This window comes from Gossypium hirsutum, chromosome D06, assembly GCF_007990345.1.
Source record: "Gossypium hirsutum isolate 1008001.06 chromosome D06, Gossypium_hirsutum_v2.1, whole genome shotgun sequence".
Taxonomy (NCBI): domain Eukaryota; kingdom Viridiplantae; phylum Streptophyta; class Magnoliopsida; order Malvales; family Malvaceae; genus Gossypium; species Gossypium hirsutum.
Window position 1 is genome coordinate 13,122,216 of NC_053442.1, and position 72,089 is coordinate 13,194,304.

Consider the following 72,089-nt stretch of genomic DNA (forward strand, 5'->3'; position numbering starts at 1 on the left):
TGTTACACGGACTCGGACGGATACACGGATCCAACCATCCCACCAGTTTGGCACCTAGTGCCTCATCGGATAAATCCGAAGTAAATAGTTGCGCTCAACGCTTATCAAATAGTTTGACACCTAGTGTCTCATCGGTATAACCGAAGCAATTTGACACCCAGTGCCTCATCGACTCGTAGTCGAAGTAACCCTGAACTCTTCTCATCCTATAGCATGCCAACTATATCTGATTTTCCCTGAACAGTTAATAAGGTATTCATTACTCAATTTATTATCAATCAACATCTCAATTCATATATATTTTCATCATTAAATCATCCATCCATACTCATGACAACATCAATCATCTCTATATGCATTAAATTACACATTTTATATACATACACATTTTTAACATATATTCAATTCGATCATTCTTAATATTAATCTATCTACATTGAATCAATTCAGCTCATTACATCAAATCTTCACTTTATCATATAAAAAATCCTATTTTAGTCCAATTTAATTTCAATTCTTTAATTATTTCAATTTGTAATTCATCATATTCAATTTAATCCTCTATCTCACCTTTTTATATCAAATCATAAACAATCAAAATTTCAATTAAACAAACTTAGAATTATAATTCTAAGTGCATAAAAATTTAACTCAAACATACCGTACGAGCTTACCTGGTCAAGACAACAATTAAACAACTCTCTAAGGACTAATCAACAAATTTTGTCATTTTGCCGATTATCTTCAATTTGGTCCAATTTCAATCTATTCAATAATTCAATTCAATTAATCAATTCCAACCCTATTATTTCATCCAAGTATAAGCATTTATTAACTCAATTTCATTATTCATTTCCCTCTTAGAGTTTTTCATTTTATTCAATTTAGTCCCTAATACTGAACTTATTATATCTTCCAAATTTGAACTCCAAATTTTAAACCCACTTCAATTATGTTCATATACAACCTCCTATTATCACAATTTACAAAAAATACATACCAATTTTAATATATTCACAATTTAGTCTCTAACTTAAAACTAATAAAATTTCCTTAACAAATTAATCATATTTCATTTCTAAGCTTCAAAATCTACCTTAAAGATTCAAAAGGTTCAATTAACATCAATGGAAACTTTAGAAATCTTTAACAGTTTTGAAAACGAAAATTCAAATTAGCTGGACCTAATTATGACGATCTCAAAAACATAAAAATTACGAAAAACAGGATTAGAAAACATTACCATGCAAGAGAAACAAATTGGACGAACCATGAAACTTCTCCCATGGTGTTTTTGAGTTCTTGTTTGGTGAGAAAGCCAAATGAAAGTGATAACTTTCATTTTTATTATGTTTTAACCATTATAATATTAACTTAACATTAAAATTTAATAAAAATTTAATTATAAAATCAAATAAGACACTTAACAACCGGCCACCAACAGATAAAAGGGCAATTTGCAACTTAAAACCCTTAACATTATTTAATTTAGCCTTTTAACTAATAAAAACCAATACCAATTAACTTTTACTATTTTTACAATTTAGTTCTTTTTCCTTAATTAACCATTCAATCATTAAATTTTTTTAACCAAACTTCAATTCACCTATATAATAGCTCTGTAAACATTTAATAAAAATATTTACAGGCTCAGTTTACAGAAACAAGGTCCTGAAACCTTATTTTTCAAAACCACTTAACTTTTGGTACGCACCACTTGTACCTTAACTAACTAACCAATTAATAAAATTTATTAAATAACGATTCAATATTACACTATATTTAACTCATAAATATTAATTAAATATATCTATGGATTCTCTTGTTGGAATTGTGGTCCCGGAACCATTGTTTCTAACACCACTGGAAAACGAGTTGCTACAGAAGACTTGGTAAAATATCACAAATAAGACACAACAATTTTCTCACGTGACCGTTCAACTCCTTCCTATGAATCAAGCATGAGCTAGCTAAATTTAGCAAAGTCATCCACCTTTCTTCCTTCACACAAGGGGCCGATCATGCATAAGAGAAAAAAAAAGGGGGGGGATTATCATGCTAAAAATAGCAAACTCAGAGGGCCCTCACTAGTATAAATAAAGAGGCATTCGCTCTCCATTTCATTCATCCCTCACTCACCATCTCTTCTCATTTTTCTCTCTTCTTTCACTTCTCATTTTCTATTCTTTAAAGAGTGTTTGCAAGGCTTTGAGAGCTTCGACAATATTAAGAGCTTTTAAGCTTGGTAGTCATGACAAGAAGGAAAGAACGAAGGAGGAGCAAACTGAGTTGTGCTTCGGAGAACCACCAAAAATGACTTAGTAATTCTTTTTCTCTTCAATCTTTTATTTTGTTCAATTCAAGAAACATGATTGCAACTAAGTTTTTTTACTTTTAATATAATCATGATTGCTTAATTTTGTTGGTGTTAGAATGAGTTATATTTTGTAACTTAAATTATTTAACTTTGTTCGAGATATTATGTGCATTTGATTTGTTTAATCATACAAGTACAATTATGAGTAAGTTTCTTATGCGTTATAAATGAAGGGAAACAACTGAATTACTTAATTAATCCGATCAAGATTTTAATTAATTGACAAAGTACTTGTATGGTGTATGTTTAACCATTTAGGGATTAAATTAGTAATAATATCAAAAATATTATTACCTTACATAACCTTTGTTTGATGTTTGATCATGTAATTATAAGTTTATTAAACATAGAAATATGTTAGATAGAATCAGTAATTAAATAACTTGTTAGGATCGTCTCGATTAAGCAACAAACAAATAAAAATAGCAGAAGAAATTGAGAAGATGAACACACAAATTTAACGTGGAAAAACCCCTCCAAAGAGGATAAAAAACCACGGGCAAAGATAATTTTACTATAATGGCAAAAGAATGAAGAGTACAACAGATGGAGATAAAACTAAACCCCGAAAACCCGAAAAACAAAGAACCCTCAAAACATAAACACAAAATTCTCTTAATGTTTTATGAGTTCTAATCTAATGAGTATTATTTCTAAGATTGTAAAAGAGCCTATTTATAGGCTAAATTAGTAAGTCAAATAAACTATACTAATAAATGTTAAATATATTATACTAATAAATACTAAATCTTCTAGAAAGAAAATATATTTTTGTTTAACTTGACTTGCAAGCAATCTCTTAGAATTTGGGTCACACAACTCTAACAATCTCCACCTTGACACGAATTCTTTCAATGCCATCTTTGCCAAAACCCACCACAGGCCTATCTTGAACTATGCAGAGAATTAACTGAGTCGAATCTATGCTTAGAAGCTGGAAGACTTCTAGCCTTCGACTTGTACACTGCCAAATCAAAACTAACCCGGCTTTGATTTTCACGAACACAGTGCCCTAACTTTTTAAAACCTGCATCCAAAAGAGAACCTCTCTTCAACGAAATGGTCATACCTTTTTCTCTCCTATGACCAAGTTGCCTCCGCTCCAAACGAGTTGACTTTGACTCCGTAATAAACGAGAGACGTCCGATTTCACCGGTCACTGTAGAACCTTCCAGAATAAAAAGACTGTCAATTCTTTTACCTTTTAACAAAACGAGAGCTCCATGAGATACTTTAATTTCGCTCGACTCGATGTTGATTCTGCATCCTTTCAAGTCTAAAATACTCAAGGAGATGAGATTCTTTCGTAAATCAGGTACATACCTTACATCTGAGAGTGTCATAATTGTCCCATCGTGTATCCTAATTTTAACAGTACCAATACCGATTATCTTACTAGATGAATCGTTTCCCATGTGCACAACTCCACCTTCAACTGAACTGTATGTGGAGAACCATTCTCTATTGGGACACATGTGGAAAGAACATCCTAAATCTAGGATCCACTCAGACTTAAGCTTGGAGTTGTCGCTCGTTGACACTAATAAGAAATCATCACCACCTTCATCAACCAAATTAGCACCAACTACATCTTCCTCGTTACTCTCAGCAGCTCTTTTATTTCGCAGTTTAAAACAATCTGCTTTGACGTGACCTAACTTTTTACAATAGCGACACCTTTTGTCTCGTTTCTTTGATGCTACCAAAACGAAAGCTTGCCTATCTGCTTTGCTATTCAAACCAAAATCATTGTCGAGTTTGTCTATAATCAACAAATGATGCTTCACATCTTCGAGCGAGAGTTTGTCTCTGCCATAAATCAAGGTCTCCCTGAAAGACTTGTATGAAGAGGGTAAAGAGCACAATAATAGCATAGCTTGATCTTTATCGTCAATATAAACCTCAACCTTCTTTAAATCATTTAAAAGAGTAATGAGTTGACTGATGTGATCTCTAAGAAGCTCACCTTCGTTCATGCGAAACGTAAATAGACGTTGTTTCAACACTAAACGGTTAGCCAGAGACTTAGTCGCATAAAGAGTTCCTAACCTTTTCCACAAGGCGAATGAGGTCTTCTCCATCAATACCTCCTGCAATACTATATTCACGAGGCACAACTGGATTGCAGTCAAGGCCTTTTCATCAAGTTCTTCCCATTTTGTTTGATTTAGATTTTTAGGCCTTTTCCTTGTATCAACCTTTTTCAAGCCGTTTTGAACTAGAATTGCCATCATCCGAACTTGCCACAGATTGAAATTTGTCTCACTATCAAACTTCTCAATTTCAAATCTTGTTGCTGCCATCTCTGAATGGGCTAATCTATGAAAATTGAACTAGCTCTGATACCACTTGTTAGGATCGTCCCGATTAAGCAACAAACAAGTAAAAATAGCAGAAGAAATTGAAAAGATGAACACACAAATTTAATGTGGAAAAACCCCTCCGAAGAGGATAAAAAACCACGAGCAAAGATAATTTTACTATAATGGCAAAAGAATGAAGAGTACAAAAGATGGAGATAAAACTAAACCCCGAAAACCTGAAAAAAAAGAACCCTCAAAACGTAAACACAAAATTCTCTGAATGTGTTATGAGTTCTAATCTAATGGGTATTATTTCTAAGATTGTAAAAGAGTCTATTTATAGGCTAAATTAGTAAGTCAAATAAACTATACTAATAAATGTTAAATATATTATACTAATAAATACTAAATCTTCTAGAAAGAAAATATATTTTTGTTTAACTTAACTTGCAAGCAATCTCTTAGAATTTGGGTCACACAACTCTAACATAACTTTAACATTTTGGCTTAATTAAATAAGGTTAGTAAATTATCAACTTGCCACGAAATTTCCGTACTATCTTTTAACATTGTTTAAATAATTCTAAGTTAGGAAGGAAAATTATTCTAACACATGCATGCTACTGTGATTAACTCTTAAAACTTGCATATTTAATTCTTCTATGTTTAATTTAATTTTGAGCATACTTAGGTTAGTTTTAGTGTAACTAGGAAATCATCACTTTAATTTATCTCATCACCAACCAATTCGCTAAGTGTTAATTTTGTAATGATTGATTTGCATAAACAATCCCTATAGAAACGAAAACTCTTAATTATTACTTTATTACACATCAATCGAATATTTTTGAGACACATACTTTGATCCAGAAACATGTCTTATATTTTAATCAACGGATATTCCTGAAGCATAATAGATCTCACATATTCATCACTCATGTCTTTGATGATTCTTTGCATGAAGTTTATGGCTACATCCTTGAAGGCATTGAAGTTTTCCTTATTATTGTTATAAAGAGTCTTTAGAGTTATCAGAGAAGATGAAAGGCATAATTCATAGTTCACCCTATTGTTAGTAATGTTTTTGTTATTTGGTGTTCTACCATGTTCATTATTTTGTTTCAAAATGTATTAGCTGAAAATGGGGATGTTAGGTTTTTTATTCTCATTATATAAAAGCTTAATCCAAGGTTATTAATGATTTAGAAGTTGGATAGTATTTTATTGAAATGTAGGGATTAATGGTTCACTTGTCGTTTGAATTGATATAGAAGCATATTCCAAAGTTATTAATGATGTCAAAGTTGGATAATATTTTTATTGAATGACAACTTTTAATGACTGAATTAAATGAGGGTACATCAGCAATGGTCAATACATGAAGGAAGAACCAGCAATCTTTCATTTAGTATTGTAAGAAACAAAGAACTTAAATCTAGTTGACGAAGATTAGAATTTGAATTTAAAGTGTTTAGGGTTGTTGTGCCCCTTTAATCAAAATAATTTAATTAATTAGCAACCATTTGTATGTTGTATGAACTTCTATGTTGTATAGCACATCATGTAAATTTTACAGAAACCTATAATATCACAAACTTAATTTTGTTTCTTATAATATTATATGCATGCAAGTTACAAGTTAATTTATAATGTGTATTACACCATACAGTATAGGTTATATAACTATCATTAGTTTTATATCTAATTGTCACTTATAATCTAATTATTTCATATAATTATCATTAAAATATCATATGCATACATGGTAATAATACATATGCATAGTGATCATATGAACTGGAGATCATATGCAAACCAAATGTTTGAAGTTTAAGAAGTGATAATTATGAATAATGATCATATGTGCATGTTCACACACATATATATAATAGTAACTTTTTTAAAAATAAATTTATAAAGATTTGTAATATTTATAAAAATAAAATTATTATTCGAATTATACTTGTATTTTCAAATTAGGTGAATTTTGTTGTTTTTTTGTTTTCTACCGCTCGATCTTCTCTATTAATATCGATCTCGATTTGCTAAAGTATGGACTCTATTTGCAAATCAATAAAAATTATGTGAACTTTCAAAGATTAGAAACCAAAAGGCGAACTCTATCAAAATATATAATTTATTTTGAAAAAATAACTTGACTATATTTTGACAGAACATCTATGCAAGAGATGTGTATATAGACCTAGACATCAGTCTCTATTTATAAAGAAAATAAAAAAAGTCTCAGTCGAATAAGGTGTAATCAAATAATAATATTTTAATAAAAAAAAACAAATTCCTACTAGGAGTGTATACAAGGGGCGAGGACAACACCCTCTCTAGGACTAGGGTTTGTCGCCCCTAGCTCTTAAGCAGGCCTAGTTGGGTCTTATCATGTATCAAATCGATTATATGTGTTATTCAATCTTTAAACCAATTCATATAATTTATCCAACCAAATAAATATATTTCTCATGCTCAAAATATTATTTATTCTTTTAATTAAATAAATAAATTAAACTTAATTAAATTATTTTCTCAACCTATTTCTAATCCCGTTAAAGTCATGACATATTACTGTACAAAAATCTATGAGCAAATTAATTTAATTGACTTGTTCTCGTAAAATTACGATAACTTAATTAATTTAATTTCCACTTCAAACTTTAATTATTTGATTAAAAATTAATTAAATATTAATTAAAATAAACTAATTTAGTTACCAAATCATCTCTTGTTTATAGCGAGAAAACATATTTATTGCGCGTAGTGATACACGCAATCTATTTTTCTAAGTTATGGTTGACATTCACATATCATCTATTATTTTGTCATCCATTATGCTATCATCATCAAAGAATTCAAACAAATCATTCAAGGTATGTCTTACATAACGGTTTTCATTTTTTTTTTTGGATTTTTCATCTTTTTGTGTTTTTTTCTTTTACGATTTGATAGTTATGGAGGGAAAAATTAATTTGATAGAGAATAAGGAAGAGTTTAAATTGTGAGAACGAGATTACTCATATTCTTACAAAGGTAATCATGTGTTCTAAAAAGTGAAAATTAATTATGGACAACTATTTTACATTAGAAACTATATTAGTGTTAATTACCCTATGGAAAATATTACGTTGGAAAACATGTTACATAAATTGCATAACTAGATGGAGATTACAAAGGAAAAAAATAAGGGTAAACTACATCATTAGTCACTAAACTATTATGGGTAAGTTTTTTGTTTTGGTCACTTTATTAAAAAAGTTACAATTTGCTCAATGAACTATTCAAAACTTTTCATTTATGTTTTTGGGCTGTTAAAATTGATGCTATATGGCTTTCTCTGTTCACATTACATGAACTAGTTGAAAGCTCTCTTTCCCCTTTTTTTCTATAGTTCAACTTTTTTTCGTGAAACAACTTTGGACATTATGAATTTGTGAACCAAAATTTAAATAACTTTTTTCTCTAATCTTCGATACTAACCATCAAATCGACTTGTATCTAAGGTATGTACCTCGTCAATGGGTATTGATCCACCATACCGATTGTCAAATCATCACTTAGCGCTCGTTGGCAGAACTTTTTTTTTTAAAAGTTCAACAACCGAGTGACTTAAATGAAAACTTTCGAATAGTTTGGTGACCAAATTGTAACTTTATTTAGTTAAGTTACCAAAAAAAACTTACCCATAGTTTAGTGACTAATGGTGTAGTTTACCCAAAAAATTAAATATGATAAAGCAACAATTCCCTCCATAAGGTAACAGTGTAATTGTGCACTTCCTGTATAATTTCTAAATGTTTGTATAAAAAATTACCTATCGACTACATTATATAGCCTCTAATGTTTAAATAGAGGCATTCATATGTTGTTTTTGAAATAACTAAAACTTTGCTGAGAATCAAATCTCATGTGAAGGGGTGCTTAAGGTAATGGGCACTCCTTCAATCACCAAACCAAAATAGTAAAGAAATAGAACACAAGAAGGTTGTTTGCACAGTTCAGTTTCCCTACGTCTACGGATCCTAGCTTAGTGAGAAATATCTACTCTCTTCAACAATTACACAAAGTGAACCTACTCAATCACGCCTCGTGATAATTTCCCTCACCCTTGAACTTTGTAGGCTCGATACTCTTACTGCTAAATTCAGCCCTTATGAATTCAGCAAGTAAAACCACAGCACAAAGGTTTTACTATCAATATGCACTCATAAAATAAGGTTCCTCACTTAAAATAGATTAAGTTCTCAACTCTCTCTGTACATAAACCTATACAAGTCTTTCAATTATGTAGAGTTTATTGAGACTTGCTTACACAAGAAGATCTGTTAGAATCCCTATAAAAAAACCACTATATAAGTTGAATACAATATAATAATGAACAAGATAAACAAGGATTCTTAGCAGCTAAGTCTTTAATGATTCAATCCAATACAACTTTCTTGATTCAAGGGATTAGATAAGGTTAACATTATTCAATCTGATCACTAATATATGATTCCCCAAATGATATGTGTTGGATCTGGTGCCCTGAGTGTAGTATATTTTTATGTAAACTTGTAATTTTTGTTGAATATATTGGTTAATAAAACAAATTATGTAACACCCCTAACTCGTATCCTTCACCAGATTAGTGTTACGGAGTATTATCGATCAACCGAAAATCATACAACATCATAACATTTAAATAAACTAAACATATTATAAACCATTCATTCATATTCATTTTGTCCCTAAATCGAGCCTTCGAGACCTTAAAAATAACTTAGAAGCAATTTCGGGACTAATTTGAATCAAAACAAGAAGTTTAAGAAAAAGTTGCAAAAATTAGAAAACAGGTTTTACACGGCCGTGTGGCTAGGCTGTGCGACAACATCGCAGATCGTGTAGCTTTCGAACAAGGGACACATAGCCGTGTCCCAGCCCGTGTCCTCACCCGTGTAACTTACTGAGTTGGGTCACACGACCAAGTCACACGCCCATGTGCCAGGCCGTGTAACTCTCTAAGTTGCCAGGCACGCACATGTAACAGGCCGTGTGCTAGGCTGTGTAACACACTGACTTGAAACACTAAGAAACTCTCAAATGACACACGACCATGTCGCCAGGCCATGTGTGTCACACGGCCGTGTGACAACCCATATCTCAGGCCGTGTGAACCCAAAATTTACCTAAAAATCAAACCAATTCATAACCAACTCATACATAATCATTCAAACCATTTAAGCACACATTCAATGGGTTTAAACACCATTCAAACATACATAAACATGTCATTTCAATCATCGTAAATTTCCTAGCCAATGTGCCATTCAAAGACACCACAATGGCATCAAACATCATTTACCAAATCAAGTTAACATTGCCTCATTTCATGCATAAAAACCTAGTTCAAATAAGTGCCAAAACATGTCACAAAAGACCATTTCCAAGCCACAATCAACATACCAAAAACCATGCATTTCAATTACCTAAAGTTGGTCAAATTTACCTAACTTAACAAGCACTACAGTTCCATCAACCAAACATAATCTTCAAAACATGAACATACCAAAAACACCGTTACAAAACATCCTATACATGCCATTATTAACCTTGGCCAAAATACACAAAATCTACCAAATTAGTTGATGGATAATGAGATAGGTTTCCGACAAGTTTCCAACCGATCGAGTTTCCGATAATCTATAAAACAAAGGAAAGAAGCTACGTAAGCAACGAGTGCTTAGTAAGCTCGTATTAACTAAAACATAACTTACCATGTCATTTATACAATTCAAATATTTTACATAATTCATTACCAATGCCATAAGTTTATTAAATGCCTATACAACATCACTAAGTCACAAGTCAGTATATTTGTCCATAATACAAATGAAATCATCCATAAGATATGTAAATTTCCATATGTAATAATATCATTAAGTTCATAAATCCTTTCATAAGGTCATGATTCAATCCATTTGCATACTTACCATTTCATTTCCCTTTTCTTACTCGTTGAACCATCTAGAATTACAACGGATACTTGGGAAAGCTCACACATAGTGTGCCTTTTACATATAACCGTAACATTTTCTTTACATTATTGTTCACACGAGTTGTGAACTGGGCCAGCTCACACGAGCTATGGGTCAGAATGAAAGCTACACGATGTTGCTCACACGAGCTATGGAGAATCTGCAACAAATGCAGGACCTTAGCCATTGGTAGGAAATTAAAGACCAGCACCTGAAACATGAAATTCCTAATGACATGTCATTTGTATCCTAAGAATTCTTAAGGTTCAACCGAGGCTTGATAACCGTCAATTCATCGTAGAATTGATACATTTATATAATAATTCATTTATCCTAAACAACATAGTAAACATTCAGTTTATCTATCATTAAAATGATTATAGTTCATACGAACTTACCTCGATAATTAGGGACGTAGTAGTTTAGTCGAGTTAATCCGAAGCTTTTGCTTTTCCTCGATCTAAGTCCGTACTCGGTTTATCTTGATCTAAATAAATATTTTCATTCAATTAAGTACTTATATAATTCAATTTAATCCATAATTCATATTTATGTAAAATTACAAATTTGCCCCTAACATTTTAACTTTTTTACAATTTAGCCCTTAAGCTCATAACTTATAATCTAACCATTTCAACTTAATTCAAACTTAACCCATGTTGTAAAGGACCTTATAACAACTCATATTCATTAACAATTCACACTAAAACCCATATATTTTCACTTTTAACCATTTAATCCCTAATTCTAAGTTTCACCAATAATCCCTTAACAAAACATGTTTATTTTTCAACAAAGATTCATAATCTATCAACTAACATAAAAAAATATTCAAAAAATTCTTGTCAAGTCCCTCAACCTTTAAGAGTTTTACAAATTAACCCCCGAGCTAGCTAAATTAAGCTAAAACGAACTCAAAAACATAAAAATTATTATAAATGGGACACAAAATCATACCATGCAAGGTAGAAGAATAAATTGAATGATCCCCCCTTCAAAAATGGTGATTCAACAAATGAAAAATGGGGAAGATGATATCATCTTTCTTAATTTATTTTAGGTTTATTTACCAATTTACCATTTTGCCGTTTAAAAATATCAAAATCTCAATAAAACCTAATCCATAATTATCCAATAACTCATTAAATGGTATATTTACCATTCAAGTCCTTTAGTTTAAAATTTCAAAGCTATTGGATCCTATTATCTCATAAAACTCAACTTTTACCCTTTTTACGATTTAGTCATTTTTACCTAATTAACCATTTAAACTTCAAAATTCCTCAATGCAACTTTAATATGACCTTAATATAATCACTTAAAAATTAAATAAATAATAAAATAGTAATTTACTCGTCAAAATTGTGGTCCTAGAACTACTATTTCTGACATCACTAAAAACGGGCTGTTACAAATTCATTGATTACATTAATATACTTTGTATGATTATCCTCATATGGTTTTTCCGTGAAAAGAAAAATGGAAGAAAATATTTCTTATGGGTTGTCTAATGTTTAAACTAATACTAAGTTGTATTACTTGGTTAGATCGTAATATGGAAAGATAACTTATATTAGTATACGAACCTAAACATGTCATTAGTCTACTCAGAAATGAGCAAACCGATTGAAAGACTAATACGTCATCTATCAGGTCCAACTAGGGAGATATTTTGTCTTGGGCATCGGAGTGGATGCTCCCAGAAGATAGAGACATAGATGTGGCCGACTAGATTGACAATACTTCGGACTGGACCCAAAAAGACCATCTCCTAAATCCGTTTATGGCTTTATTCACTTGTGATGTTCATAGTGTGGCATACCTAAATCTTGAGTGAATGTTAGACTTTGTATGTATGACTCGTACACTTTGATTTAAGTAAAAGTCTAAGTTTGAATAGATAAGAAACCGAAAGACTGTATGTTAGGTGTGCAACTTCTGCAGTACGTAGCATCATTCACAATAGTGAAATCCATAGCCCGATACATGGGTAAATGATATCCTCTCATTTGAATTACATGGTAGATGAAAAGTAAACGTGAAAATGGGTCGTTCGTCTATATGATGGATGGTTTGATCACTATTTGTTAGTGATGGACTTTTCATGAAGGAAGATGTAATGGGTACCATGAGATAAAATAGGATCATTGATCTGTTGTAATTCAGTGTAGCAGATCAAACTAGTTTTCGCACTTGAGGAGCTTGAATACGAGCATTTTTATTATGTTTTAATTAAGCTTTCATAGTTTAGTATAAATACAATAAAAAGTGTATTATGAGTCTTTTATTGACATTAGGGGACGAATGAGGCCTAAAGGTGATCTCATATACTTAGTGAGTGTATAGGAGACCATCAGAGGACATATAAACTCAATATTGGTCATTGTGTTGCAACACAGGAAGTTTGATGTCGCAACATAGGGAGCAGAATACAAGAATATTGAGATTGCCTTCAGTGTCGTGACACAACCATGGGATGCCGCAACAAACCCTTGAAAAAATCCTGGACCTGAGTATACTGCATAAGATGTCGTGATACAGGCACTAAGGTGTCGTGACATCAGTCATGTACGAAAGATATTTACAAGCCAGGGACATTTTGGTCTGCACAATCAAATACTTAACATGAAAGTGTCAACTAACCTAGGGTTTAGGACGACAATAACCTTAACTCTACAAATAGGCTCATTTAGCACTTGTTATGGATAGTTTTTCAGACTTTAAGTTTTTCTTTATAATTTTAGTTCTTAGTTTTAGGCTTCGATTTTTTTTTAGTTCTTTTCTCTTTGTGTTCTTTGGAAAACGTGGTTTGTAATCCCAAAGAGATTAAGGATATCCTATAAGGGTAACACACTTATAACAAGGTCATTAGACGAGCAATAATCGAGTTGCTTTTGTAATGGTATGTCGTTGGGGAGAGCTCAGTCACGATACTATAATGGAATAACTTCATGACTAAATGAGTTTATAATTAATAGGCAAAAAGCTAGAACTTAATTATAAATCATTTTAGCCTAAATTGCATATGTCCAATCGATCCCTTCGCTAGCTCATTGAAACCAAAAATAAATGAAATGTTGAATCAAATGATTAAAGTTTTCTCCAAAATGACAATGGAAATATCCTGAAAAATGAATTTATGTTTTTCGAATAAATGGAGTTCGAAAATGGAAATAAATCATTTGGTCATAGTGAACCATTGAATACAAAAATATTAAATATATTTTCTCATAGATTCTTTTCCAGTAAAGTTGTCATGATTTTAACAGAATTAGAATTGGATTGAGAAAATTATTTAATTAGAAATATATTAAAGTTTATTTTTGGAAAATAGCAAAAAAAGATATTAGGTTGGATCAAATTACAAAGTATTGGGTTAAAAGCTCGAGAAGTACTTGTAATTGGACCCGATATGGAAGAGGTCCAAAAGCCCCTTATGTAATAAGGGGGGACGGTGAACCCTAGTATAATTAACTAGGGTTGTTGCCCCCTATATCCTAGTAGAACTAGGATTTTGTTTTTCCAGTTGAAATAAACTTCTCTAATTCAATAAGGGTTCTACCTTCTCTTCCTGTAAATAGATGATATTTAAACCAACAAATTTAAGATATCATTATTCTTCACAAAAATAGAGAGACTTTTATTCTCTAAGAATTCAATATATCTTCTGGAATAATGATTTTGCTGGTTTCTATTTGAGCTGAGAATTTTTGCTTTCACCCCAAAAGAAAAAAATCTATTTCTAATTTCTGTCTTTGATTCGTTTTGTTTGAGCCCATACTCAAAGAAATTCGTGGTACGAGAATAGCGACGAAGATCATTTAGATGAAAGCCATGAACAACAAGGATCTATCTATCCGAAAACATAGGTACAATTTCGGTCTAGGGTTTATTACTATAAATATCACAAACAAAGTCAATTTTCAAAATTTTTCTTTTCCACTGTGCAAGAAAATTATTTTCGAATCGGATTATTTCCAACAATATGATCTTTCATAATGGGCTAGATATCATCCATATAATGAACATAGCCAAAACCATAAGTTTAATAAATTGCCAACATCTTAAATATAAGAATGGACTCCATACAGATTTTGTGGGCAAGAGAGTGGGCACTCCATCTGGCACCAAATTGCCAGTTTCATATTTTTCCACAATCTCCCCTTTCGAAGATTTGTTGTACAGAGTATACACAAAGTAGGAAGTTATAACATCAAGTAACATTAGCTCCCCCTTAACATATTCTCATTAACTCAATAGACTTAACTTAGAAAATAATTTAGTAAATTAATCATAAAATACTTAGTAAACTTTGCGTTAATAATCAACCATAATTATAACTAATTAAGCTAACCAAGTAACAAGATAATGCATCAAAGTAAATGAAATCTACAAATAGAATCAATTCTCTAGAAGTTTAGAATCAGTTCACCAGCAGCAACATCATCAAAAGGAAGTAGCAGCACTAGAAACAAATAAACTGAAAACCAAAAACTAAAAACTTCCTATTTCAATGCAGCAATAGAATTTTGATATGCCATAATTTGATATGGGAAATTAGGCTTTCTTGATATACTTAAGGATCTTATTCTCAACAAGATAGTGTATTTTCCATAGTTTTTCATAATTTTTAGATTTTTAGTTAATAAGTGTAAACACCTCACTTTTACATATTTTGAGACCCAAATTGGCCAAAAATGCCATTGGGGGCCCAAACACATGGTTAAGTGATGTAAGGACGTGCTGGAGGTTAAAAATGAATTAGAACAACACCAAATGAGAGGGTATTGCGATATCCAAACCTTGGAATCGTGATACCCCCAACAGACTCAAGATTGGAGACCACCCTTTAGTGGTGTCGTGATATCCACTTTGGGTATCGCGATATCCACCCTTTAAGAAAACCCCAACTTCGAAACTATCCAAGGTATCGCGATATCCTCTTCTTTGGTATCGTGATACTGATATCGTGAGGAGACGAAATTGGACAAAAAGAATAGTCTTTGTCCACCTAAAGCACCAAACATTGAAAACCTATTCAAGGGTATTTTGGGCACACAAATTGTGTCAAAATAGCTGCTATATTAGCCAAAATTTGGCTCAGAGAGAGGAGTCCACATTAGAGTAATTTTAGCTTAGGGTTTCCTTTTGTTTTCTATTAGCTTTTCTTTCTTTTTTCCAAGGGTTTTTATTTTCATATCCTTAGTTGTAGATTTTACATTTCCCAGCAACTTTTCTTCTTATTATAGTTGTTCTTAATGTTAGTTAAGTTAGTTATTACTGTAGCTTAGGTTTATTTGCATTTTTAGTCCCTGTACCTTGGTTGTAAGACATTTTCAAATTTAGTTTAATGTATTTTAGTTTCTTTCACTTTGTACCTGTTAAAGTTTGTTCCTTTCATGTTTATTGTTTTATATTTTCTTGTTGAATGCTTCTCTTTACATGATCTTTTAGATTTTATTGCATAAAAATCTCAACTTTTATATTTTTCTCAAGTTTTGCTTTAATGACTTCTTTTCTTTTTATTTCTATGGTTGTTAGTTTTGTTTTCAGCATGAATAGCTAAAGTTTTAAGGGGGTTGGTTGATGGATATGTGGTGAGCTGATTTTTGGATGAAAGATTAACTCGTAATAAATTGAACTAATTTGAATGAACTTAAAAACTTAAGATTGATGACCCTAAGGGAACATTTAGGCAAGTGAGCACGATGTTGGGCACCAATTCATTAGCCTTGGGTTAATTTCTAACACCCCTAACCCCTTTCACGTTATACAATTAATCAATCATAATTACACATATATATACTAACCATTAACAATATAATATACAGGGGCAGGTCACAAACAATCAGATCATATCATACTAGATTATTATACAATCGAATAATGATTCATGCTATGCAATGCTAAACTTGGTCTTCCACTGTCTACACTCTTATCACTATTTGTACATTACTAAACTTAGTCTTCCACTGTCTACACTCTTATCACTATTTATCCCTTCTTGAATGTCAGAATTCGGATGCAAACAAGACTATTCCAATTATTAGTATCATAGTATTGGTCTATATTCCGTCTACGATTATCTTTTTAATTTATCTTCAATAATGTTAGTGGAAAGCACTTAATTTAGATTTGCTAATCCACCCCAATACAGAGTAAAAATTACTCTTAAAGCCCCTCTTTTGAGCCTACGGGACCTTAAAAGTAGTTTAAAAACAGGAAGGGACTAATTTGAAATAATTTTGGAAGTTTAGGAAATAATTACAAAAATTTTGATTACAGGGGTCACACACCCGTGTGGTCAGGCCATGTGCCTCACACGACTAAGACACAAGCCCGTGTGGTTAGGTCATGTAACTCTTTGACTTGGGTCACACGCCCATGTGTGTTGCCCGTGTGACACACGTCCGTATGGCTAGACTATGTGCACCCAAAAGTACATTAAAACTCAAGTTTACTATTTCCTACTTACTTGGGCACTAAGCAACTCAATTACCAATCATTTAATCTATTCAAAACATGATTAAACATGCCCAAAATTCACCAAATTCATCACCTAATATGCCTAACCAATTTACCCTCATTGGTACCACATTTTATGTGTTCAAATACATCCACAACACATTCAAGACTTTCATTCATATCATTTACCATATTTGAACTAACTTTCAACTTCTAAAGTTACCAAATATGAAGCTAAGCACATACCAAGCATTATGCTAAGCTACCAAACTTTAAACTATCACATACCAAAATATAAACTAGGCTAACATACCAACATAACCTCAAACCACAACCATCATTTCACTAGCAACTAAGTTAACCACACTTTATAAACAATATCAACCAAAGACTTCCTAGGTAGCCATTACAAAATGAAATATCACCACACTTGAGCTCAGGATTTGTAATTTGACGTTGAGCGGAAATAATTTGAACAGTACCAAGCCTGCACACAAAAAACAAACCCACACACTGAGTAAAACTCAGTGGTATTTCTATAATCCGAATAACATAAACTTGATATAAGTATTTAAAATGAAAAATGCAACAAGTAAGCTATCTTAATGTGTTTCAATTCAATAGTATAATTTTTGCTCATTCCTTATTCACATCTACTAATATTTTCACATGTTCACTATATATAAGTATATATCATTGGCATTTCATTTAACATTTGAATACATCATCTCATTCAATGGCATGATTCATATCTTTGATCAATACTTAAATTCATTCAAGTTTCAAATATCAATTCATCATTTCATGTCTCATGTCTCATTTCTCACCTCATAATCATTTCTCATATTTGTCATTTCAATATTTTCTCATCTCATATTCATTTCTCATCTTTTCCATTTCAATACCAATCATATAAATTATTATTTTACTTTCCCCTATTAACACAACACGGACTCGAACAGATACATGGATCCAATCAACACACCAATTTTGCACCCAGTGCCTCATCGAATAAATCCGAAGTAATATCTGCGCCCAGCGCTATATAAATTAACACTCAGTGTCTCATCGGTTAAACCAAAGCAAATTGGCACCCGGTGCCTCATCGACTCAAGGTCGAAGTAATCCCTAAACTCTTCCTATCCTATGGCATGCTATTTATATTCGACTCAGTCAGATACAGTTAATAGGGATTCATTTCACTTTTCAATACAACCAATGTCTCAATTTAATGAATATATATCATCACATATAAGCATATATTCAATTTGATAATAATCACATTTTTCCCGATACACATATATTCATAATCAATATATTTCATAATATACAAAATCAATTTATTTCATTTCAGTTATGAATTTAATTCAATCCCAAAGCACCAAAGTACTCACCTCAAATGCTTACCATATGGAAACAATTTATATGCAATAATCTACTATTTAATTCGAATTATAAAAACACAAACCATGAATTCCGAGCTATTCGAAGTCGATTTTATCCTTCCCCTTTTTACTCGAGGATACCAGTACGACGTTAGCTACGAAAATAAACAATTAAATCACATTAATATTACACATTTCAGTTTCACATTAAATTTTAATTTTCACACTATACTTTACTTATTCTTCAATTTAGTCCCTAAACCTAGACTAATTTTAATATTCATATTTAATCTCAAATTTTTATATGACTTTCACTGTAAGCTAAATTTAGCTCCCCATTTTCACTTCTACACCTTAATTTTGAAATTTTCACAATTTAGTCTCTATTGCTCAAAATCAATAATTAATTCCACAATTTAGTCCTTTTCCACTACTAACTTAAAAATCTATCTATTTAATCTCTAATACTTAAACTATTCAACAATGACAATATCTAAAATCATGAACAATACTAAAAGTCGAGTAGCTCTAAGTACCGAGATTCTAAAAACATAAAATTTACAAGAAAATGACTAAATTGCACTAACCAATTTTGAGTTTGAATATTTTAAACCAAGGTCAAATGCTCCTCTCCTTTTCTTTAATTGTTTTCAGCTTGCATGTAAAAGAGAATAAAATTCTCTTTCATTCCACTATCAATAATGTTTCTTTTTATTATGCTTTAATTTTTATTATTATAACATATATTATTATAACTTATATATATTAAGTTAACATAATATATATTATATATATACACATATCATAAATGTTCATGACCGTCCACTTTAATTGAAACAAATGTATAATTTCTTCTTTAGTCCATTTAATTTATTTCAATCTATAATTCAATTTTTAACCCTTACGCTATTTAGTCCCTGTACCTTAATAACTCCTAGTTTCACAAAATTTACTATTCCAAAAATTAATTAGCTAGTAAGCTAACCTCATAAATATTTTTATTAAATATTTACGGGTCCGGTTTATGAAAATAGAGCCATTTTGGGATTTTAAGCGATTTGGATCCCTAATTCAATGATTAGTGAACCACATCAATGTCAACCAACAATCGTTTGTTATTTAATTGTTAATTTTGTAAATTTGCATATTTTACTATTTAGTCATTGTTAGCAAGATAGTAAAGTAGATCCATTTCTTTCAATTTTATGATTAGTCGTAATAAAGTTTTTTGCGATTAGTTGGTTAGACTCTTTATTTTACACGCACGTTATTTAGAAATTGGTCAATCCACGATTCTCATGGGTTCGATCCTTGGAATACTCTAGTGTTCCATTGTAACACTACAAATATTACAACTGACCTGTCACACTTGTAATAAAGCCACGATAATTTTATCTTATTTTATTTCCCAAGTGTTGATTTCATATCTCTATCTCTCATCAATTGAGGGAGAGGTGGTCGAATTTTCCCAACAAAATCTCCCTCTTTGATACTCTCTCTCTCAAGAAAGCTTCCAACATTATCAAACATCCATTCTTTTCTACCTTTTTTTTATCAACTAATCTTCATCAGGACAAGCTAGAAGATCAACAAGTAGGGTTTTCCTTCTCTATCAATCTTCTTAACTGATTTGGCTTCAACCCTCAATTTGTCACAATGTCTTTGATAAAATTCAACTAAGGCACAAAGATCAACAACAGTTCTAGCCTTTATGCCCTTAAGAACAGAATTGGTGCCTACGACAGTGGACACTTCCTGGATTTAAGATACTTCCTCCTGATCAGCATCATCATAACAAAGTTACTCCTCCTCAATAATAAACAAACAAACAACTCATCTCCCCCTCAATGGTAGTTTTCTAGCATCTTTTCCCCCCCTAAACAACAAAAAAGAAGTCTTTATTCTTCATTTTCAACATTATGCCTAGGCAACGCTTGAGGCAATGGACACTCATCTAGTGATCACAATGTCAAAAACTAAGGCATTAGATTTGGCATCCTTCTCAGCCTGGGAAATAGGATTTTTTTTCAAAATTCTTTGGCTTAAACTAAAAAGTCTAACATGTCAAATGAACCATGTCACTGTAGATTTGTCTAGGCCTGCCCGTTGTCTTGATTTTATCATGAACATCACCAATTATATCAGTAGGTAGGTGATTCTTCTTAACTCTTACTAAAGGTTGAAGTGGCTCATCATCTTTAGACTGATTATTGATCTCATTGATAACTTGAATATCTTAACTTTCTACTCCTGGCAGTTCTTTAGGCTTAACAATGCCAAGGGGAATGGGAACTCCTTCATGCACTGAATATAGAGTCTTTTCATCATGATTATCATCAGCATCATCATCATTACGAATCTCATGGACTCCAGCATCATCAACCACTGCATCAATTTACTCCATGACATTATCATCGATCTTTCTTTGCTTTACCATGGATTCTTGAATGTTAGTGGTAGAAAATCCTATATCAATAGGGCTACTAAACAATGATGGTTCAGTAAAGGCAACAACAACATTCACTAATATGCTATCAATAATTGAGACCTGTACACTCTAACTTAAAAATTTATTGAATAAGAGCTTTGATTCTTTGTTCAGGATTATTAGTATGCTCAAATATCGATAGAATTTTCAATAAGGTATCAATTTCCTTCAGTGCTTACTGGATAGCTTGAGATGACCCAACAATTTATGTCTTCATGGTAGATATGATGCCTTTTTCACCCCTTGGTGTGACTTTTGGTTTGAAGTGATTAGGGAGTGGGCACTCTCTTGGCTACCTCATCAGTTTTCTCAACAGGGGGATTGAATATGCCCTCACTATTAGTTTGTTGTGATTGTTGTTACTTCTTATACTCTTCAGCAGATATGATCTTTACATGGGTCCTAATCATAGGAAAAGGATTTATTTGGTCATTTGTAGCAAAAATAGTTGTCACTTCACAAATAAATCAAGTTTCCTCTAAGATATGAAAAGAGAAATATCTCTAAAAATTGATTCCCAGCAAAAATAAAATGGTACCATAAATTATTTCACAAATCCCAAAAAATCTAAGTAAATCAATTAGCAGCATAATTACCCCAAATACATCAAAATGACATCAAGCATTATTGTGTAGATGCCTTCTATAATTAGTCAACACACCTCATGCTTAGCAAAATTTCAACTAAACTTTTCAAGCCCTTAAACCTGCAGGAATCCAAGGTTTTTTGTGAACAAATCATCTAGAAGGATTTGACTAGACACATACTTCTTTCCATCTGTGCTTTTATAATCATCCATATTGTAACCTATTAAGCACATTGAGTTGTCTTTAGTAAATGACTGCCCACCCCGCGCACGCATGCACTGGGGATAAAAATCAACACTAATACAACAATCAAATCTGAACAGCTACGTGCGGTGTCTACAAGTGTGACAAGCCAATTGTAATATAATTTGTGCAACGACGTATAAGAGTACTCCAAGGATCAAACCCATAAGAGTCAGCGATCAAGTGAATCTTAGCTAAAAAATACAAATAAAGAGTCTAACTAACTACTCGCTAAATATCATAGTACGAGAAACTATAAATTTGAGTTTTATTAGACTAATTAGCCAACTAATCAACAAAATGACTAAATCATATAGCATGCAAAGTTATAAAACGATCCAATCAATAACGAACAAAGGTTGGTTGACTTCGATGTGGTCCATTAATCATCAAATTAGAGATCTAAATTGCTTAAACTCCTAAAGTGACTCCATTTTATCTCTCCGTCTTAATTTTACCAAATTAGGAAAATTAGTTCGGTTTATCTCTTGATCTCACCTGACTAACCCGGGACTAATGAATTGGTGCCCAATAAGATCACCTCTCAATCTCACTTATCATAATTTTCCCTTAGGGGTGTCAATCCTAAGTTTTGAGGTTCAATCAATTTAGTCTAATTTATTGCAATTTAGTCTTTGACCCTAAAATCAGTTTACCTACAACTCCATCAACCAACCCCCATAGGGTTTAGTTACCCATTACCATTTTTAAGTTAACAAACTTCAAGGAAGCAACCATGAAATACATTGACATAAAATTCAATAAAAAATGAAAGTTTTGATTTTTACTTAGAAAATGTAAAAACAGAAAACTAGAAACAAAATAAATAACCAAGAACACTAAAGTTAAGATTTTTGGCAAATGAAAAGAAGGCAAACTGAAATATCATTAAACTAGAGATTAAAATGTGATTACAACAAAGTTTAAGGTATTAAACATGTAAATAAACTTAAGCTACAGTGTTAACTAACTTAACTAACACTAATAATGCAAAGAAAGAACAAGGAAATTGCAGAAAATTAAAATCCTAAGCCAATTTTGTCTAATGCCTCCTCTCTCTCTTCAGCCAATTTTGACTCTTTTTTAGCAGCTATTCTGACCCCTTTTTCTTGACCAAAATGCCCCTCAACATTTTTTTATTGGTGCTTTGGTTGGAAAAAGATTACCCCTGATGTCAAATTTTTCCCTCATAACATTAATATCGCGATACCCAAGTCTGGATATCGCGATATCTTTTGCAGATTCAAGATGAGGGTTCCCTTAAAGGTTGGGTATTGCGATACCCAATATGGATATCACGATACCACTGTAGGTGGTCTTCATTCTCCTTTTCATTTTAGAACTGTTGAGGGTATCATGATACTCAGGCTTTGATATCATGATACCTTCTCCTTGGTGATGTTTTCTCTCCAAAACAAGCCATCATTAAGTTCCTACAACACTCAATCAATCGTTAGGGTCCAAATGGCACATTTGGCCAATTTAGGTCTCAAAATGAGTACAAAAACACATTAAACACTTATTGAATTGAAAATATAAAAATTACACTAAACTATGAAAAATACATTAATTTGCTCTAAAAAAAACTCCTTAAGTATAACGGGGAAGCCTAATTTGACATATCAAGTTAAGACAGATCAATAAACCAAATGGAAAAATTAGGATTACCATGAATGTACCTAATTATTTGATTGACTATCTTAACATGAGATTATTTAGGATTAACCTGGTATCTGGCGCAAACACCAACACTAAAGCCCAAATTGGGACAACTATCTGTGAGATAATATAGACTGATGATCCTACTTCTATGGGTGGTTTGGGGAGTGGGCACTCCCTCAATGTTTGTATACAGTTTCTCATTAACAGGCATAGGTGTTCTGGTCGGCTACGAGTTCTCAAGCCAAAATTTCTTATACCATAGCTCCAATTTTAAAGTTGTAGCACTATTGCATTTTCTAAACAACATCACCTTGTAACAATTATCAAAAGTATGTCCTCCTTCCATGATCACTTCATCATAATCATTATTAATAATACACTTGTTTTTAGTGAAATTCATAAGAATACCTTGGTTATATAGTTTATTCATGCTTACCAAGTTGGCTTTAAGATCATCCACTGACAGAACATTCTTTAAATAAGGCATACTAGGAACATTCAAAGTGCTTTTACCAAGTATCCAGAATTTCTTCCTATCTCTAAAGGTCACCTTTTTAGTAAGGGAATCTTCAAATCAGTCAAATAGGATTAGTTACCTGTCATGTGGTGAGAACAACCACTATCTAAATGCCAAATCCCATCACCAATGGACATTAACGAACAATGAACAACTAATAGACATTTGGTTTCTTTCTTTACCCAAACTTTCTTTTACACTATACTAGCAATGGTGCCACAGACAATGGGCACTCCTTTAGGCACCAAATTTCTCCATATCAAATTGTGGAGCATTTTGAATCAATGTGATCATTTATGGCATGAGGCACCACAATAGTGACATATTACCTTGTGAGTGTGAACATCCTTCTTGAATGACTTAACTATCATTGGCTTAGAGCAATCATTGTCTTCACTTAATCTTAAAGCTTTTACAAACACAATGGGGCTTTCTTCAATATTTTTACCTTTATTTACAAAGCCTAAGTCTCCCCTACCTTGATCTCTTCTCCTAACAATCAATATTTCATCGAGCTTGTAATTGTTGGTTGTGAACTTTTTGAGCATCAACTTAGTATCAACAAGCCATTCTTTAATCTTCACCATTTGTTCAATTCTTCTGCCAGTAGAGCTTTTTTAACAACCACTTGTTTAATCAAAAAAATTCTTGTCCTTCAATTGTTTGTTCTCATAAGACAGTTGAGTGTTAATTTCACGAACCTATATCCATTTTCCTAATATCTTTTTATATGTTTTCAATAATTCTTCATCAAAGCTAAAATTTGAGTCACTATCAGAATCACCATCATCAACAATACTGGCAGTGAAAGCAACAAAATTGTGTTGATCCTCTTCTAAGTTATATCCAGTAGATCAGTCCACATCACTCTAAGATATATAAAGTGACTTCTTCTTTTTTTTCTTCTTCTTCTTTTGAGTGTTAGCACACTCAAATTGGATATGACCATATCCTTGACACTCATAGCATTAGACTCCTTTCTCCTAATCTTTCTCGGATTCCTCTTTGATTACCTCCCCTATGGATCCACTTCTGGGAACATTTGTGTTGGTTTTGTACTTATTTATTCTGCTTGACTGCTTTTTGAATGCTTTGTTTAAGTTTTGTGTAAGTGAAGCAACCTATTCCTAGAGTTTCTCAATTGCAGTGTTTTGGAAAGTTGGCACTCCCTCACCCACTTGGAAAGCAATGTTTCTATCACCTTTTGTCTTGTTGCGTTTGACATCCTTAAGGTTTATCTCGAAAGTTTGCAAAGAGCCAATAAGTTCATCGATTACCAAACTTTCAATATATTTAGCCTCCTCAATAATAGTGACCTTAATAGAAAATCTCTTAAGGAGAAACCTCAACACCTTACTAACTAACTTGGCATTTGAATATTCCTCTCCCAATGCAAATGTCTGATTTGAAAGATTATATAACTTTGCATAGTACTCTCCAATAGTTTCTGATTGCTAAATTCTCAGGCTCTCAAATTTGGATGTTGGCAATTGTATTTTCTTTTTTTTTAATAGTAAAGGTACCTTCACGAGCAATCTCCAATATATCTCAGGCAACCTTTGCAACTATGCATTTAGCAATTCTCTTAAACCCTTGCATATCCACTTCACAAAATATTGCATGTAAGGTCTTAGAGTTTATGTTTGCAAGCCTTTCTTCAACAGTAGTCCACTATATTTCTGGCTTTATAATTCTACCATCTTAGTATCCATTTTGGGTTATCCTCATCCAGTCAATGCAACTCTCCATGCCTTCTCATCAATAGATTTAATGTATGCTTTCATATGTGCTTTCTAGTAAGCATAATTGTCAACTTCTAGCATAGGGAGTTTTAAAGTAGAATAACATTCCATAGCTTGGATTTAGCAACACCACGGGTCTCCACTGCCTACCTTAAGTGGGAGGCTCTGATACCAATTTAAATAATTAAAACTTTGCTGAGAATCAAACTGCTCAAGTGAAGTGGTGCCTAAGGTATTGGACACTCCTTCAACCACTAAACGAAAACAATAAATAAACAAAATACAAGAAAGATGTTTACACAGTTCAGTTTTCCTACGTTTGTAGAGCCTAGCTCAATGAGAAATATTCACTCTCTTTATTAATGGCACAAAGTAAACCTACTCAATTATACCCCCATGATAATTTCCTTCACCCTTATACTTTGAAGACTCGATACTTTCACCACTAAATTCACCTAGCAATTAAAATCACAACACAAAGGTTTTACTATCAATATGCCCTTATAAAATAAGGTTTCTTACTTAGAATAAATTAAGTGCTCAACTCTTTATATACATAAATGTATATAAGTCTCTCAATTCTATAGAGTTCGAGACTTGCTTACATAAGAAGATCTATCACAATCACTATAAAACAACCACTATATAAGCTAAATACAAGATAATATTAATACAAAAAGATAAATAAGGATTCTAGACGGCTATGTCTTTAGTGAATCAATCCAATACAATTTTCTCGATTTAAGAGATTAGATAAGGGAAATCTTGTTCAACCTAATCACCAATATATGATTCTCCAAGTGATATGATCTCCCATAATAAGCTAGATATCATCTATATAATCAATATAGTTAAAATAATCAGTTCAATAAATTACCCAACACCTTAAATATGAGAATAGGCCCCATACATAGTTGGTGGGCACTAACACCAAATTGTCAATTTCATATTTTTCAACAGTTCTTAATTTGGAATTCAAGGAAGAGACTTCCGTAAGATGATTAAAGTTTAATCAATGGGAGCCAGATTAGATGAAATCGTGATTCATGAGAATCGACGACTTAAAAAACAGAGGAAATCACACTTTTCTCTTTACCAAAAAAATCGAATGACCTTTTAGTAACTCGGCCTCAATTTTCCCTTACCATTTTGACTTCTTAAAACGTTTCCCTGTTTAAAACCAAATCAAATATCACATGGTAACCTTACAGATTTGTTGGGAATGTAAGTAATCAAGATTAAGATGTTTACTGGTTTCTGACATATGAGCCATTAAAAGAGCTTTCCAACTTCAAACACGGTCTCAAAATTCTCTCCTAAACTCTTCTCTTCCTTGAACCTATCATGGGAGTAGCCAATAACATAACAGCAGTTCTCAACTTCGTAGCCTTCCTCTGCTCCATCCCCATCATGGCAGCTGGCATCTGGCTCGCCCAACAGCCTGACAACGGCTGCATCCACCTTTTGTGATGGCCAGTCGTTCTCCTTGGTTTCCTCATCCTCCTTGTCTCTCTTGCTGGCTTTGTCGGTGCCTACTGCAACAAGGAAACACCGTTGGCCTTCTATCTTTGCTGCATGGCCATCCTCATTGGTCTCCTCCTCATCTTGCTGGTATTTGCCTTCATCGTTACCAGACCTGATGGGAGCTACGGTGTGCCTGGAAGGGGTTACCAGGAGTATAGGCTTGATGGCTACTCTAGCTGGCTTACAAACCATGTAGTTGACTCCAAGAGCTGGAATAAGATCAGGGATAGTTTGGCTGACACCGATGTCTGTCCTAAGTTGACTCAACAGTTCATCACCGCTGATCAGTTTTTTGCTACTCATCTCTCTCCTCTTCAGGTAAATCGTTTCAATTATGGCCATATTTCTTATTCTTTGATGAAAATACGAGTACCCTTTTAAATTTTCCATTTGTTATTGTATAGTAAAGCCATCAAACAGATTAAGTTCATTGCTATTTACCTGAAATATCAGAGGAATTACTTCTTCTAACCAAACTGGTCTTTAGATCTTAACTTTCCTCACTGTAACTTTAAAGCTTTTTTTTTTTTTTTAATCTTCAACGACCTCCTATGACATTGTTTTTCTTTTCCGCATTTTTTAACTGGTTTTCCCAGTGAAGATAGATCCTTTTGTTGATGGTTATTGGATGATTGAATTTACGTTGATCACACACTCCCAAGTTGGTGGAACAGGACATGATTTGATGTCCTAAAGCGGGGCCCACTCACCTCACTAAGACCATAAAGTAGGACCCACTATTATGGGCTTAATCTTTAATTTAGGGAAAACAATGACACCAGAGTTCATCGGCCCCCCTCATGGATGGATCGGTTTAATCCACAAGATCATTAGTTCAAGCACATGTCGTGTGCTGTGGGGCAACCAAGCAACGCCGAATGAAGTTTATAAACAATTACCAGCTTTGGCAACACATGGTGACTATGTGGGCATTGTTTAGAGAGGAGGTGTTACTTTATCCTTTTTCCTTTTTGTTGTTGTTTTGTTTTTGGTTTAAATCTTTCATTTTTGTTATGTTTGATAGTCAGGGTGTTGTAAGCCTCCAACAATATGTGGCTACATTTTTGTGAACCCAACGTTGTGGACAAACCCGGTGAACCCAGCAGGGGACCCTGACTGCAACCTATGGAGCAATGACCAGACCCAACTCTGCTATAACTGCAACTCATGCAAAGCTGGTCTGCTGGGGAACCTGAGGAGAGAATGGAGGAAAGCCAACATAATTCTCATTGTGGCAGTGGTGGTACTAATATGGGTCTATATCATTGCTTGCAGTGCCTTCAAGAATGCCCAAACGGAGGACCTCTTCAACCGCTACAAACAGGGTTGGACTTAAAAAATAAAATAAAATAACCTTTGGTTCAATGTGTCTGCTGTATGTATTCCAATGTTATGGTTCTTATATCTAGAAAATGCGTGGACAGTGAGGAAGGGTACTTATTACACTGTAATTAATGAAAACGAGAATACAATTTCAAATTATCAACTTCTTCACGACTATAAGGTTCTTGGATTTGTGCAAAAAAGAAAACTCATTGATAGGAAGAAAATCCTCATAATCTTCAGACTGATAGTGATAGCTTCTTAAGCAGTAGAAAGCTTCCTAGAGTAAACAATGTACATAGGATCTGAGCGTCCTGGATTAGGAGATATATCAACAGCCTGTAGACAAAAATGGATTTCTTTTAGGCTCAGATTAGTGTCTACCATAAACTTGGGTGCTTTTAAATTGGATATATACATAAAGCACGTATTCACATCAATGCAGACTGGCAACACCTAGTTTCCATTTGGAAACTTTGGGGCTTATCTTAAAATATTTGCAACAGCGTATATAGACTTAAGAGATTGCCGGCTAATGGTTGTCCAAGAAAAACTTGAGGGGTGAAGAGCCTATTATGAGACAAAATATTAAATATTGTTTACCTGAGGAGGTTCAAATCCGCCAGCATAATGGAAATATGACCCAACAATCAAAGCATGATCGGTGTCACCAGTGGATGTCCATATAGAGATTGCTTTTGTCCAAAAGCAGCGATTTGAAAAACTGCTTCGGAAATGAGTCACGTTTAAGTTCAAAGAAGTGTATAAAATAAAAATGGTTGAACAAAGAAATGGAAGATGTAATAGGAATGAGAAACATAAGCCGAGGAAAAAAAAATCATGCAGGCTATAGAGTCAACAAGGAATAGAAAGAAAAATGGGACAAAGTTTGATCTTAAGCTTCGATGCAACGATTAGTTAGAAGTAGATGAAAAGTTCACCTCATTATAGCCAATCCACCAGGCTTAAGAATCCGGCACATCTCTTTGAAAACATCAAGAGGCTTTGTTAGATAATCAACACTGACCTACAAGATTACATCCTTAAAACGCCATCCTTAACTCGGAGGTAGGTCATTAAAGCATAGCTTTCAGAGAGGAAGTGCAAAAATATTCTCAAGTATCTTTCATTTCATCTAAAATGGAAAAACAAGGAGAAGAGGGAAAGGAATAACTAATGCAAAAGGAAAGGAGTTATGGACGAGAGGAGAAAAAACACCCACCACATTGGTAATGACATCAAAGGAATTATCTTCAAAGGGAAGCTTAGGTTTCAAATTTAAGTCTTGCACAACATATTCTGTTAGAACCTACAAAGACAATTATTTAAGGTAATAATGTCATGAACAGCTGCAGTGTCATACTTCAGTTGTACTCATGAACTCACACAGATAATGATTTCTAGAACTTAATACTATTATTTTAGTAGAACTCATTAATAGATTGAAGTAACTATATCATTCAAGTTGTTGCTAAAATCACCCTTGTATAGCAGCATTTTGATGACCAGCTTATAATCCAACCAGTAAAAAAGTGAGAAGAAATGTTGAACTCACAGGGTTCCGCTTAAGCTCTTCCTCATTCATACCCATTCCAACTACCCGTTCTTGCTTGTATCCTTTTGGAAAATGACTGACCTAAACATAAAACCGAGAACAGCATCATGAGAATGTGATAGAGAAAGAGGGTGATCTCAACACTAAGAATGTCTTACCCAACTACTGCACATATCCAAGATGCTCACTCCAGGAGTATTGCTGGGAGGGAAAACCTCTGAGTAGTATTTAGTAAGTGCAGCAATGGCTGCATCATCAATATGCGTAACAAAGCGTGGCGCTTCATAGAACATCGAATCTGATGTTCTGAAAGGTGAATTAAAGCTATGAAAATATGAAACTCATCAATATGCTTAACGTTGAGAATAAAACTTGGAAATTGTTGAAGCAAAGTGTAAACTTTCAGCTAAATGATATCTGCTAGATTGAACCACTCGCTGAAGCATTAAATCCTTTAATCAGTATAATATAGGATGAGTTATGGAGTGCTGAGAGCTTTCCTGTTTGTTTAGCGGTACTAATCAACTTCTTTTTTCCTATTTTATATGGCAAAATCTAGAGGGAAATTATATGAGATACAGGTAACAAGTTTGGACTGCTTGATTGAAACAAAAAGCCCCCAGTCTTTGAGAAATAATAGATTCCACAGACTTGTGTTTTAATCTTGTTACTTTGTTTAAGTTAGAACAAAGAGTTTTGCCTAACATCTCGCACTTTCGCAACTCTCATTCTTCTATAACTGATGAAAGATGCTTGAAAATTTACTTCTCCAAATTCCGACCAGCAATCCCAAATGTGAATAAATCATCAAGAAGATGGTCAGTACAAAGCAGCAACAAGGATATTAATGCAAGGAATAACCAAAGCAGGAACAAAATGAGATGAATAACCTCAAGGAAAGACGAAATTTAACATAAGAGTTCAATTTAAACAGCAAGATGTAGTTTGGATTATTTACTCATCGAAGCGTTGGAAATCCTCGTCCTTGAAGGGGAACTGCTTTGGCCATTCCGCATTCTGCAATGCCTATGAAGCCAAGCAAGGAGATTTGGTGAACTATAGAATTAGGACAATGGTGGAATGATGAGAACTCCAGAAAGTAACTAAAAGCATACATGAACTGAAAAGCAAGAAACAGAAGAGGCTATTAAACTCCACCAAGCACTTCGATTCATAGATTAGCTGTTTTTACTTGTGAATGCGCGCGCGTGAAACCATTCACTACTACCAATTGCATTGCAGGACCTAATTGAGGTTCGGGAACTCAGCTCAAAATCATCTCTGATTTAAGAACTTGTATGCATGATTAAGTTCATTCTCAGTGAATCCAACGCAATTGTTTCATATCAAAGTATATACCTTTTAACCCTTTGGTGCTGAACTGAAGAACTAAAGGGCAATAAGATTTGTTGCCTACCCACTTATACAATTTTCATGAAGAATAATAAATAAATGAAGTGCAAAATTTTCTTTTATTACAGGCCAAGAATTGATCAACTATACAATCCAATGAACTTAATCTTTATTATGATCAAGCATCAACTAATGAGTTAGGAGGTTCTTTTCTTCCATTTTGATACAAACCCATTTTCAAAAGCTTATAAATTGCCTATAAAATTGAAATAACCCACAAGCTATTAATGAAAAAAAACCCAGGAACCAAATGGAAGAAAGAAGAAATAATAATCAATTGGAAAATAAACCTGTTCAACAGCACCCTTTAGCCTTGCAGAAGCAATAAAAGATTTGCTATTGCCGGCCATGTTCATGTACTGAGCCCAAAATGAAGCTCCTAAGCCTACCACCAGTCTACGTGGCAGCCTACCACCATTGTTCCATTTTTTTAGCTTACACGAAAGACTAGAGACAGAAGCAACAGCCGGAGCATGAATTGTAGCGGAAATTAAGCGAGAATAACAAACAGCAGTCAAGACGGGAAACCTTTGTTGCAGTTGAAGTCCGAGGATTGCCATGTTTGACGTCACCTCATCGTATATATAGGTTTGTACTTTTATATGATGCTACCTGGGATATGATATCAGCCACGTGGGGCATTGACAACCGTCTGATCAGTTGTGGGTGTAGTCTCCATACTTTGATGTCTTATCTTAATATTAGTGATTCAGATTGGGTTTACGTGGATATCTTACTCGTCATCTATTGTTTCCAAGGTCCACGGTTTCATCATTTCATTACAATGGCTGCTAGGTTTGATCTACTTTGTGAAAGCCGCATACATACCATTTTAAGACATCGAATTTCTTATATTGTACGGATAGAGTTCGGGGGAAAAAAAGGTAAGGATGGTTCAGATTTCAGAAACATGGGAATTTGATTTCCACTTGAATTTGGAGGTTACATATATAACAGGCAGAATAAGAATGAGAAAGAATGCTGCAAAGCTACGAAAAGAATGCTGCAAAGCTACGAATTTCTACTTGAGTATTCTTTTACACAGAAAAATGCCAATATACAGGAATACTATTAAGATAAGCTGAAAATGAGTGTCGACTGGATGTGCAATATACATGGAAATGCACATATGGAGACACATGCTTTATAACGAATCGCTTGTTTGGGTTGACACAGCTGGCTTCTCAATTGGTGCAGATACGGATTCGAGATTCAGGTCTCCGACTGCCTTTGACGGACCAATGTTGCAATGCGGTTGTCTGTGAGTTTGGATAGCATCCTTTATTTTCTGAAACTGCAGATGATAAGGAAAAGTAGCTAATCATTTTATTTTGAATATTTCTTTAAATGATGCAGTTGCATAAGAAAATTGGTCGTCTATACATGCAAGTCAGAAGCCTAAATATGCATAAAGAAGAGTCTTCTAGTACGTTGTCCTTCCACCTTGAATATTTCTCTTCCTATTCACTTAACCAAATAACCAGCACCAAAAAGAGGGAAAAAAGGAATCATTATTCTAACATGCAGCATTTCAAGCAAGTTACAGTATGCTGAAAGATTCTTCTGATGGTGCACCTATGGTCGAGCAAGCAATGTACTCTAGAACCAGATTTCAATGCATCAACCTCTTTTTCAAGGACAGTGCTCTAATGTTGGGCTAAATTTTCCTATGATTATTCTATGGCTAACTTCTTTTTTTTTCCCCTTTCTATTCCATTTCCCAGCAGCCAAGTGGAGAACAGTTAACTTATACAAGTGCAAACATGACCATGGGCTCGGAGGGGATAAAATACAAACCTTGGCTAGCGAACAAGAAAATGATTCCAGTTGACCATGTGCACCACGGTAGAAGTGGAAATAAGGAAGCACCTTCACATTCAAACTTTTACACATAGACTTATTCTCATCAAAATTGACTTTGAGGAACAAAATTTCAGGGTTTTCTTGGGCTGTCCTGCAGAGCTGCCAGATTCATCAAAAGGCAACATCAGGAAAAAGTTGCCATAGTTCAGAAACAACATCAGCTATTTCAAAAAGTGGATAACATTAAATGCTTCAAACATTAATTACTTAAAGAGCACAGCTATTAGCCTGATTTGAGAAACTGTTATCAGATGCATTCTTGAGTAGATGCATGCAGTGAACTGAAAAACTTTTGCTCTGTCAAACAAGATGAGTAGATAGTGCAAGCATCAGTTTTATTATTTGGTTACATGGAAATGACTAAATTATATTAGTCTCAACAAGTAGTAGTTGCTGGAAAGCGTGCTCCCACCCCACATGCCCCCTCTTTTCCAGTTATTTAATCTGAAGATCCATTGCATTTCATGGATATCTCACACTAAGAGATTATGAATTTCATCGAAGGCTTTATGCTGCTCCAGTAAGCTTTTTGATTGCATATTTTCATTTCATATAGAAAGACCCTGTGCCAATATTTCCTGATAAAGAAGGATGGCCGTTATATCGGAGAACAACTGAACCCTCCACTGATCATCATGTCATCTAGACCACCTTAACAAATGTCAACTTCTGTATAAATTGCCAAGACCAGGTGAAACTCAGCATAACCAAGATCCACTTGGCAACTCAGAGTCATTATCTATTTTTCATCATTTTATTGGAATAAGAATAACACTATATTTATACAAGATATACCTAAAGCACTTCCAACGCAAAAATCAAATAGAATTAATAGGGACTAAAAGTTGATTTTGAACATTCAAGTATTACAAAACCTGAATAGAGGTCAAGAAAGGCATTAGTTACCTTAGGAAATAGAGCTTTGCAAGAAGCACACCAAGTTCCATAAAATTCAACAATTACTAATCTGTCTCCAGCTTCACTTAAGGCACTCAAAAACTCTTGAGTGGAGTGAATGTCAATCATATTTGGTCCTGCATTCCTTTCCCACCATTTCGGCTGGTTTGTTTCAGTGATAGTTGCATGAACCTGCAATAAGAAACTTGGTTAATGGTTCTAAATCTCATCTGTAGGACACAAATCAATAGTTTCTCCAAATAGTATCAAGAAATCCAGTAAAGTCCAGTGCAGGACAACATTTCATACATAATTAGCAGTAAGACTGACTCAAGTCACCACAAGTTAATGCTATCAGCCATGAATGACGAGAAGAAGCCATAAATGCTGGAGAAGTTTTCGTGCTTAAATCTTTTAACATGTTTTACCCTCATGCAATTCATAATAACAATAAATAAGTGAATGCTATCAGCCATAAGTGATAAGAAGTCCAAATCAAGTGAAACTGTGTAACTAAAATTGCAAGAGATTTCACCACAGAACTTCGGAATTCAACATACTTACCCCCATAAAATGGTAGATACTGATCACTACCAAGTTAATGTGCCAGAAAATAACATCATCCCGAAACCATGTTCTGGTAAAAAAGGAACTGACAATAAATAGAATAATACACAGGGATGATGAAATGAATTTAGAAAACTCCCAACTTAGTGACCCACAAAAACCAGGTGTATAAGCATCAGTAAGCTGATAGATCTTAAGGCATGTAATATGGCACAGATGAGAACTGGTAAACAAAACTCTATGCCTTGATCCAGTTGAGACAGGATTCAAAGAAATCATTGTAAGAAAGTTTAGGCGCTCTGTAGTCTGTACACAAGCCCTAAGCTGAAAATTGTAGTTGCAGTAGAGCATAGAGTTTGTTAATCTATAATAGCCTAGAGAAAGGGACAATAGATTAGCCCAAACTCATTAAAGAACAGTGGTAAGCAAGAAATAAATAAATAAAAGAACAAGATCCAAATTCAAAATAAAGCTTCTATGACCAATAGAATCAAAACGAATAGGTTCTCATACAAAAAAAAAACAGAAGGCAAAACTCAAATGAGGGAAACGATGCATCAGTCTCCTAATTTTCATACAAAAAATGCAAAAACAAACAAATGGGTACTCATAATTTGACTGATGAATAGAAATAAAACCAAAAAAAAACCCAGAACAAAAAAGCAAATCCCTTTACCTTGAAAGACAGCAATTGTTTCCTGGAAGTCGAAGGAAGGCTAGAAACACCGGCAACCGAAGGAGAAGAAGAAGACAAAGAACAGCTTTTCCTTTCTGGATTAAAATTGGGTGGAAGACCCAGTTGTCGAGAGTTCAAGGTGGATGCAAAGGATGTCAGCAACGAAGCTGAAGAAGAACGAAACGGTAATGCTGATAATCTATTAACATCTGCCATCTAATCTAAAGAGATTCTCTAAGGAAAGCAGGGAGAGACTGAAAGGGAAGAAAGATTTGATGTACTTTATAAAGTTTTCAGGTTAATTTGAGCTGTGAAACTAATAAAGTTTGTGAAACTTTTCGTGGGATTTATTTATTTATTCGGGATAGAAGCATGGAGATTGAGAAAGAGAAGGTCAAACTGTCTAAGGCAAAAAGTCAAAGGGAAAGACAGCCTCCTATATTTTAGGGTAGTTAGTTAACAAAACAAGTGTTTTAGTTGCATTTTCGTTGATAATTTCCTTGGTTCGGCTTCAGGACCTTTAACTGGTCGGCCTGTTAAGCTGTCAGTTAAAATTTAGAATAAGAAAGAGAAGAAAAGTTAGGCTAAAGCATTTTTAATGGATTCCATTTTCCTTACACCTTTGAGTTAGAGATACAATTAGCCATCATAATTTTATTTTTCACTTATAATTTCAATAGTTTATTAATGAAATAATTTTAAGAATAATTAATGTTCTTTTATAAAATATACACCCTATACTTTAATTTTTAAACATTAATTTCGTGTTAAATATGTCTCTGGTAATATATCCCATAGTACTTTAGCTAACATTAATCACTTGTTTATTCAAAAAAAAAAACATTGTAATATATCTCATACTACTTTATTTTTAAAAATATATAATTTGGGAATTTTTATAAAAGGATTTTTAACAAATAATTTCCTTTTTCAAATATATTATTCCTAAAAAGAATTACATGTCAATTTTTGTTTGATAACATAGACATGTATAAAAGAATCTATAGTGTATTTATCAACAAAATTAGAGTAAAACAAAATATTACGAAGTTTTTCTCATCATACCTCATAAGAAGGTAATTCCAAGCTGAAAAAGGTGGGATTCGAAAATATCAAGCTTTGACGAGATTAATGTGGGAACTTGCTAGGATGGAATGCGTGGAACAATCCCTTTTCAAGGGATTTTTTAGGCCAGATTTCATTGCACCACCACAATCTCTTTGATTTTTTTTTTCTAAGAAATGTGACAAAATAAAATGCATGGCCTCCAGTCCCAGGTAATGGTGGATGGCGGGGACTCGGCTTTGGTGTAAAAGTAGGTACCAGCTGATTACCAATATTAATACTTGGGGAATTTTAAATAGGTTAGTTATTAATATTACATACACCAAAAACAACTTTCTTTTACAACTAAGGCAGTGTTAGCTAACCTGTCCTCTTCACCTGTGATTTTAAATAGGTTAGTTATTAATATTACATTAATTTACAGTTGGTTTCAACTTGTAAAGAACTTGTCACGTTTGGAGATGTGCTGGGCTTATTATAACTAGTTCGCTTGAACATCCAAAGACATAAAAAGAAAGCCCCCTCGACAAAACACGAAGAAGGTTCGATGCTCCTCGAGCACCTACCACCTATGACCCTAACTATAGAAGTAGAAGATTGGATCCCTTGGAGATAGCTAGGTATTACATGCAGAGACACTTTACCCTTCTTCCCCTATCACGTTGGGACTCATGTGAGAGTCTTTAGCAGGAAAATGCATCCTCCAATCACATCTAAATACACATGCTGAGAGCCCTCCATGACTCAGCTAGCAGCTCTCCCACATACGAGACCTTTATGGTGAGGATCCCACCATGAAGGGTATAAATAACCCTTCATCCTCAAGACACTTAACCTACTGTTACTTTGCCAAATCATGCTCAAGGCCCCCCGTGTGAACCTTTACCTCTCTTCCACACTTAAACCTTACCTCAAGCTGCCATGAATAAGCTCGACATTTCTTTAAGCTCATAAATTATCCAAGAAAATGATCAACAAACCGACTAGTTTATTCCTAAGCGTGACTCAGATTCATGCTATGCTTTCAACAAAAATATAAATAGATAAAAAGAGAAATTATCTTATTTTATTTGGGTTAAGAAGAATATCATTAAAAGCAGAAATGCACCTAAAAGTACCAGAAAAAGAAATGCCACGAACATATGCTAAAAGCATGTAAGTAGAACCAGGACTGCTCTAAGAAAACTTACTCTCAAACTCTTTAATCTTATTCTAAACCGGCATTTCTCTGATATCTTCCATAAGTTCTAATGAGAGTGTATCGATAGTAAAGACCTAAGCCTACAGAGTGTAACTAAGTCATTCTACTTATGCAGTGTGGGTAACAATGATCAAATGAATAGAAAAACTGAAAATTTTATCAAACTTTGGTTTCATGAATCTCTGAACTTAACAATAAATCATAGAACATTATAAATGTCCCTGACCAACTCTGCTATGACCTCCATGGACAAACATCAGTACCACAACCCTTCTTCATTCTTCACAAGAATGGCAGAGTCAACCATGCAGGATAAACACATTGCATTCCATAAGAATCAAAGATTCCAATATTTGCCTTTGAAAAATCTTAAGAAACCACTTCTATGTCAAATAGTATGTACTCCTTGTTTGCATGATTCCAAATATCTTACAGTCCAATGCTCCCTTTTGTTCCTCAACAAGAATGAATAAAGCAAATCATCCCTAAGCCCTAAACCCTAAAAACCTTGTCCATTTGCTATAAGAATCTTAGACAAAATTAATCCCACAAAACATAAATGTATGATGCAATTTTCCATCCAGGTAAAAAAGCAAATACTGAAAAACTATCTTCAAATAACAAGTTTTCAATTTATTATAAATACCAAGATCCAAAGCAGGTGCTAGAAAAAGACCCCAAATTGGATGAGCAACCTACGCCTTGTCTAAGGAGGGAGCAGAAGCAGAGAGAACAATGCCAGAATATTTTGGTTTTTAACAATGTAGTTTGATTTTACTTCTAAAACATCATACGAGCATTGCACAAAATAGTAATATGAATTTCAGATGACATGCTGCAGTTCAGGTAAGCGCAAAGTTGGAGCCAAGGATTTAGAGGAGATACAAACTACAAACATCTGTAACTCAATGCTATCAACTGGTCCAAATTTCACTAACATCATTTGCAATTATATGCATTGATGAACAGATAATCACTTGGCTTTGCAGCTGACATCTTGCCCACTTCTACTCCCATATTTCAGCAGCTAAGATCACTCTGAACATGCTTAGGAGATAAAATTACTGACTAGGCAAAAGAACAGACTCAGCAAATGCTGAAGAACCATTATTAGGAGCACCCTCTAGCTTGAGAATTGAAGTTACCAAGTTATATATCTGAACATTCTCAAAAGACGGCACCTTCTTTCCCCTTGCAAATTGAGGACCATGACCAATAAAAATGGTCCTCATGGAGAAAAATGCATTGTCATACCCATGTGCCCCTCCACACTCTTTATGCTTAGTCCTTTTCTTCTCTACTGTAAAACCCTCGTCAACCAGCCCTATTATGGGAGGAATCCGATCACTTTCTGCGTAATGCAGTCGACTAGGTAGCTCCTCCTTAAGATAAACCCTCAAATGCTTCCCATTATCAACTCTCCCAGATTCCAATCCTTCTTTCATCTTTGCAACAACATCAGATGGTGCATAACCGGGAGGTGGTCGAATTGAAAGCACCGGACTATAATACTGGACCCAATCCCCTGGAATGTTAATCCAAGGAGCCAAATCATCAAGGAAAATCAGCTTTTTATCACATGTACCAACCATCCCATGGTCTCCAACCATAATTATGGTAACATCCTCAAAAATCCCTCTTTTTTCTAAACCAGCAATCAACCTCCCAATCAAACCATCAATTCTAGCAACAGCCTCAGTAATCTCGGGATCATCAGGTCCAACCTGGTGACCCTGATGATCAGGATCCTCAAAATACATTGTCATAAACACAGGAATCTCACTACTAGGCAAATCAAAGTAGCTTAAAACAGTATCAACTCTATCCTCAAAAGGAACAGAACCATTATAGAACATACAGAAGTTTTTAGGACAATCCCAAGAACCCTTTTTTACCTCACTTCCAGGCCAAAAGTAGGTAGAAGCCTTTAACCCATGATTGGCCACAGTCTCCCAAAGCGGCTCACCTAACCACCACTTGGGCTCATGACTTCGCATATTGAAAACCTCACCAGTCTTAGGATCCACAAAATGGTTATTTACAATACCATGATAAGCAGGATACAGGCCAGTCACGATAGAGTAATGATTAGGAAAAGTAAGAGTCGGGTAAACAGGAATCAGACCCGTCTCAGCTTCAGTCCCATTAGCAATCAAACGGTGGATGTTTGGTGTTGAGGTCTTGAACTGGTACCCAAATCGAAACCCATCAGAGGAAATCAAAATGACCACCGGCTTTTCCAGTGTCTTCAGAGGACGAGAAATGTTGTGAAGTGTAGCTGAAAAGGAAGATGATGGAGAGGAGGAAGAGTAAAAGAGGAAAGCAAAGGCCAAGGCAGCGGAAAGAGCAATGCAAGCGAGGAGTGTTAAAGCAATGAAGATGATGGTGGTGCTGGCCCTGGAAGGGGATGCTTTCGTTGAAGGATCTAAACAAGAATCAGTGTTGAAAGAAAGGAGAGCTGTGGATTGGCTTGAAGGATCTTCTTCTTGGGTTGGGATTGGGATTGGCTTTGTTTGACTCAACAAATCAGAACCCATACTTTTTTTCTTCTCCCTTCTCCACGGTTTGGGTAAATTCAAAGGTCAAGTGGACCAATGGAGTCAAGCTGAATGAAGATAAGACAGAAACCAGTTCGACGCCTTTTATTGAGAATATATTCCGGTCAGGAGGTAATCATCTAACGGTAGCCAGTAGTACCAACTCAACACGTGTGTGGCTCTGATGCTTTATAATTTATATAAGTCCAATAATACCTGCTCGGTTTGGGCCCCTTGTAAAGTTTGACAGAACCACATTTAAAACTTTGCCCAAATCCTACTAGATCAAGGACAAGTATTGAGGCTCGCTTTGAGTGATGGTGGTAAAATTATTGTTGAATACGTCTTTTGTCCCCTCAACTATATTTAAATTATCATTTTGGTTTAATTCATCCAATTACAGGCTATCACGTGTTAAAATAAATAATTAACTTTTTTACATATATAATATAAAAAAATTTTAAATGTTCAAAAATAGTATCCCACCCCGATTAATTACGGGAATGGGATGTTTGGGGTGGTAGAGGGTGGTGCAGAGGCAACACCACCCTTATTTCCCAACAACTGTCATAATCAATTAAAACAATACTTTTTTAATGGCTAAGCCTTCTTCATTGGCGGTACCAAAATACCTGACTACAGCACTCAAATACAAATACAAAACAAATGTAAAATGAAAAAAAAAAAGGAAAATCGAAAAAAATATGTTAAAGGTTGCGTTTCAGGCAGCACTAGTGAAGCCTTCTTGACAGGCGGCACCGATGCCAGCCCTGACTCCTGCCATGGCTACTATTGCTACGTGGTGATGGGATGAGACCCTTAAGGGTCTCGTGAATTCAGGGTTTGGGAGACCTTATAACCATAGTCTCCCAAAATGAAAAAAAATAAATTCGAAAGAGAAGAGAATGAGAAGGAAAAAAAAAGAAAGAAAAATAGAAGATTAGCATAATAAAGAAAAGAAGAAGGAAAAGATAAAAGAGAAGGGAAGGAGAACTGAAAAAAAAGATTTCGTTAGGGATTTGGGGTTTGAAGAAAAAGGTTTTGTTAGAGTTTAAGGTTTGAATAAAAAAAGATTAAACAATTTTGATCATGGTTTGAAAAAAATAGGGATTAGAGGGCTTTGTTTAGGGTTTAAAAAAAGATTAGAGGGTTTTGTTTAAGGTTTAAAAAAAGATCAAAAAGGATTTCATTTAGGGTTTTAACAGAAAAGATCAAAAGAGGTAACTTTTTAGTATTTATAAATTATTTGTTTAGTTTAGTGTTTATTTTGATTTATAGGTTATTAATGCTATTTTTTGTTTTTTTAATTATTTTACAAATGTTTTTGATTTATTGAGATTTTGATTCTTTTTTAAATTATTTTTGTAAGGTACTACGTTTGTAAGAAAGTGTGCAGGTATGTTTCTGTTATATTTTTTGAAGGGCTTTTTTTTTTTTTTGGTTTATTATTAGATGCAAATAACAACATATAGTCCAATTAGGTTTATTTTGTTTTTGATAGTTTCTGTTATTTTAACATTTTTTTTGTAGGTAAAAGATGGGATAATTGAGTTGGAATTTATTATATCCTGCAATAGTACAACAAAAAATGTGATGTGGACAAAACTGTTTAGTATTTTTGTAATGATATTATTGTACTATATTTATTGTAATATTTATTGTATTACATTTAGGTGTTTTGATAATTATTTAAAATGAACCACCTTAGAAATTAATTATCGAAATGTGTTATTCGTAACTTCGTGTTAAGGTGTCACATTTATGTATTTTAATAATATTTTTCCTATTAGTGGGATAAAAAAGCCCAAATACAAATTAATTACCGAAATGTGTTTCTGCAACAAACTAATTGAACTTTTTTTTAATTGCAAATATTTAAATGGATTCTTTGATTAACGATGATGATCACATATTTAAAACAATTAATGAGATGGTAATAAAATTGTTATTTGTTACTCACGAGTCCCCTTATAAAAAGTTCCACGTCATTTACGAAATTAAATTAGATTATATTAAGTATTTTTGTAATTTAATAGTGCCAGGGCCCATACCGCGCATTAAGCGGTCGTGAGAATGGTTTAGGATATTTGCTGGATGAATGGCTAATGCCATACTTGGAGTCAGCCGAATTTGGATCAACAGTATTAATCGGGACGTTTGATTTGCGATACGGCTTAATATCCATTTTGGTCGAGTAGTGGCACTCAGAGACCCACACTTTCCATTTGATATGTGGGGAGTGTACCATCACTCTGGAGGATGTTGCACTGCAACTCGGGCTCCTAATCAACGGGAGTGCAGTAATGGGCGTAAGTATGATCTCTGAGCTGACCATTTTTTGCTATAACCTACTGGGAGTTTCTCCCGGTAATGCTAAGTCGAAATTTACGGGTTCGAGGTTTTCATGGTTGAAGGCCAATTTCGAGCATTTACCGATTACTACCACTGAGCGAGAGGTGATGTGCACTGCTTGAGCGTACATTATGCACATTATAAGGGGTGTACTCATACCGGATGCAAACAACAACAAGGTCCATTTGATGTACTTGCCCTTGTTAACTGATTTGCATAACATCCATTCGTATAGTTGGGGTTCCGCAGTACTAACTATGTTGTATCACGAGCTTTGCCGGACGACAAAGCCTTCTACCGTGAACATAGGCAGATGCCTTATATTGTTGTAGCCTTGGGCGCTTTACCGAATGCCATTCTTGGCATCGATTAGTCACCAAGCATATGTATTTCCAATCGTGAATAGGTGATAAAAATTTACCCATTATAACAATTATTTGACACTTTTTTTCTAATGATATTATTCTAACAAGTTTTTTGTTTTCATAGATGGAATACTAATTCGAATATCGAGAGGTCATACACGGTTCCAATATACTGTCTGATGATTAAGACACATGTCGGAAGGGGGTAAGTTATTCCAATATTCATGACATGTAATTACTTTATCTATCTTACTCGACCCGTGTTAATATAACCATGTTATTAATTGTGCAGTTCATTTGGATGCCCTATTCTTTCCCAAAAATTGTGGTTGTTATTCCCTCATCTGCCCACATCCACTCCCACATGTGGTGCATTAACGCACCCATATCAATTTCCAGATAGTGGAGTACTATAACGAGGATCGAGTACTCCAACAGTTCGGATGCATATAGTATATCCTGGCATTGCCAGTGAAATTGGGGAAGATCTACGAGATTAACAAGAGGGGAAAACATGGAAATAATTGGGTAGTAATGCATCAACAATATATTATGGTGTGGAAAAACCGGATGGGGTAGAGACCTTACATAGATCTTTCTTTCAATTTGCAGCCCTCCTTAGAGTACATACAGTGGTACTTTGAGATAGGGAAACCGTATTTATTTGGTGGGCAATTGATGGTTATCCCGCCGTACATGTCACGACTTGGGCAACCCTTCTGTCCCCTTCCACATTCGCCTCCTACACCTGAGCTAGAGCCCTCACCTAAACATGAGCTGACGCCTAACCCCAAGTGGTCTTATACATGTCTAGGGATAGTTCTTATCATCCAACTTAGTGGTCGATGACTATTTCCTGGGCTCGCCAGGCCACGGATATCATTCAGAGTTTCCCGAGTCTAGTTTTGATTTATCTAATCCGAGATCATCGATGACATTTGATATCTTCAGCCCATTACCACCGTAGTACTCCACTCCTCTTGCCCCATTACCACCGCAATACTGCACTCCTCCCGGGCAAACATTTGAGGAATACGATTTTTCTACTATGTTTATCACATCCCTAGGTTCGAGTGAGGATAACATTGATTTCCGTGAACACCCGCAACGTGAACGCCAACCACCACAACAATTTACCCCCAGGACCACACCATTGAACCATCAATTTTAGGGGTTTCTGTAATTTCAATGGTTAAGTTTGTATTTATTTAATTATAGTAAAACTTGGGCATTTAAACTCATTTTTTTACTTAACTTTCAAGTTTATATCCGACTTAATTCTCTTGGAACAAACTTTGGGCTTTTTGGTACTAAATTTAAATAAAATGGTGTCTTAGATATAAATTATCGACTTATATACATGAAAAAATATAAATGCAAAAATAACAAACTTTGAAATTTAAATGAGATGTATTGGAACAAACTTTGTAATTTTAAATGAGATGTGTTGGAACAAACTTGGAACAAACTTTCCAATTTTAAATGAGATGTGTTGGAACAAACTTGGAACAAACTATGTAATATATATATATCCAAATTCCATCATGGAGTACATTAGATCAATTCCTACCTGATCGCGACGATTGTCCAATATGGTAGGTTCGCTACGGGCATTTACTCCAATTATGCCCAGCTACTCTGCACACGCCACAAAGCTTCTCGTCAATTTTCTCCTTGATTTCCATTTCATTATAGATTCCAGTCACTTACGGACGACCTTTCTAATGCGGTCGTTGAAAGCACCAAAAATATCCTATCCCTAATAAATAATGAAAAAGAACAGTAAAAGGGAAGTAGGGTCAAATCCTTAGGGACTAGACTTGCAAAATATCTTGTTCTGTGAAATCCTAGGCAGAACCTTGCCCAAGAAAACTTGCGTGCCTGAAAAAAAATAAAATAAAAAAATAACAGAATTAAATGTTTGGATTTGAAAACGAAAAATAAAATAAAAACAAATTTAAGAATATTGAATCGAAAATTAGAGAAATTAAAAATAGAATTGAGAGAAAGGAAATTCTTATGGGAGATTCCAGCCTCCAATTGTCTAGTTCCGCCTTGGGTTCAATCCTCGGCTTTTAGATGATCCTTCCCAAACTGAATAAGCCAGTTATAGTGGAAGAGGACGCCTACGACCACCAGTTCCAATGACTTAGACTTATGATGTGGTGGAACCTGACTCTAGCCAACAGTCGCTTCTGTGGGATCGTCTTATGCTAGATCAACGCTTCTCAATGGCGAATCCTACGCCATTTTGTCTCTTGGGCTCGCCAACCTCTGACGCAGTAAGCTAACGAACTGACTGTGCAACCTTCCCAAAACATACAAAGCGGCCGCCTTTACATACGTTGAAAAGCTTACTTCTTTAGAGACATGGACGGAAGCGTCAGCCCCGTAATGCAGAGAAACGATGAATACTCAGCGAGGAGGCTAAGTACGAATTCTAAGCCTCATGAACTCTTTTGGAGATTTTTGACAACCTTCGGCTAGATGGGTTTCGTGACTCATGGTTGTGGTAGAAAAGAAAATAAATAAAATAAAAATAAAGATTTTATTGAAAAGAAATATGAAAAGAACAAAAGCCTAGACTTTTGAGGAGAGAGTGTTTACAGAAAAATATGGGATCCCCTTTTGAGTCACTTCACCCCCTATTTATAGTGCTAGGGGAGATAGTCTAATCCTACTTAAATTCCTAAAAGATAAATACATTTAATTGAAGATAAATAAAGATAAAATAAAATCCTAAAAATAATCCTTAATAATTATCTCAATATTAATTATCCTAATATAATTAAAATAGAGTTTAATAGAATAAAATCTTTTTCTTTTTGCATTTCAACCCTTGTGTCCTCCATGCTTGCACTTTTGGCACCAACTTTTCCTTGTATCGCACATGGCCCATTTTATCTCTAAATTCACGCTTTTGGCCCTTAATTTTGCTTCTGCCTCAAATTTAGTCCCTATGAGATAAAAGATCATAAATAGCTCAAATTAGCAGGATCATAATCAGAATAAATACATAATTAATACATAAAAATACGTTATTCTAGAGTGTTATCACTTTTGGATTCTTACGTAAACCTTTGTCTACGACAAGCTCGAAAGTCATTGGAGGCACCTTTCATGTAGATAGATCACGCAGGACGGGGAACTTGTTTTCTCAGACACGCAACGTGTGCTCAAGAGCGTACTCCTCAATGATAAACCATTCAACATTGATTAAGGCACGAGCACAGGCTGCCATGATATGCGCACAGGGATAATGAAGTGTTTGAAACCTCCCGCAATCGTACTGCCTATTTTAGAGATTAACTTCGTAGGACCTAGATGGGATACCGGGTTGACGACCGATGGTCTCCGTAACTCAAAGTGTTTTAAACTGTCATGAATATATTTCCACATCCATCGACATCACCTTTTGACAGTTCGCATCTATTGCATTACTGACATCTTTGAAAAATACGTGTCCTGCCTTCATCTGGTTGACTTGTTTCAACCCTATTCTTGGCATCAAGGTAGCTAGCCTGTTGATCGTAGCTGAGAACACAGATGAAATCAGAAGATGTCATGTTTTCCTCAACATGGAGTTAACCACCTCTACTAGGTTGGTGGTCATATGACCATATCGAAACCCGTTATCAAACTTTAAGCCTATTGACACGGCTCTATGGTACCCAACCATTGTCGAAAAGGAGTGTTCGTTTCACCTTACATGTCACCCTCAAGTCTGATAATCCTTTACCGGAAATGGTGTGGCTCTAACTCGTACGCTGTGTATGTATTAAAAAAAGATAAGTTATAGTCGCAAACTAAAACATTAAAATATATATTGAAACTAAATTTTACCCATTTTCACAACTTGTCTCCGCCAGTTTGCATTCTTATACTCTTGGTGGAAGTTAGCCGCGATGTGCCAGATGTAGTAAACGAATCTCCATAATACACCAAAATGCCTAATGGTGGCAATTATTCCCTTCCCTCTATCGAATATGATGCAATATTATCGTCACTAACAACATACCTCCATAGGCTCGTGAGGAAGAATTCCTATGATTCCATGTTCTCTTTGTCCATAATGGCAAACATTATTGAGAGCACGTTCTTGTTCCCGTATTGAGCAACCACAATAAGTAGGATCTGCGTATATTTCCCATATAGCCAGGTCTCATCTACCTGTACAAACGACTTGCAGTGGGGAAATGTCCGCACACATGGATCAAACGTTCAGAACATCCGATGGAAAATTCTTCTTCCTGGTTGTAGTTGGTTATTCCAGTCATAAAAAAGTCGTGTCTCCAACTCAATGACAGTCCCCGACACGTAATCTCGCATAGCAACTAGCCACCCTTATAACTTATTGTACGACGCATCCCAATCTCCGTACAACTCCTCCATTGTCATATATTTAGTTATCCATGCTTTCCAGTATGAAACTCAATACTAGAGTCGTGCTTGCATTTCGAAAATCAGTACCGAAACTATAATGGTCTGCATGTCCTTCACCATTAGCATGATACATGTGCAGATGTTTTTGCAAACAAGTTTTTGGTGATCTTCTGTCATACGTATTGAAGTGTATGTATGAGGCCCAACAAATATTCGTATCTACCACATCTGCAACTTCTGGAAAATACGACTCGTATCCACTAATTGCAGTCTTCCATCGACCTCCAACACTCTCTAATATACAATATCGATTTAGACATGACTACTTTGTAGTCCATCGACACATTCATGCTATACCGCTTAGAGGCAAATAAGTATTCTTCCTTGGTTTTGTATTTCTAGCCTACGAACAACTCCCCAGGTTCGGAACCTACGATTAGCCGGTGAGGAGGTAGTATATCATGGTACTCCGAGAATTTGGCTGCATACACCACATAGGGGTCTATGAGCGACATGTGTGCCCCAGGATTATTGTGTATCACAATACGTCGAATTGGGTTCCCGATTGAAGAAGCATTAACATTTTTGTCATCATCCGTGCCTTCATCATTGATATCATTCAAAACTTCGTCCACATTGGGATCATTATCAACCTCGTGATAAGAAGGATCACTACTAACATATTCATCATCACCATCTACATCAATCTCAAGCACCATCAGATGTATTTGTAAACGAGGACTCAGGTTTTGGTTCTCAGACGCAGGTGTAACATTAAGATCGATGTCGATCCTGAGTACAGTCGATTGACTATCAACAAACGATATCGGAACCACCATACATGGATCTTGAACTCCTTGTTCTTCACCTAATGGAGTGAGATCTTTAGCTGGCTCCACATCAGTTAACTTAGCAATAACTGAATTGCTGCATTTTGGTCGCTTCAATTCCCACAATAAAAAGCGACCATTGTCTCCATGTCTTCATCTTCTACAAGTTCCATCACGGTGAATTTGATGGCATCTGTCGAAACTGAAAACTTGTAGAAAAGTTTCGAGATCCTTCTCAAACAACGTCTAACAATTTTTGCACTAATCCTTTCCTTCATATCATCATCCGAGACATTTCTATTAAACTCATTGTTATTTTTTGGATGCATTCAAATATACATCCAACTGTTGTCAAAATTACTCCATCGAAATAAACGCATACAAAAAATTGATTAGCCATCTTCAATACTAAATCTGTTATAAGAGAAATAAAAATTATCAATACAATTTCAAACAAAAGAAATTACTGTAATGTAAAAAAAATTCATATCTACTAACCTTGTGAATTCTTATCTGTCTGTTTATGTTTCTTCTACAGAATTTTTTTTTGCTATTCTTGAATTTTCTAAATTTTTTTGCTCAAACACTACTAAAATACTGGAATGCTTGATCGGTGCCGCCTATGATATTGACACCACTGGTGCCGCCTATGCCATGGGTACCACTATCCAGACTCGGGTTTAAACCTAGACTAGATTCGTATTTAAATGGTAGAAAGAACCATTTTGGTGTCGCCTATCAACAAGGCTTCACCTATTAAAAAATTGTGTTTTTTAACTGTCTGTGATAGTCGTCAGAAAAATAGGGGTGGTACCGCTTATGCACCACCCTCTACCACTCCACACCATACCATTTTGGTAATTAATCAGGATGGGATACCATTTTCGAAATTTTTAAAATTTTTTATATTATATATGTAAAAAAAGCCTAAAAAAGTACTGAATAAATTAAAAAAATAAACATTAAAAAATTATTAAATATCCAAAAAAAATTTAAAAATCCCAAAAATAGTAAAACTTAGAAAATTATAAAAAATAACAAATTCATAATCTTTTTTTTCAAAATTATAAGTATTCAGAATGTAAAAAAATTAAAAATTTTCATAAATTTTAAAATTTTTGTTTGTTTGGAATTTAAGGTTTTTAATAAATTTTTGTTATAAAATAATTAAATAAAAGAACACTTAAAGTAAATAGAGAATTTTCTTGTCTCCTCTTTTCATTTATAAAAGAGTTATATATAAGCCATTGACATTCAATGTCACATAAATGAATGAAGCTTATTTAACAACTTCATTAACACGTACATTAAGCATCTTTAATAAAGAATGGGGGGTTTTAACGCATTACTTTCATAAAAGTTTAAAGGTTATAGACATCCATTTAATGTATTTACAACACTCCCCATTGGAAGTCTTTTAAATAAAAATGTGCCTCATTAAAACCTTTATTAGGAAAAACCATGTGGGATAAAAACCTAATGAAGGAAAAAAGTACACAATCTCCTGTTACAAGTTGCCTCATTAAAAATCTTTACCAGGAAAACCCAGTGTCTTTCATAAAAGTTTAAAGGTTATAGACATCCATTTAAGGAAACGTGTTTTAGACTTCTCCGAATGATAACATCACATTATGTCTTTGAGTCGACGCATTCCATTCTTGTTTCGTAGTCTTTCAAATGTTGAGGTTGGCAATGCCTTGGAAAAAAGATCTGCTAAATTATCACTAGAACGAATTTGTTGAACTTCCATGTCACTTTTCTTCTCAAGATCATGAGTGAAGAATAATTTTGGTGAAATATGTTTCGTTCTGTCACCTTTGATATAACTACCCTTTAATTGAGCTATACATGCTGCATTATCTTTGTATAAGATAGTTGACATAATTTCTTGTAAAGGCAAATTATATATCTTCTGGATATGTTGGATTAAAAACCTTAGCCAAACACACTCTTGGCTTGCCTCATGCCTTGCAATTATTTCAGCATAATTTGAAGAGGCAGCAGTTAATGTCTGCTTTGTCGAACACCATGATATGACACTACCTCCACATTTAAATAAATATCCCATTTGAGATCAACCTTTATATGGATCCGATAAATCCATCATCAGCATAACCAACAAATAGGGATTTTGAATCATTTGAATAAAATAACCCCATATCAATGGTCCCTCTGAGATATTTAAATACATGTTTAATTCCATTCCAATGTCTACGTGTTGGGGAAGAACTAAATCTTGCGAACAAGTTTATAGCAAAAGCTATATCAGGTCTTGTGTTGTTTGCAAGATACATCAATGCTCCTATGACACTTAAATATGGTACTTCAGGACCAAGAAACTCTTCATCATTCTCACAAGTATGAAGTTGATCTTTATTTACATATAACGATCGTACAATCATTGGGGTACTCAATGGATGTGTTTTATCCATATAAAATTTCTTTAAGATTTTTTTCGTATAAGTTGACTGATGGACATGAATTCTATCTTTTAAATGCTTGATTTGCAGGCCAAGACAAAACTTTATTTTTCCAAGATCTTTCATCTTAAATTCTTTCTTTAAATAATTTAATGAATTTTGAAGCTCTTTAGAAGTGCCAATAAAATTTAGATCATCAACATAAATAGCAATTATCACAAAGTTTGATTCATACCTTTTTATAAAAACACATGGGCAGATTGGATCGTTTTTATAATCTTCTTTTAACAAATATTCACTAAGACGATTGTACCACATGCGTCTAGATTGTTTTAATCCATATAAACTTTTCTTTAATCTGATTAAGCAATTTTCTCAAGAAACTCTATATCCTTAAAGGATTTTGAATCCTTCCGAGATTTTCGTATAAATTTCACTATCAAGTGTATCATACAAATAGGCTGTAACAACATCCATTAGACGTATGTCAAGCTTTTCACGTATTGCCAGACTAATAAGGTATCTAAACGTGATTGCATCCACCATAGGAGAACATGTCTCTTCATAATCAATATCGGGCCTTTGGAAAAGTCCTTGTGCTACAAGTCGTGCTTTGTATGTTACAACTTCATTTTTCTCATTTTGTTTTCACACAAATATCCATTTATATCCTACCGACTTTACATATTTAAGTGTTTGGACTATAGGTCAAAAAACCTCACGTTTATAAAGTGAATTTAATTATGCTTGAATTGTGTCTTTCCATTTTGACCAATCTTTTCTATTTCTACATTCCTCAATAGATTTAGGCTTACGATCCTAATTTTCTTTTGCTATTTCAATAGCAACATTATAAGCAAAATTATTGTCGACAACTATATTTTTTCGGTTCCATCTTTTTCTTGAAGTAACATAACTTATTGAGATTTCTTCGTTATCACCATTTTCAGGTGCATGAACCTGTTCTGGGGGTTTTTTGATTAGTTATATCTTTGGCCTCTTCTTGGGCACCTGTCTCCACAATATTACCATATTGAATAATTGCTCTTTTCCTTTTAAGAGGATATTTATCTTTGGAACTGATTGGCCTTCTACACTTCAGGCGTGGATTACTTTCTTTTGCACTAACAATTTGCCCTATTTGGATATCAATTCGTATTGGAGAATTTTCAGCTAGTATGTGAGATTTTGTAATTCTCTTTAGGTCAGTAAATGAATTAGACAGTTGATTGGTGATGTTTTGAAATTGTATGATCCTTTGAATTTCTTGTTTACATGGACTTGTACAAGGATCTAATTGAGATAATGATGATCCATCCCATGTAATTTCTTTTACCAGTTGTATTTTCTCTCCCCCTAATGTTGGGAATGTTGTTTCATCAAAATGAAAATCAATAAATCGTGCAGTAAATAAATTTCTAGTTAATGGTTCAACATATTTAATTATAGAAGGAAATTCATAACCAACATATATTCCCAACCTCCTTTGAGGACCCATCTTTGTTCGTTGTGGTGGAGCAATTGGAACATATACTGCACATCCTAAAATTTTAAGATGGGAAATATATGGCTCCTGACTAAAAGTCAATTGTAATGGGGAGTACTTATTATAACTTGTTGGCCTTAAGTGCACAAGTGCTGCTGTATGCAAAATAGCATATCCCTAAGCTGTAACAGAGTGTTTTGTTATCATAAGCAATGGCCAAGCTATTAGTTGGAGGCGTTTGATAAAAAATTCAGCTAAACCATTTTGTGTGTGAACATGAGCTACAGGCTGTTCAACTTTTATCCTAATTGACATACAATAATCATTAAAAGCTTGGGATGTAAATCAAGACGAATAATTTTGATTGCATAATCTGGAAATTGTGCTCTTAATTGAATTATTTGAGCAAGTAGTCTCGCAAATGCCAGGTTACGAGTCGATAATAAACATACATGTGACCACCTACTAGATGCATCTATCAATACCATAAAATATTTGAACAGTCCACATGGTGGATGAATGGGCCTATATATGTCTCCTTGAATAAGTTTCAGAAATGTGGGAGATTCAATCCCAACTTTAGCTGGTGATGGTCTAATATTCAATTTTCCTTGAGAACAAGCAACACAAGATAAATCCTTGAATTCAAGAATCTTCTAGTTCTTTAATGAGTGTCCAATTGAATTCTTGATGATTTTCGCATCATAATAGATCCAGGATGGCCTAACTGGTCATGCCAAATAGTAAAAGTATGTGGTTCTATAAACTTCTGGTTTGTAATAACTTGTGACTCAATTGCAGTCATATGTGTATAATATAAACCTGATGAAAAAGTAGGTAGCCTTTCCAAAACATATTTCTTTCCACATTCAACATTTGTAATATATAGATATTCAATATTTTTTTCTCATTCATAGTCTCAATATGATATCCATTAAGACGAATATCTTTAAAACTCAATAAATTTCTTTGAGATTTAGTGGAATATAAATCATCATTAATGACAAATTTTGTACCTTTAGGTAACAATATAATAGCTCTGCCAAAGCCTTCAATAAGTTTTGAACTGCCCTATATTGTATTAACATGGGCATTATTCATTGTCAAATGAGAAAAATATTTTTTATCTTTAAGTATCGTATGTGTTGTAGCACTATCTGCAAGACACATGTTTCCATTGATTTTGGGCCTATCAAAATTTTGTTTAATATTCATATTCTTCATAAAAACAAACAAAATATAATATGAGAAACATTGCAAATATTTATTAAATATATAAATTATTCTTTATGCAATAAAATAAAACATACTTAAAACAAAATAAAAATGTAAAAATAAAATCAATTTTTCTAATGATTCTCAAAGAAATCTACCCCATCTAGGTGAGTTATATTATTAAGGTCATTAAATTTATCACCCTCGTAGGCATGGTCAGTTTTAGTATTATAGTGAATATCTTCACCTTTTGCCTCCGTTTCATAATTTTGGGATAAAATTTGTCTCCATATGCTTTCCTTTCTTTTTAATGAATTGTAACAACCCGGTTTAGATCCTAGTCGGACAGTAGTTTTGGGACCACAAATTCGAGTCAGAAAAATATTTTAATATTATTTTTGGTGTCTACAGCATGTTAATTTATATGTGTGAAAATTTTATCGTTTGTGTGCTCGATTTTATAAAAGGATTTAATCGCATAAAATGTAAAAGTGGCTAGCTATTTGTTAAGGTGCTACATTGTTATAGCTTTTATAATGTGGGGTTCTTATGATGTAACTTAACCCTTAGAAATATGCATGGACAAATTTGTACAACCATTATATAGTTTATAATTAAATACTTAAGGTTAAAATAGTAAAAAGTAAATTAATATGTAATAAAATAAAATAAAACATGATAATGGATGATTCATTCATCCTTGTTGCCGAAACTTTAAAAAAAAGGAAAGAAAAGAAGCAAGCTAGGTTCGACCATTGCTATATTTGATTAAGGTATGTTAGTTGATCGGGTTTTGATAATTTTTACGTTTTTGAGATCGTTGCTTTGTGTTTTAGCAAGCCCATGCTTTAATTTTCGGAATTGATGATGAATTTGAGATTTTCCATTATTGATAGCTTGATGATTTTTGTGTTTGATGATGAAAAATAAATATATGTTGTTAGATTGTTATGTTTAATTAAGTGATTTTTAGTAAAAATGTTTATTAAGGATTAAATTGTGAATTTTGTAAATTGAGGGGTCAAAATGTGAAATAAATGATAGAATTGGGTTGCTAGGGACCTAAGGTAGATTCGGCCTAACTAGATTATGTTGAAATTTTGAATATTTTGAGTTGTTTTGAAATAGGGATTAAATTGAGAAAATGTGAAATGTTAGGGCTAAAATGCAATTTTCCCATTTATGTGTTTTTGAACAAATTTGAATAAATATATGATTAAACAAGTCAAATTTGTATTGAATTAGATCAAGAAAAGAAGAAATCGGATTTGGAACGGGGGAATCAAAAGTTGTCGAATAATCGTCCCGTTTCATTCGTCTTTGTCCGAGGTAAGTTCGTAAGTGAATAAATAATGTTAAATTGAATGTATTTGTTTTATACATAGCCGAATTGAACTATATGTCTGTGTACTATAATGCCGAATTGAATTTGGTATAGGATGATTAATTACGAGTTTAATTCGATTAATTTACGACATCTGAGAGCCGTACGAACCACAGGAAATCTAATATATGATATCGTGTAAGACCATGTTTGGGAAGGTGGTATTGATTTGAGATTTATGTGTAAGACCATGTCTGGGACATCGACATTGTATAAAATTTCATGTAAGACCCTGTTTGGAATAGTGGCATAGATATCTTCCAAAAGAAAGATGGACCCATGAGAATGTGCATCAACTACCGACAACTCAATAAGGTGACTATAAAGAATAATTATCCTGTTCCACGAATTGACGATTTGTTTGATCAGTGGAAAGGGGTTACAGTGTTTTCAAAGATTGATTTGAGATCGGGTTATTATCAACTACAGGTAAAAGACTCCGATTAGTCGAAAACTGTTTTCTGAACAAGGTACGGACACTATGAGTTTCTGGTTATACCTTTCAGGCTTACAAATGTACCTACTACTTTTATGGATCTAATGAATCAAATCTTCAGACAGTATTTGGATCGATTTTTGCTTGTGTTCATAGATGATATCCTGATTTATTCCCATGATGAATCTGAGCATGCCAAACATCTAATATTAGTACTACAGACTTTGCGTGATAAGCAATTATATACGAAGTTCAGTAAATGTTAGTTCTGGTTACGAGAATTCAGTTTTTTGGGACATGTTGTATCAACATCGGGTATTTGGGTAGATCCGAGCAAGATTTCGATAATATTAGATTGGAAGCCTCCGAGAAATGTATCCGAAGTCTAAAGTTTTCTAGGATTTGCTAGTTATTACAGATGATTCGTAAAAGGTTTCTCTATGATTGCAACCCCGGTGATGAGACTACTTCAAAAAGATGTTAAGTTTGAGTGGTCAGAAAAGTGCCTGAAAAGTTTTGATCAGTTGAAAGCTTTGTTGACTGAAGCTCCGGTATTAGTTCAACTAGATCGGGAAAAGAATTCGTAATCTTTAGTGATGCATCTTTGAATGGTTTGGGTTGTGTTTTGATGCAGGAAGGCAAAGTGATAGCTTATGCCTCGAGACAGTTAAAGCCGCACGAAAAGAACTATCCGACACACGATCTGGAATTGGCAGCTATTGTATTTGCATTGAAGATTTGGTGCCACTATCTGTTCGATGAGAAATGTCATGTATATTCAGATCATAAAAGCTTGAAATGCTTGATGAGCTTGTTATTGGTTATCATCTGGGAAAAAAATGTTGTTGCTGATACTTTGAGTTGGAAATCACTGTTTGCGTTACGTGCTATGAATGCTTAGTTGTCTATGTCTGATGATGGTTCAGTTTTAGCCGAATTGAAAGCGCGGCCTTTATTCTTATAGCATATTTATGATGCTCAGAAGGTTGACAATCAAATATTAGCAAAACGAGTTCAATGTGATTTGAATACTGATTCAAAGTTTCAAATTGATGCTGAGGGTTGTTTGAGGTTCAGAGATCGGATTTGTGTTCTGAGAAATCTTGAGTTGATTCAGATGATTTTGAACGAAGCTCACAACAGTAGACTATCAGTACATCCGGGAAGTACGAAAATGTATAACGATCTAAAACAGCTTTACTGGTGGCCTGGTATGAAGCTTGATATCTCTGAATTTGTTTCGAAATGTTTAGTCTGTTAGCAAGTCAAAGCTGAGCATCAAGTATCGTTTGGGTTACTGCAGCCAGTTATGATTCCTGAGTGGAAATGGGACAGAATCACGATGGATTTTGTATCAGGTTTGCCTCTGTCACTGAGTTAGAAAGATACAGTCTGGGTAGTGGTTGATAGACTAACGAAGTCGGCTCATCTCATTCTGGTACGCACGGATTATTCACTTGATAAGCTTGCTGAGTTGTACATCTCTCAGGTTGTAAGATTGCACGGAGTACCTATTTCTATTGTTTCGAATAGAGATCCGAGGTTCACATTGCGATTTTGGAAGAAACTACAGGATGTATTAGGTACGAAGCTACACTTTAGAACTGCTTTTCACCCACAAATGGATGGTCAATTTGAACGAATTATTCAGATACTCGAGGATATGTTGAGATGTTGCATTCTTGAGTTTGAAGGTTCGTAGGAACGATATTTGCCACTGATTGAATTCGCGTATAATAATAGCTTTTAATCGAGTATCAAAATGGCACCTTACGAGGCTTTGTATGGTCGCAAATGTCGAACACCTTTGTATTGGATTGAGCTTAGTGAGAATAAGATACACGGGGTCGATTTGATCAAAGAGACTAAACATAAAGTGAAAGTGCTTCGCGATAGTCTGAAAGTAGCGCCAGATCGTCAGAAATCATATGTAGATTTGAAAAGAAAAGATATTGAGTTTCAGATCGAGGATAAAGTGTTTTTGAAAGTATCTCCATGAAAGAAAATACTGAGTCTGAGATTCATTGGGCTGTATGAGATTATTAAGCATATCGGGTCGGTTGCTTACAGATTGTTGTTGCCACCTGAGTTAGAAAAGATACACAATGCGCTTCATGTATCGATGCTTCGACAATACAGATTTGACCCCTCACACGTAATTTCTCCATCAAAGATAGAAATTCAGTTTGATGTGACTTATGAAGAAAAATCGATTAGTATCTTAGCTCACGAGATTTAAGAACTGCGAAATAATAAAATTTCATTTGTAAAAGTAATGTGGCATCGACATGGTGTTGAAAATGCTACGTAGGAGCCCGAAGATGCTATGAGACAGCAATATCCGAATCTGTTCAATGGTAAGATTTTCGGGGATGAAAATCCCTAAGGGGGAGAGTTGTAACAGCCTGGTTTAGACTTTAGTCGGACAATGGTTTTGGGACAACAAATTCGAGTCAAAAATATTTTAATATTATTTTTGGTGTCTACAGCATGTTAATTTATATGTGTAAAAATTTTATCGTTTGTGTGCTCGATTTATAAAAGGATTTAATCGCATAAAATGTAAAAGTGGCTAGCTATTTGTTAAGATGCTACATTGTCATAGCTTTTATAATGTGGGGTTCTTATGATGTAATTTAACCATTAGAAATATGCATGGACAAATTTGGACAACCATTATATAGTTTATAATTAAACACTTAAGGTTAAAATAGTAAAAAGTAAATTAATATGTAATAAAATAAAATAAAACATGATAATGGATGATTCATTCATCCTTGTTGCTGAAAATTTAAAAGAAAAAGAAAGAAAAGAAGCAAGCTAGGCTCGGCCATTGCTATCTTTGATTAAGGTATGCTAGTTATCGATTTTTGATAATTTTTACGTTTTTGAGATCGTTGCTTCATGTTTTAGCAAGCCCATGCTTTAATTTTCGGAATTGATGATGAATTTGAGATTTTCCATTGTTGATAGCTTGATGATTTTTGTATTTGATGATGAAAAATAAATAAATGTTGTTAGATTGTTATGTTTAATTAAGTAATTTTTAGTAAAAATGTGTATTAAGGATTAAATTGTAAATTTTGTAAATTGAGGGGTCAAAATGTGAAATAAATGATAGAATTGGGTTGCTAGGGACCTAAGGTAGATTCGGCCTAACTAGAGTATGTTGAATTTTGAATATTTTGAGTTGTTTTGAAATAGGGATTAAATCGAGAAAATGTGAAATGTTAGAGGGTAAAATGCAATTTTCCCATTTATGTGTTTTTTAATAAATTTGAATAAATATATGATTAAACAAGTCAAATTTGTATTGAATTAGATCAAGAAAAGAAGAAATCGGATTTGGAACGGGGGAAATCAAAAGTAGTCGAATAGTCGTCCCGTTCCGTTCGTCTTTGTCCGAGGTAAGTTCGTAAGTGAATAAATAATGTTAAATTGAATGTATTTATTTTATATATAGCCCAATTGAACTATATGTACGTATACTACAATGGCGAATTGAATTTGGAATAGGATGATTAATTACGAGCTTAATTCGATTAATTTACGACATCCAAGAGCCGTACGAACCACATGAAATCTAATATATGATATCGTGTAAGACCTTGTTTGGGACGCTGGCATCGATTTGAGATTTACGTGTAAGACCATGTCTGGGACATCTGCATCGTATAAGATTTCGTGTAAGACCCTATCTGGGATAGTGGCATCGATATTGGATTACATGTTGGACCTCGTTTAGGACATAGGCATTGTACGAGCTTTTTGAGCCATCTATGTAACACCTTAAATTTTGGGCCTAGAAGAAATAAGTTTTGAACAAGGGAATAGTTAGACTGCACATAAATATTTAGTTGTGCAAGGAAGTGACATAAATGAATGTCTGCTTCAATGATTAAGTGATTTAAGAGTGTTTGGAAATGTCTGAGAAGTCAAGGGTTCAAGCCTTGGCGTATGCAAAATTTTTATTTTAAATGAATAAAATCCTTGGATCTAGATAGTAGGTTCTTAAATTATTGTGGTTAAAATATGATACAAAGGAGTTGTTGGTCTAGTGGTGAGGGGTGTGTAGAGTGTACATGGGGTCTAAGGTTTGAGTGGTGGCGCATCAAAAAGGGAGTATTTATTTTGCTGCCTAATTCGTGTGGGTGGTAGAGTTGGATTGAAATACTGCTAAATGGAGTCTGAACTGGTCATAGAGAGAATTGAGGAAGGATATTTGGAGAGATTTGATGAGAGAATATTGGAATTTGGGGAGGTTGTTGTTGTGGTGAGATATATATCCATCTCATTTGTTCCTTGTTCTCGATGGGAGATCGGCGAGGTTTTCAAGGTTTTCGTCACTTTCTCCAACTTGTATTGCGTCCATTCCTAACTGGTGGTGGTCGAGGTCGATTGGCACATTGCCTAAGAAGCAAGGGTGTGATGATCATTGATTTTCGGAATAAAAGTGTTCGGAACAAAGGGAATCTGTAAATCGCATCAAGTGTGTAATCGCACCCTCTCTCAACTGTAAATCGGTAAAAGTTGAAAAGCCAAAAAAGACGACGCTGAGACCATATGGGCGTACGAATGCTCGTGTGGTAAATTGAGCCCATGAAACACAGTGTTAGATTGTAGGGGCCTCAATGAGTGATTTTATGGGCTTAGGCCGTAATGAGCCTAAAATGACAGAAATGCCCTCGAAGGGTAAAGTGACCAAAATACCCTTGAAGGGTAAAATGGCCGAAATACCCTCGAAGGGTAAAATGACTGAGATACCCTTGAAGGGTAAAATGATCGAAATACCCTTGAAGGGTAAAATGATTAAAATACCCCTGAAAGGTAAAATGACTGAAATACCTTCGAAGGGTAAAATGATCGAAATACCCCCGTAGGATAAAATGATTGTTATACCCTTAGGAATTGAAATATGCGTATGACTGATTTGCTCTATGATATATATATGACTGTTACTGAGTATGACATACTGCATACACGTGTGATTTATGACATGACATACTGCACAGGGTTGAGTTTCTGATATAGGGGAAGTATACTGTATTGGTGGCTTTGCCACATATACTGTTAGTAGCAGCTTTGCTGCTTACTGTTACTGGCAGCTTTGCTGCATCACTATTACTGGCAGCTTTGCTGAGATATTGGTGTGTTGGCTGGGTGGGTCGATTTTATCTCCACATGGTGTGTTGGTGGTATGGAGTGGTGTGTAGGCTAGATTGGGATGGGTTGCATTATTGCATTGTACTGTTACTGTATTGGGCTAAGGCCCACACTGTTGTTGTATAGGGCTCAGGCCCAGACTGCTACTGCATGTTGTATATTGATTGACTGATAAGGGATTTCATACTGAGTTTCGTAAACTCACCCTCTCCTCTTAACTGTGTAGGTAATCCTCAATCTTAGGTGATTCGGTGCCGTGAGGGACTCGGAGGTGGCCACACAACTGTTGCTGTTCACATTTTGTTTTATTTTACTTTAAATTATAAGTTGGGTTTTGTTTTGTAATAAGGGCTTTAATTGGGGTTTTAAATTTTAATTGGGCTTTTGCTTACATATTTTAAACTGCTAGTTTAGGAGAAGATGGATTTTCAAAATAATTATTGCTTTCAAAGGCACGAGACTTAAACAACAGAGTTTCAAAAGCTTCCGTAATTTTAGATCAACATACTATAACAAAAGCAAGACAGCAAGGTAAATGTTTTGGCTAGATGATTTGTTAAATAATAATTAATAGCTTTTTAAACTTAGAAACGAATTTTTACCAACGAGTTCAATTTTTGCCAAACACCTCAATATGACACCGCCAGATTCGACCATAACTCCTAGGCTGAGTTTGGGGTGTTACAATCTAAGTATCCTTATTGATTCTGAATGGTTTAGCGGGCAATGTTGAGATAAGATCGAATGTGAAATCAGGATAAATAGTTCATGTACGTGTGAAATTATGTGTTCATGGAAATAAGGTAAGTATAGAATTTTAGGTGATGATATAATTATGCATGATAAAAGGGGTTTTTTTTAATGTACATATGAGATAGTCTATATTCGGCCAAGTTGAATTTATAATGCAACTGTTCAATTGTTGATTGTTTGCTTATGACTTACTAAGCTATCCAAGCTTACTGTTTGTTTTGTACGTTCGTTGTTTTATAGATTTTAGAAGCTAGTTACGAGGGCGAGAACCATCAAGGATCATCGTCACACTATCGACTATCTTTTGGTATTATTGAAGTTTGAATCTTTGAACATGTGGCATGTATAGGCTAGTTTTAATGTGTTTGTATTTTTGAATTTGTGTATACATAGCCATGCGAAAATGGCTTAAATTGATGTTAATGCTTGTGTGAATTTGGTTATGCTTTGAACTTATTTGGGAGTGTGTTTTATGGTTTATTTCATGTGAGATATGGACTTATAAATTGGTTGAGTTAATGTCATTGCATTTGATGAATGTGTTTTCGGTTGTGGATGAGTTGGATGAGTTAAGTTATGAATATACTGTTACTTGTGTGATTGAATTTGTTGGTGTGGATTTGGAGACAAGAATGATCATGACTTATAGTTGATTTGTTGGTCATCTAGTCAAGTATAATGTGTTTAGTTATTATGACTATTTGGTTATGAAATTGATATAAATTTCTTTTTATATAATTATCTTACTAGCTGAATAGATCAAAATCAAATTGTCTTTTGTAAATGACATTTTGGGTTGATGCATAGTATATGAAATTTAACATGTTTGATTCGGCATTGATATGGAGAAAATGACTAATGTTAGTCAAGTGAGTGGTGCATAAATTAGCTATAGAGACAATTGAAATTCGGTCATATGGTAATGCATGATTATGGTTATATTTTTTTTTATTAAGCCATGTGGGGTAGTTTGATTTAGATTGATATACTAATGTGCATAAAAGGTGAATTGGTATAATTATTAATTAGTAAATGGAATTGGATAGTATTAATGTGGTATTTGTGCATTGAAATGGCTTTTGTTTTTAAGGTAAGGTGCGCATAATAGATTAACATTAAAGGGATGTTAGGCTATGCTGTGATGTTACTATGTCTCATATGTGAAGGCATATTGAGTGGTGTAATATGATTTAGTTAGTTTTAATATGCACATGTACAGAAATTGTAATCATATAGGCTTGTATGTACTTGTAAAATTTTGCTCATTTTATCGTGTGGCATAGTTCAACTTAAACTAATATGTACATGTACAAAGCTTATAAAGAAATTATATTGGTATTAGTTAATGTTATGAAGTGATATGGTTAGTTGTGGTTTAAACATGCACAAGCAAGTAAGTTTTCTCTAACAAGTCCTCATTAGTTATTTTTTCTCCACATAATTTTAGTTTTAAAATCTTGTAACCGTAAGTGCATCCAATCATAACGAGCTTTAGAGAGTATCACCGTTTTCTGATGGCCAAATCGTTCTTTCAAATTTTTTCACAACTCAAGAAGGTCTTTCATAATGAGATATTCCACTTTTAATCCTTCATGTAGATGATGATGGATGAAAATCATTGCTTTTTTCTTATCTTGATTAGATGCTTATTTTTCTGCTAATATAGTATTTCGTAGACCTTCAGCATCTAGGTGAATTTCAGTATCTAACACCCATGATAAATAATTCTTGCCTGAGATGTCTAAGGTCGCCAATTCAAGTTTGGCAAGATTTGGCATTATAATCACTTGAATCAAAATAAAAAAAATATTAGTAAAATAATAAGTATTCTCAATTGTAAAATAATTCAATTATACATGCCAATTTTGCTAAATAATAATATGTATGTCAAATATTGGCATAGAGAGGAATAGTCATAACAATAATTTGACATAAATTACATTAATTGAAATTTCTTTTAATAAAAAAAACATGTATATATAATTATCATTATTAGATTTGAGTTGTAAAAATACATGTGCAAATGTTACCCAAAGCAAATATTTCATCTTGAAAAAAAAAGGAATTATGAAAATACATATATCGTATATAGTTTAATGGGAGTTATACGGGCAAATTGTATAAAGTGAAATAGGGGAACTTCACTATGAACTCGTAGAAGCTCGTGTTGATAACGTGTTATAAAATAATTAAATAAAAGAACACTTAAAGTAAATAGAGAATTTTCTCGTCTCGTCTTTTCATTTATAAAAGAGCTATATATAAGCCGTTGACATTCAATGCAACATAAATGAATGAAGCTTATTTAACAGCTTCATTAACACGTACATTAAGCTTATTTAATAATGAATGGGGGGTTTTAACTCATTACTTTTATAAATGTTTAAAGGTTATAGACATCCATTTAATGTATTTACAATAATTATAAAATTTTGTGAAAATTTTTAAGAATTTTATGGTATTTTTTTGGAAATTTTAGGGATATTTTATTTTTATATATTTTTAGATTTTAATTTTGCTTTTTTTAAGTAAAAAAATACCATAAAATTATTTAAAAAGTTTATGAAGTTCTAGAATTTTCTTAAAAATTTTAAAATTCCAAACAAACAATTTTTTTTAATTTTATGAAATCTTTAAATTTTGTAAGTTTCACATACTTTTAATTTTAAAAATATTTTTACAATTTTCAAAAATGGATTATGATTTTTTTTAGTTTTATAATTTTCTATGTTTAAATATTTTTGGATTTATTTATCATGTTTTTAGATTTATAATGATCTTTTTAAGTTTTTATTATTTAAAAAAAAGTGAATTTTTTTTTTATTTTTTAACACATGGCAACATGTCATTGGTTTGTCTATCTCTTTTTATCGAGAATTTGAGTTGGGACAATAAAGATTACAAAATTAAAGTATAGGGTCAAGCTGATAAAAAGAATATAAATATTAAAGTGATAATTTAACTATTATAAGTTTTAAGTGATGGCAGTGAAAAGTAGAAAAATTTTGTAAAACGTGATCAAACCTGCAAAATTATACCATTACCCGGTGTTAACAGTGTGTTGCAAATCACATGTGGCCTATTAAATTCTGAGATGGTTTCATGTAGAGGTGTTCATGGGCCGGGCTGGGCTGGATTCAAGTCGGGCCTAGAAAAAATTTTGGCCCGTATCTTAGGCCCGACCTGGCCCGAAATATGAACTTAAGATTTTGTTCAAGACCAGCTCGGGGAAAAATACAAGGCCTGGGCCCAATCCGACCCGGCCCGGCCCATTTTTTACTTAAAATTAATTGTTATTAGAATTATATTAAATATCAAATTATATTTTCTTTGTATATAATGAACAAAAAATAAAATAAGATAACTTATTTGAAGAACAAACTCAAACATTGACTAATGTGGGATAAAACTGCTTAAGTAAATAACCTCAAACTGTAGCCTGTACAAAAACGAAAATCAATTTGATATATATTTTTTCCGTAATTAAGGAGAAAATAGTATAGCATATTATCTATAATTGCAATTCTATGGATAAAATTATTACAACAATTGAAGCCAATATAGTGGAATATGGGCTCTAAAATGGTATGTCAGTATTGATAAAAGAAAACTGCCCAAGCTACATGAAGATTCAACCCAGGTAACCCAAATATGAAAATATGGTAGCAAAGTAAAGGAACACTAGAAACTATTACTGGAAAGTGGAAACTATTACTGTGATAATTTAACTGGTCTCACTGTGATAATTTATAACAGTATATTAAAATAGTATATTACAAATTTTATAACAATATATTAAACCAGTATATTACATTAATAATTAAGGTGTAGTATTTATAACAGTATATTAAAACAATATATTTATAACTGTAACACCCTTAACCCGTATCCGTTGCCAGATTAGAGTTCCGAGGCATTACCGAACAAGACACAGTTTAGCACAGTCATTTATCACCTTTCATACACCAAAGAATAACGATTCATTTATAACATTATCAAACTTGAATATCCTTAATTCAATTATTTTAAATTCAAATATATATATGATAATTACAATTCAAATCAATCATACCTTACTAAGCATGTATTAGAAATAAACACATTACAAAATTCAAATTAATTCAATTTAAACATACATCAAAGCTCAATCGAACATATTCTATAATTAACAAATTCGAACCAAACTTGTATATATCAGAGTCATGTTCAAGTATATAATACTTTCAATATTCGATTTCCCTAAATCCATCGTATTAACGACATTTTCATAATTAAATCATATTCAAGCATATATCCTCACTTTTCATATACAGGGAATATGTACGTACATAATTTCATTATCTAAATATCAAACTTTGCATTTCATAACTTCTGCATATGTACATAATGAAACCAATATGTATACAACTTAATGCCTAATCACAAATGCAACATTAGTAATATTATATTTTAGCCTTGCATACCTTTAATGTCATTATATTATACACATATGCCCATTTCAATGAAATCATTCAATCATAAACTATACACACTCAATACAAATCAACTTATCCTTTAATCGACTAATCCAATAAATTTATAAAAGTTAAATTCAAACTTGTATTACTCACTTAACTATCATTACCCGAATTTGTATGTATCTTATTCATAAATTTTAGGCCTACTTTAAAAATCATTTATATATATATCATTTAAAAGACCAAAAATATGCATATTTATCTATTACAAGTTTGCGCATATGAATACACCATTTTAGCCATATCCAAAAATCCATACAATTCATATCATTTTACAAATACAAAATCGAATATTAAGTCCACTTGCATGAGCAAATCGTAACTTTATTAAATACTCCACGTTCCTAATTTATTTCATAACAAATTGGCATCCATAAATAACCTCATAAATTGTACAAGATTTAGCCATTAAATCATAAGTCAAAATATGCCATTTCCTAATCAAACCATATCGATTCAAATAATAAAATCATACATATCACTTCACATTTTCCAAACCTATATCCATACACCAATTTATAGCATAAAACACACTTCCAAAATAGGTCTAGATCATGACCAAATATACACATGTTCTTCCATACCTTATAACCGTACATACACATGCACATTACTAGTTTCTTTCAAATCAATTTATTAATGTAAATATACTCTTACAAACCAAATTTAACTATCATTTCATCTATGATTTACTTAGCATTTCACCTATATGCCATAACCGAGTTCTCTTAATTACTAAATTACATAACAATACCTTAACAAAGCATATCAAACAAGATTCACATATATTTACTTATAAATAAACCATAGTCGAAACACCAATACCAAAACCAAACATATCACACATATCATATATATATATATAACACATAACCAAGATTAATTAAGCTTGAATATAATTTACCTCATTGCCGAAGCACGTGACTAAAACACCATAACATATATATACCAAACTCACTTCACTTATATGCTTCATCTAAGCTCACCTATGCCGAATTATTTACCACATTCTTAACAAAACATATCAAACATAATTCACATAAATAAATATGCCATAGCCGAGATACCAAAATCAACATATCTAACACTTGTTCAAAAGCATAAAAACCATGCTTAACAAAATAAATAAGCCATTTTCGCATGGCTCATATTAACATACCCGAAATCAAACATATTAACTAGACTATACATGCCATAAGTTCAATTTCAAACTTAGTAAAATACCGAAAACAGTACTCGATAGTGTGATAGACTTCTCTGACGATCGCCGAGCTCATAACCAACTTCCAAATCTATAAAACAGAAAGCGATTACACACAGTAAGCTATCAAAGCTTAGTAAGTCATAAGCAAATAAACATTTAATCATTTACGTAAATTAAGCTAGACAATTAGTAATAAACCATTATAATTTCACATATAATTCAATTTGTCAACTTATATATCAACACTTATATAATTTGTAATAACTTCCCTCTTTACCAAATAATCAATTGATAATATAACTAATCATCACTTTCCTCAATACACATATACATCAAAGGCCGAATACATATATATTCAAATATGCAACCACATAATTCATATTTCACATAACTTCATATCATCAATTCAAGTATACAACTTACCTTATTTTCAAATAGATAATCAATTATCACATACCTGGTCACTTAGCCTGATTTAAACATTCGTACACAACTTATCTTTACCCGTTGAACCATTCGGAATTAAAAAGGATACTCGGATAGTCGGAAGGCTCGTACAATGCCAACGTCCCAGACGTGGTCTTACATGTAATCACATATCGATGCCACTGTCCCAAACAGGGTCTTACACAAATCAAATACGATGCCAATGTCCCAGACATGGTCTTACACGTATACACAATTCGATGCCAACGTCCCAGACGTGGTCTTACACTAAAATACATATCGAAATCCTATGTCATGACATATGTATCCTAACTATTCCTAAGGCTCATACGGGGCTTTCGGACGTCGTAACTCAGTTGAAACGAATTCATAAACATAGCTGCCAAGCTTGTACACATTCGGCTAATACATATATTTATTCACATATTCATTTCAGCACATATAATTAACATTTAATTAAAAATTATAATATTTATTTGCTTATAAACTTACCTCGGATATCGACGGACGGAATAGACGACTATTCAATTATTTTTATTTTTCCCCGATCCAAATCCATTTTCTTTGGTTCATGATCTAAACATATTCAAATTAAACTTATTTAAACATAATTCCATTCAATTTAATCTAAAAACACATAAATGGGCAAATTACCATTTTGCCCCTGACATTTTACACTTTTTACAATTTAGTCCCTATTGCATAAAACACAAAATACACAAAATTTGCATTTATCATGCTAGGGCCGAATATTCCTATAGTCCATCTAAGTCCACACATTTCATTTATTTCACATTTTGACCCCTCAATTTACACTTTTCTTAATTTAGTCCTTAATACACATTTTTATCAAAAATTACTAATTAAAACATGAAAATCTAACAACATATATTTATTTTCCATCATCTAACAACAAAAACAACAAGCTCTATTCAATGGCATATCACAAAATACACAACCAATTCAAAAATTCAAGCATGGGCTTTATATTACTCGAAGCAACGATCTCAAAAACATAAAAATCATCAAAAATCGAAACCGAAATATATCTTGATTGAGCTTAGTAATGGTCGAATGCTTCAAAGCTCTTTTCTTTTCTTTTTCTTTAGCAACTTTCGGCAAGATGAACATGATAATGCTTTTAATTTATGTTTTGTTTTATTATAAATACATTATAATATTTTATTTACTAATTTAACATTTATAAGTTAATATATATAACATATAATATAAGGTCATTCTTGACCATTTTCATCCACTAACTTATATAGTGGGCTAATTGCATCATAGAACCTCCAAATTATAAAGACAACAACAATTAGGCACTTTCATATTTAACCATTAAATTTTTATTTTACGCGATTAAGCCCTTTTTTCAAATTTAGCTGACAAACAATAAAATAAATTCAGGAAACTTTCACATATGTAAATTCACACATAATTAACAAAAAAATAATATTAAAATATTTTTCAAACTCGAATTTGTGGTCCTGAAACCACTGTTCCGATTAGGGTCAAAATCAGACTGTCACAATAATAGTATATTTATAACAGTATATTAAAACATTATATTAAAACAGTATATTTATAACAGTATACTAAAACAGTATATTAAAACAATATATTAAAACAATATAATAAACTAGTTATTTAACTGCAATAGATCAAACTTATATTTACAGTAAAGATCAGAGAAAGAAAGAAAAAAACTAACTTTTGATTTTAAGTAAAACTTATATTTCCAACATTGCTAAATTAGCAGAGGCACCAACAATGCTTGAAAGCACAAGAGGGTCAATTATACTAATCCCTTGCCTTCTCATCTTAACAAACAAGCCAACTACATCAACCCCATTTCCACTCTGTATTAGCCCAGATATCAAAGCAGTCCAAGCAAACAAATTTTTCAGGTGAACCCTCAAAAACAACTCCAAAGCCTCTTCTTTTCTTCCTTTTCTAGCATAGCGATATATGATAGCAGTCCAAAAAGCCATATTTTTCAACTTAATATAATCGAAAACTAAACAACTATCATCAGGTAATCCATATTTTGCATACATATCAACCAAAGATGACTTAACAACATCATCATCAAAATAGGGTGATACTAAAAAGTTGCCATGAAATTGCTTACCTTGTTTAATAGCACCCAAGCTACCACAAGCCTTGACAAGGCTACCACCTGCTGTTTGTGAACCAGCATGCATGAAAGAAGCAGAAAAAATATACTTGTATTTGATCTCAGAATTCAGCCCTGCAAATTACATGTTCTATAAAACATAAATCAATTCTCATCCAATAATAATTGAATAATACAATTTTGCTCTTAATTCTCATCCAAAATGAAATTTGTTGTTAATGACAGTGACATATTAGTTTAGTTTAATTTAAGCAGTCAATTTGGAGGGTTATTTTTTCAATTTTTTTAGATTCCATAAAACTTAAATCCAATTCTATTGATTTTCTTCCTTTTTCGGTTTTAATAAAAGAACAAATTTGCAACAAAAGAAAAATCATCATTCAAGAAAAGAAAATCACATTAATCCGCAAAAGAACTAAAAAAAAATAGAACAATATATAAAGTGTAAACACAATCAAAATCCCCCCAAGATTCAGTGTCTCAAAATCAAAATCAGAAGATCGTTAACAGCAAAAATCAAAATCACAATCAAAATCAAAAAGCAAAAAGGGGAGAAGACGTTGAAAAATTAGAAAACCGTTAACAAGAAATAGGGTTAACAGCAAACTTACCTTTGAAATTCTACCACGTTGAAGGCTAGAGCGGAGGTGGAGTTGTGGAGGACTGGACACCAGAGGTGGAATGGTGGATCGGTGGAGGTGGGTTTTCGATTTGGGGAAAAAAAGGGAGGAGGGAAGGGGTTAGGGATTTACAGATACACGGGGTCGGGAAATGGGAAATGGGGAGGGGAATTGGGAAATGTAACTGTAATAATAAAATTTAAAAATAAAAAATATATTAATTAGATCCGGGCCAAGCTGGGTCGGATCCGGGCCAAAAAAAATTTTCCCGAGGCCCAGCCCGTTTTCTAAATGGGCATCATTTTTTGCCCGAGCCCATATTTTGGGCCTATATTTTTACCCGAACCCTCCCAAATTTTGGGCGGGCCGTCGGGCCGGGCTGGGCCGCCCAACCCATGAGCACCTCTAGTTTCATATCAACCTCACCTAATTTAAACATATATTTTTTAGTTTATTTAAACTTTTATAACTATTTCATTTTACTTAATTTTTCTTTATTATTTTTTTCTTTTCTTTTTTCCTTTTCTTCTCATTCCTCTTTCGTCGCTCCTAATCTCCCAACACTTTCCCTCAAGCTTCAATGACGATCATCATCTTCACCAATTCTCCACTAGTAGTACTTATCATCCTCACACTACTTAAAAATCGAAACCTAGCAACTCATACCATCTGTTGACTCTCAAAACCCTCTATTAATCACCATCACCCGTAACATCAACCATTACCCACTAACAATCGAGCTTTCTTTTTTAAAATAAAAACAAGCATCATATCATTAATGGAAAAGAGTGAACACTATGGTTCAAAACCATTACAAAATGGCATAATGTCAAAAATTATCTCTAACGTTTGGCTGTTTGGTCACTTTGACCTTTTTTTTTTTTGGAGCACTTTAACACTTAAAGTTTATTTTTTGTCAAATGGGCTTATTTTTAACGGACATTCTGATGTGGCCGTTAGTTGACTAACGGTCAACATTAACCATTAACGTGGCAGTAAAAATGCAATTAAATGCTGACGTGATATTATTTTGTCTTATATGTCACATTAGCACATTATTTTAAAATTATTAAAAAATAAAAAAAAATAACCCTTCTTCTTCATCCACCGTCCAATCTCCCAACCCTCCTCCCTCTATTCCCGTCCCTGACCACCTTCTTCGACAGCTTAACACAATATGCGCCACCATTAAACAAGTGAATCAAGGAGTATTTATTCCATATAACGCCAAATTGGGAGTGAAGTCAAGAAAATAGTTAACGTAAAATAATAACCCTTCTTCTTCATTCATCACTGCTGAACCTAGTGGGGTTGTTTTCAAACAAACAAGCGAAAGATTTACACGAGTATTTGTTCCAATTAACGCCGGAATCGGGAATGAAGTCGAGAAAGTAGTTAGCAGAAAACAATAACCCTTCTTCTTCATCCACCACTGTTGAACCCAGCGAGGTTGTTTTGAGACAAACAAACAAAATATTTACACGAGTATTTGTTCCATATAACGTCGAAATCGGGGAGTGAAGTCGAGAAAGGAGTATTTGTTCCATATAACGATTCGCTTGAAATATTCTTTTTCATGTTGAAAATGATGGTTTTTTTTTGGATATGAGTCAATTGATTCATTGGTTGCTTGTGATTGTGTTTGGGTTTTTTTTGAATTGATCTTAGTCGTGATCTCTTCTTCTTCTTTTTTTTGAAAATTTGATTTAGGTTGTTGAAGAAAAAAAAAGGGATCCAAATTTTTTATGAAAATTCCTGCGTGGGAAAAAAAGTAAAAAATCATGGCAAGAGTTAGAAGAGATAAAAAAGATGTTGAGAAGTACACTAGTTTTCTGAAAATAGTTCAAGTTTTGTCTTTTTTTTGTGGTTTTTATTGTCAGAATCATTATCGGATTATCCACCTGGGGTAAATTACGCATAAAAGTCTTATTTTTTTTAAATTTACCGAAATGGGCTCGATA

General features: G+C 33.6%; 4 protein-coding genes, 1 long non-coding RNA gene and 1 pseudogene across 8 annotated transcripts; 2 read left to right on the top strand and 4 right to left on the bottom strand.

Annotated features, from left to right (window-relative positions):
- Positions 1–26,771: 26,771 nt before the first annotated feature.
- On the top strand, positions 26,772–28,802 carry LOC107901124 (tetraspanin-2-like; annotated as a pseudogene).
- LOC121218377 (tetraspanin-2) lies at positions 28,089–28,652 on the top strand. The gene is made up of 2 exons (XM_041095550.1): positions 28,089–28,241; positions 28,341–28,652. Exons 1-2 carry the CDS (start codon positions 28,089–28,091, stop codon positions 28,650–28,652), a joined length of 465 nt encoding a protein of 154 aa, XP_040951484.1.
- Positions 28,672–32,167, bottom strand: LOC107901122 (uncharacterized). 4 transcript variants are annotated; one of them, XM_016827000.2, is made up of 8 exons: positions 31,898–32,167; positions 31,153–31,220; positions 30,353–30,500; positions 30,195–30,275; positions 29,862–29,948; positions 29,581–29,666; positions 29,243–29,363; positions 28,672–28,978 (listed from the first exon to the last, which is right to left on the bottom strand). In XM_016827000.2, the coding sequence occupies exons 1-8, from the start codon at positions 32,165–32,167 to the stop codon at positions 28,901–28,903; spliced, it is 939 nt and encodes a 312-aa protein (XP_016682489.1). In that variant the 3' UTR covers positions 28,672–28,900. The 4 variants fall into 4 exon arrangements, with proteins under 4 accessions (XP_016682489.1, XP_016682488.1, XP_040951651.1 ...); XM_016826999.2 differs by having other exon boundaries at positions 30,353–30,518; XM_041095717.1 differs by lacking the exon at positions 29,862–29,948.
- A 340-nt stretch (positions 32,168–32,507) lies between these two features.
- On the bottom strand, positions 32,508–36,268 carry LOC107901123 (thioredoxin-like 2, chloroplastic). The gene is made up of 4 exons (XM_016827003.2): positions 35,611–36,268; positions 34,377–34,559; positions 33,405–33,569; positions 32,508–32,901 (listed from the first exon to the last, which is right to left on the bottom strand). Exons 1-4 carry the CDS (start codon positions 35,824–35,826, stop codon positions 32,752–32,754), a joined length of 714 nt encoding a protein of 237 aa, XP_016682492.1. The 5' UTR covers positions 35,827–36,268; the 3' UTR covers positions 32,508–32,751.
- Positions 36,269–38,488: 2,220 nt separating this feature from the next.
- On the bottom strand, positions 38,489–40,500 carry LOC107901121 (ectonucleotide pyrophosphatase/phosphodiesterase family member 3). Its single transcript, XM_016826998.2, has one exon. The coding sequence runs from the start codon at positions 40,411–40,413 to the stop codon at positions 38,938–38,940; it is 1,476 nt and encodes a 491-aa protein (XP_016682487.2). The 5' UTR covers positions 40,414–40,500; the 3' UTR covers positions 38,489–38,937.
- Positions 40,501–66,751: 26,251 nt separating this feature from the next.
- LOC107901120 (uncharacterized) lies at positions 66,752–70,534 on the bottom strand. The gene is made up of 3 exons (XR_001685140.2): positions 70,120–70,534; positions 69,503–69,622; positions 66,752–67,009 (listed from the first exon to the last, which is right to left on the bottom strand). It is a non-coding gene; the product is annotated as an uncharacterized lncRNA (long non-coding RNA).
- Positions 70,535–72,089: the final 1,555 nt, after the last annotated feature.

Excerpts from the sequence above, each read along its gene's own strand:
- LOC121218377 (XM_041095550.1), top strand. The coding sequence starts at position 28,089 with ATGACACCAGAGTTCATCGGCCCCCCTCATGGATGGATCGGTTTAATC. Across the intron at positions 28,242-28,340 it reads TGGCAACACATGGTGACTAT|TCAGGGTGTTGTAAGCCTCC; the intron begins GTGGGCATTGTT and ends TATGTTTGATAG.
- LOC107901122 (XM_016826999.2), bottom strand. The coding sequence starts at position 32,167 with ATGGCAATCCTCGGACTTCAACTGCAACAAAGGTTTCCCGTCTTGACT. Across the intron at positions 30,519-31,152 it reads GATTTCCAACGCTTCGATGA|CTTTAATTCACCTTTCAGAA; the intron begins GTAAATAATCCA and ends ATATTTTCATAG. Across the intron at positions 28,979-29,242 it reads GCGGATTTGAACCTCCTCAG|GCTGTTGATATATCTCCTAA; the intron begins GTAAACAATATT and ends TTTTGTCTACAG.
- LOC107901123 (XM_016827003.2), bottom strand. The coding sequence starts at position 35,826 with ATGGCAGATGTTAATAGATTATCAGCATTACCGTTTCGTTCTTCTTCA. Across the intron at positions 33,570-34,376 it reads GCAAAGCTCTATTTCCTAAG|CTCTGCAGGACAGCCCAAGA; the intron begins GTAACTAATGCC and ends TGAATCTGGCAG. Across the intron at positions 32,902-33,404 it reads TTTCTTGTTCGCTAGCCAAG|TTTCAGAAAATAAAGGATGC; the intron begins GTTTGTATTTTA and ends TATCATCTGCAG.
- LOC107901121 (XM_016826998.2), bottom strand. The coding sequence starts at position 40,413 with ATGGGTTCTGATTTGTTGAGTCAAACAAAGCCAATCCCAATCCCAACC.